This window comes from Atractosteus spatula, chromosome 26, assembly GCF_055471065.1.
Source record: "Atractosteus spatula isolate fAtrSpa1 chromosome 26, fAtrSpa1.hap1, whole genome shotgun sequence".
NCBI classification, from domain to species: domain Eukaryota; kingdom Metazoa; phylum Chordata; class Actinopteri; order Semionotiformes; family Lepisosteidae; genus Atractosteus; species Atractosteus spatula.
In genome coordinates, this window is record NC_142731.1 from 5,551,446 (window position 1) to 5,611,794 (window position 60,349).

At 46.9% G+C, this 60,349-nt stretch overlaps 3 protein-coding genes across 5 annotated transcripts; all 3 read left to right on the forward strand.

The window, feature by feature from the left end:
* The first annotated feature begins 321 nt into the window (after positions 1–321).
* rab5c (RAB5C, member RAS oncogene family) lies at positions 322–23,022 on the forward strand. Of its 2 annotated transcripts, none has more exons than XM_088905941.1 (6): positions 322–528; positions 15,594–15,840; positions 19,048–19,199; positions 20,449–20,571; positions 20,842–20,935; positions 21,763–23,022. In XM_088905941.1, exons 2-6 carry the CDS (start codon positions 15,675–15,677, stop codon positions 21,876–21,878), a joined length of 651 nt encoding a protein of 216 aa, XP_088762067.1. In that variant the 5' UTR covers positions 322–528; positions 15,594–15,674; the 3' UTR covers positions 21,879–23,022. The 2 variants fall into 2 exon arrangements, with proteins under 2 accessions (XP_088762067.1, XP_088762068.1); XM_088905942.1 differs by having other exon boundaries at positions 378–449.
* A 2,130-nt stretch (positions 23,023–25,152) lies between these two features.
* kat2a (K(lysine) acetyltransferase 2A) lies at positions 25,153–40,745 on the forward strand. Of its 2 annotated transcripts, none has more exons than XM_088906517.1 (18): positions 25,153–25,397; positions 26,193–26,316; positions 26,740–26,885; positions 27,546–27,635; positions 29,460–29,641; positions 30,174–30,365; positions 31,383–31,489; positions 32,473–32,586; positions 33,192–33,328; positions 34,795–35,003; positions 35,873–35,999; positions 36,431–36,541; positions 37,129–37,272; positions 37,579–37,693; positions 37,846–37,882; positions 38,337–38,400; positions 38,596–38,680; positions 39,314–40,745. In XM_088906517.1, exons 1-18 carry the CDS (start codon positions 25,170–25,172, stop codon positions 39,505–39,507), a joined length of 2,406 nt encoding a protein of 801 aa, XP_088762643.1. In that variant the 5' UTR covers positions 25,153–25,169; the 3' UTR covers positions 39,508–40,745. The 2 variants fall into 2 exon arrangements, with proteins under 2 accessions (XP_088762643.1, XP_088762644.1); XM_088906518.1 differs by having other exon boundaries at positions 25,157–25,397; positions 32,476–32,586.
* A 3,073-nt stretch (positions 40,746–43,818) lies between these two features.
* Positions 43,819–55,659, forward strand: dhx58 (DExH-box helicase 58). Its single transcript, XM_088906442.1, has 13 exons — positions 43,819–43,933; positions 44,352–44,537; positions 45,149–45,353; positions 46,249–46,439; positions 47,119–47,235; positions 47,994–48,120; positions 48,927–49,118; positions 49,557–49,813; positions 50,378–50,527; positions 51,384–51,545; positions 52,267–52,457; positions 52,792–52,885; positions 53,760–55,659. Exons 2-13 carry the CDS (start codon positions 44,370–44,372, stop codon positions 53,949–53,951), a joined length of 2,046 nt encoding a protein of 681 aa, XP_088762568.1. The 5' UTR covers positions 43,819–43,933; positions 44,352–44,369; the 3' UTR covers positions 53,952–55,659.
* The last annotated feature ends 4,690 nt before the right edge of the window (positions 55,660–60,349 follow it).

Consider the following 60,349-nt stretch of genomic DNA (forward strand, 5'->3'; position numbering starts at 1 on the left):
CACCCTCCTACGTTAAGCGTTTTGCAACGCAGGAAATTATAAATGGGTAAATAATGATATAACGTCGACTTCAGCTTGACTGTAGACTTAAAAAGAGGTTATTTATTAAATGGTTGTGTTGAAAAAGGTTGTTCGAAACCAGAAAAAGTTTAAAACGCCTTTGTCGCAATAAAAGCTTACGTCCACACCAAAACCGCCCTTTAAGCTCTTCCGAACTACATTTCCCAGCGGCATCGCGCCAGCAAGACGATGATGTAATCCCCGGTCCTAGGCCTGTTCTGGAACGCACACGCTCATTGGTCATTTTGTCTTTCAGTCCCCCCTCCCTCCCATCAGGAAGTAGGTGGATCCTGGAAGTGGGGTTCGCAAGGCGGAAGTGAAGGCCGGAGCCTGTGATGAAGAATCGCAGAGCAGAGCTGCGAAATTGAAACAGAGAAGAGAATTAATAGGTTAAAAAATTTATTCCGATCGAAGAACCGGAGTACGGAAAACCTAAGAGGGTCTTGCGCTCGGGTGCTGTCTAAAATCGTGAGTTACACCTTGTTGCGTCTCTCGCGTTTGCCGTTTCAAGCCGAGCTGTCCCCAGTATTCAGCTGCCCGTCTGGGATCTGTTGCAGATTTATCGGCTGGTCTGTGATAAGACTGTGTTGTGTCATGAAATATGCTTGAAGAAGAATCGTTTTATTTTCTTTTTTCGTTTCACATGTCCGTTTCGCGGTGACACTGCTGTCTCCCTCTCGGCAGGCTGGTAGGAGTGAGTGGGTTGGGGGGGGGGGGGGGGGTTGTCTTGTGAGATAATATCGCTAAATAACGTTCAGAGCTATTGCTAAAACCCATTGAAGACAGTTCTGGGGCCGAAATTTCTACTTCTTGTATTAGGGAATTATCTACATACCGCTATTCTCATCTCTTTAAAAAACAAATGTGCCCATGTTAAATCTGTACAGGGGCAAAATAATATCTAGAAAACGTATTAAACCCCTCGATTGTTCCTGACGTGTAATAGGAGTCATACGGTCATTGTACAGCCGCAGAGGTTAGTAGCTCATAGTTCCTCATTTAAAAACTAAAACCAAAATATTCTCCCGTGTTTCGCTCCGTACACGGTAGCTGGTACAATAACTACGCTTGCTGTCTTCAAATGTCTCGGAAGAGGTTTAAATTTAATTTTTAGGTGTTACCCCCCAATGCTGCGAATCATTTTTTTTTCAGGCAGACAAGAACGAATTAATTAATAAACAGAAAGTGACCTTTTATTCCCTGGGAGTTGCTGGTTCCCCGTGGTCCCGGCATGTTGAGTGCGCACAAACAGCGATGTAAATCAATAACTCGGGATCATATGAGAAAGTTGCTGAACTTTTGCTTTATGATTCATTGGCTTACGAAACCTGTGCACGAGTTCTATTCCCAGAACCTGTTTCTTTTCTCGGCGCTTATAGCTGTATTGTCACTAGGAGACAGGGCCTCTTGCTACAAGTTTAGAAAATTAAAATTTGTCAGGTCCACAAGCCCTACAGTGTGACTTGATCAAAGCTTTAGTGCCACATTTCCAAGACGTTTCTCCTCCAGGAGGACGGATTATTCCTGCTCTGCTTTCTTATAAGTGCTGTAATGGAGACCTTAAAAAGCACTGGGTGTAGAAGAGTTTGGAACACACATGCACAGCGAGCGTTTGTCCGAAACGAGAATTGCTAACACAGATTCGACCCAGCACTGTTTTCTACAGCAGTGACACAAGCCAGAAGCACAAGTGAAAACTACATGAAAGTGCATTTAAAATGGAGAACAGGAGGCATGTCTTTAACCAAAGTGTTGTGGGAGTGTGGAACAAGCTACCCAGACATGTTGTTGAAGTCTGTACCCTGGTTTCTTTCAAGAAATGGGTAGATGACACCCTTGGATCAGTTACCCACTAACTACTAATGCCCTCCTCTCATTTGAATCAATGAATCTTTGTCTGCTATGGTGCTCTTCGTATGGTTTGCCAAAGGGAGCCTTTCAGAATTACACAGCAGCTGACGTTGTACCGCAGAAGCAGACCTCGTGGGCAAAGAGGAAAGGGTTAAATAGATGCCCCTCCTCTCACTTTGTGATATTTATGGACCAGAAATGAGCTCATGGTGTATTCTGAAGAATCATGGACAATCTCGTTAATGTCAAGGGTGCAGATGAGGCTAGTTGCAATGATATGACAATGGAATGTTATCACATAACATTGTCAGCATCATTTGCCAGCAGTTATCACATCCTTGCACAATATTTTACTGCTGCTTGACACCCACAAGCATGATTAGTGTCCCCCCCAGAATGTGCATGTGGTCTGTTCCTGTAAGAACCTGCGTTCGTTCAGGTGTAGTTTAAATGCTTTTGAACTGCTAGATCCATTCCAGCACAAGAGTCTGAGCAGCCAGCTCTTTCAGTGTAGAGTGGTCTGTTCTTCTAAGGAGCTGGTTTGCAATGAGCGGGTTCAGAGTGAGAAAGGTTTGGGCGGACTCCGTTATGTTCATGGTCTCTCTTCTCCTGGCTGCAGGCATTGCCCACTCGAGCTGTTTTGTGAAGCTGCCTATTGTTACAAGATGAAATGCCTTTTGTCAGGATGACCAATGATTTGATCATTTCCCCACAGTTTGTGTTGTGGTTTAACATTTTTAAAACAAGTGCAAAAGCAGCCATGTCTGCCATTCGAGAAGGCCAGTTTTCTTTCTGACACGACCGGCTGCATCATAGAATGTGACCTCAAGACCCTAAATAGAGACTCAGCTGATTCTGAAGCCTTTTAGAAAGATCTATGATAATGCATAGAAAAAAAGTGGCAACAAAGAGCTGATCAGTTGGACTGATCCATCCAGGTGTCAGTTGGAGTGGACCCTTGCATATGTTTTTAATAGTTTATTTTGATCATTTCAACCTGATCTTTAATATAGATGTTTGTCGTTTTATACCACAGTGTGAATGTGGTTTAATGTAATCGGAAGTGACTGAGTGTGAAATAACCTGTTTCTCACAGTCCTGCTGGGCTGTGTTGCTAATTGTCTCTGGCAAACGCAGACGTTCCAGGCTGGATTAGGAAAACATCATGCTGCATCAGATCCGGGCATCTGAAACGGGTTCCAGGGCCCCTGTCCTTTTTATCTTTTCTACCAGCAGCACTTGAAATCATCCTGGATAATTCATTAATTCAGGAATTTCAGCAAAGATTATGACTTTGACAAATAAGGGAGATGCAAGGCTTGGGGACGATAAAGATGTTAAGAGCAAAGTAGAACTAGTCCAACTAAGCAATGCAGACATTTTGCCTAGTGTGAAGTTATTTAATATGATTTAAAATGACAGGGGGTTATGATCTCGAGGCTGCCTTCTGCATTAGGAAAAACATCAAGGCTCCTTGGCTTGTCCTTATATACCACAACTGAGAGCCAGCTTATCTCGACTGTGTGTCTAACAGTGTGACAGGCCCAAACCACTATATTTGGATCAACTGGTTGGCTGTTAGATCTGAAGGAATGGCTGAGGTTGTTGAGTCACTCGTGACGCAGAATAAAAGACTTCCTTTACGTGTAGCTAATATGTCGGTTTCTAAAGGAATTGGCGCAGATCTGCTTCTGAATTCCCCTGTGCAGGGCCTGACTCAGGTTTTAACTGGTGTAGAGATGCCTCCTAGGAATTTGCTGCACTTGCAAGTCCGTTGTAGAAACCGGATTTTTGACTTGTTGTGTGATTGCTGGGAAGCCTCCTGGATTTGGGAACTAAAGTCTTGACATTCATCAGATTATTCCATATTTGTGAACTGTTTCCTTTTAACGTGCCTGTGAGGTTTTTTTTTCTAGTCTGGTGACGCATGAGCATTAAGTTTTGTTTAATGTAGACAAGAGCAGGGCTTTACATGCAGGTAGCTAAACCATAAACTATAAATACAAAATTGGAAAGGCTAAATGTGAGCAAGACTTGGATGTTTAAGGCAAAGTGAGGATAAATAGTTAAAAGTGGGGGGATTTTATATTAAAATGATATAACATGTCAGTAAGGCCTCATTTCGTATCTTGTGTGCAGTCTTGTTCACTGCAATACAGGAAAGAGGTTGGTGCTCTGGAATCAGTGGGATTCATTTCAAGGCTTAAAGGAATGCCCTACACTGACAGGCCAAAGGAAGTGGATCTTATTTTTTTTAACAGAAAAGACTTCTACAGGCAACCTTATAAAAGTCTACCTAGTGCACTCCTTCAGAATGAACAGTGAAACATGAACCAAGTGGTAACTGTGTAGAAGTGTGTATACAACTGAGAAGGAGGCACTTCTTTACGCAAAGGGTGGTGGGGGTCTGGAGCGCGCTACCCAGCTGTGTTGCTGAAGCCGATCCCCTGGCCTCCTTCAGGAAACAGCTGGATGAGATCCTTGGAGTAATTAATTACTAACTCCCAAATGAGCTGGATGAGCTGAATGGACCTTGTGCCAGTCCTTTGTTCACAAAGCTTGCAGACTTTGCATTGTCATAGCCACAAGTCTCCCCTGCCTATTGCAGTCAGCCCTGCTGCTGTGGAGCAATGGTGTTGTTGGAACAGCCAATCTATGGTGTTTCTTCCGAAGATCTGCTTTCACATGTGACCTTTGCCTGTCCTTTGTTGCCAGAGGCGCTGTGTGACTTTTCTGTCCCCTGTGCCTTTATATTGGCTTCAACCTTCAAGAGGAGGGGGAAGGCTTTTGCATTTTAGAAGCAATAGAGCTTTTTTTACTGTGCTGCTGCATCTTATCCCCTTCATCACAGACCTGTGTTCGCTCAGGCTGCTGCCTTCAAATGTGATTCTTTGCTAATGGCGGATTCTTTGCTGGTTTTTCCGTGCTGGCCCATGAGTGAGTTTTTTTTGTGCAGTGATCCGAGGAAGAGAACCTGGCAGCTGGGGGGGAATTTGCGGAGTTTGTCAAGCAGCTTTGGCTTCTATTCTATCAGAATATCGCAGGGTGATCTGTAGATCAGAGGCCAGCTTGTGAGAGTGGGGGTCGCAACAGTGAGATCCAACAGTTTGTGCCGATGAGCCGTCTCCTCCGATCGGAGAAGCGTACTGTACGGACCTGCGATGTGAGAATATTGAAACAAAGTACGAAGATCTTGGTCTTGCAGATGGTCTTTGGCTGGTTTGCTTGTATTCACATGTTCCGGGCCCCCCTCTTGTTCTGCATGTGTCAGGTCTGCCGCCTCCCCAGCAGAGCGCTCTGAGCAAGACCTGCCAACCGGTGTCCCTGCCATTGCGGGGTATTGGATAAGGGAGCTGCAAAGCCAGGCCAGATGAAAGCTCTCCTGACTTCAGAACGACCTTCTGGAAACCAGATGTGCTGCCATTACCACTCATTGATTCGTTTTCACGTAGTTGACACATGGGGTTTCGCATTTTATAGATTTTGCACAGGTGTAACGGTGACAGCCCGTAAGTTTAATCTGAACTTGGTTGTCCCACGTTGAAATAAGTAAATGCCGTTGCTTTTGCGGTAAGTGCTGCAAAGGCAGTGGGTGAGACCAACACTATGAGGGCTAGTTTGTAAAAGTGTCGTCCCCTGGCGCGTTGTGCTGCTGTGCCTCAGGTGAACGACTGGCCAAATGAGAACTGGAGGCCTGGCGTTCTGCGCCATTTGAATGGAACAGTTTTTATCTTGTTACTCGGTTCCTCCTGATCTTCACAGTCTGGGGTCAGTGTGGGGCGATTCTCTCCCCGCAGGGAGAGCGATGGTCTTGCCCAGCCTGGTGTTTTGGCAGTCGGTACAGATCCCTCCACAGGAGGAAAGGAACGAGGCAGGTGCCAGCCTTTCAGCTGCTTTCCTGCAGCTCGTGGGGGAGCTGGTAGAAACGAGCAACAGCCGTCTTTTGTCGATAAATTGACAATAAAGATCTTTAACAACACCACAGTTCTTTCTTAGAATCGCCCAACCGTGTTGACGTGGCTGCTGTTTTCGCTGGGTATGTGGGTACTTCTCTTTTTAGAGTGGCGTGATGCCTAGGAGCTATTCCCAGAGTTCCTCTTTGGCTTTGTTCCTTACATAGGAGAGCATTTGTTTGGTATACCTGGGAAACTCGGGGAAACTGTAATCTAGTCACTACAGCTCCCAGCACCCCACTGTCGGAGCCCCCGTGATGCCTTCTAAGGGGGTAATCAGTAAGCAGTTAACGGTCACTCCATCTAATCCTGAACTGCTCTCGGAGTAACCCGATGGAGAGTCTTGGCTCCAGTATTAGTGAGTTCCCTGTTTACTCTTTTTTTAATTTCTTAGATATACAGTCTCCTGTGAGAGATGAGCCATGCTTTATATTTTCCGCACAGTAGGTTACTGGCTCATGCCGGGGCCTTGCTTTATGAAATGGGGTAATTTGCCTTGCCGGACTCTAGTTCTCATTAAGACTTGAAAGAAAGCAGATTATGTTCCCCTGTTTCTGGAAAGGAACAAGTAACACACACCCGATGAAGGCTCCACAGCCAAAACGTCGTTTTCTTGCTTCTCTTTTCAGCAGGGAATAAACCTATTACTTGTTCCTTTGCAGCCTATGCGTGCTGACACGGCTAACCACCTGAACTGTATCTGGAAAGGCTGATAATAGTGCAGGAGTGTCTGAGTTTGAGATGGATTCTCTGAAGTGTGGATTTAAAGGGCCTGTATTCTGACTCATAGAATGGTTGGTGCACAATAACACCCTGCACGGTAAATGGGCAAAAGTTTGTTCTTGCTGTTTGTGCATTTTGGGTGTTATTTACGGTTTATTTAAAAGTACAGTAAATATAACTAATTTTGAGCACTAAGAACTCATACTCCATTATGATATCGATGCAAAGAATTGCACACTTTTATTTTTTTTCCAGTCTGACTCTTTTTTTTTAAGGAAGCTGGTTAAAAATAGAATCTAAAACAGTTTTTGGTATTTTCTCGACAATGCAAATGAGGCGGAAGCCAGGAGGCTGTCTGAGTGACGCCGAGATCAGCTCTTGAGGAGAATTCTGAGGCGAGGAGATGCACAGGCCTGCTGTTCCCAGCCCTGCTTCTGGTAACCCACACTCCTGCTGCTTTCCATTGCAGCTAAGCTCTTTACATAAGTGCAGCCTCAGTTAAACAACAGTTTGCTTGGGTTGAACTTTTGTAATTTGCACCAGCAGTTGTGTGGGGCCCCAAAATCAGGACTGGAGAGCCCTGGTGTTGGCGTGTGGGTTGGCCTGCAGTATGTGCACTCTGCTGTACCCTTGTGATGGGGCAGGCTGCTGTCTAAATGGCAGCTGGTATTTCCTGAGGGGTGACCTCAAGGCTATGAGGATCCCACCTGTGGGGAATCCTGTTGTTTATTTTACTCTTTGTACAGAGAGGAGTCCAGTTAAGATCATTCCAACAAATCACGGCAGAGTTCTAGCATGGGGCAGCTTTTCCCTGGAAATGTGGGAATTCTTGCTTGGATTCTCTTTTTTTCACTGCTGTCCGTGCTCTTCCTCTCCGGCTGCATTAAAAACCCCTGGAGTGCACATGTGGTATGTGACTTCATTAGCCCAGGATCTGCACTTGTTCTTTGATATCGGAGCAATCGGATATTGCTAAAGCCCTTGCTGAAGGGGAGGAGCTTGAGGCTGAACATCAGACATCACCTGGACACATTCCACAGAGCCTCTGTGTGTGCTTATCAAGCCGGTGATTCCAGTAAAAGCAGCTGTCATAATCCTGATATTGGCGAGGATCAGCAGCTGGGCACGGACATTCTCCAACAGAAAGGAGAGACCAAAACGGGCATGGGCTGTGGCAGATCCTGCCAGTGATCTAACCAGCACAGGTGCCCAGACTTCTTGTTACAGTTTTTCCCGGGTATCCTGCAGTCTCCCTCTCGCTTTGCCATTAGAAAGCTGCGAATTAACGCAAATAGCTCGCAGCATGCCAGCTACCACAAACAGGTGGGGGTATTGCACAGGGGTTAACCATTTGAGACACCTGGTTGAAATCTGGCTGCCACCTCATAACTTCTAGGGGTGGTCTGGAGCAAGCTACCCAGCCAGGTTGTTGAAGTCGATACCCTGGCTTCTTTCAGCAAAGGCCTGGGTGAGATCCTGGGAATCCTAAGGTGCTAACAGGGTTGATGGGCTGACTGAGCTCTCATTTCTACGCTTTCTTCCTAACTAACCCCCATTACAAGCAGGCAAAGCTATGAAGACCTTTTGATGCTCTTTTGTCATTTGTAAGGCAGCAATTTGTCAGATTACTGCTGTTTTTCCTTGTGTTGTTATGGTTACCAGTCCTTCCCTCCACCGTGCTGCTGATGTGTCATTGAGAAGCGCAGCAGGCATCAATGGGTGACCACTTTATTCTTTGCCACCGAAACATACTTATTATATTTTCTCAATAAGCAGTTCGCAGGACCGTAGGTGTCGGAATTTCCCTCTTAAATTTGTCTGAATGGTTGTACAGTTATCTGCAGCATCTCGTGGAGGGGATTTCACATCCACCCAGGTGTCTGCACCTAGAACAAGCCTATAGTTAGAATAAGGAGGTGTTGGCTAATCATTACTCTGGGGTTTGTGACTGGCCGGAGCTCTAGAAGAATGTTTTTGGTGCTACGCCCCGCGCTATCGCTGTGCTGGAACTGGGGATAGCTGTAGCTTTTTTCTTTATTTTTGCTGCAATTTGTGGTCTCAGAATCTTGGGCTTCTTGCTCTCATTTATTTATCAGCTGCTGACTCGCTCTTTGGTTTGGGGTGGGTCTCTGGTGTCTGGCAGGGGGAGCTGTGCAAACCTCAGTGTAGGGAGATCCCCAGGCGTCAGCAGATCATAAACGCCCTCTTCCAGACGTCAGCAGATCCTCCTAAGTGTCAGCAGATCACACCCCCAGTAGTGTAGTGGACAGTGAGGCAGACAGCACTGTTTTTAAAAGCTGTCCCTTGTGCTCTGGAAACGAATCATCCCTAGGTCAGCGAAGACAATGCAGGCGCTGGAATCCTACGGTAGATCACCCCCCCCGCACACGCACACAAATACACTTCTGCAACCTGAATTTTGGACCGTTCAGTAATTAAACGGTAAATAATAGATCTACAAGGGCTTGGGTTCTTCTGTGACAGGAAGTTACTTCCAATTTAAACTTCTCTCGGTCTCAAGCCCCCAGATTTGAAGAGTCAATCAGAAATCTCTCGTTGTTAGAAATAGTCAATTTCCGAGTTTGCACCACAACGGTAGGTCACCAAACCTACGCCAGTGATGTCGGAGCAGACTGTGTGCGTTTTGGTTTTACTCCTTGCTAGACTGGGGAAGTGGGGTGAAAAGATTTCCTTTGTTTCTGGAGGTAGTCTGCGAGCACCCCAAGGGGTTCCTGACCTGGAGACTGGCTTAGTGTCTTATTCCATCCTACTGTCCATCTTCTAATTGCTTTATGCAGGAGACGGTCGTGCGAGAGCCAGAGCCTATCCCAGCAAGCAGCGGGAGCAAGGCAGGGTATATCTTGGACAGGGCGCCAGTGCATAGCTGGGCAGACCCAGACATGCACACGCTCACACCAGGGCCAGTTTTCCCAGAAGCTTGTTAACTTACCAGAATGTCTTTGGACTGGGAGGGAACCAGAGCATCTAGAGAAAACCCATGAACATGGGAAGAACATGCAAACTCCACACAGATGGCACCCCTCAGGTCGGCAACTGAGCCAAGTGCCCTGACACTGCGAGGCAGCAATGCCAGCTGGTGCATCACCGTGCTGCCCTAGACTGGTGTTCTTCTGTTTAAATCAATGCCCTGGACACCAGTCGATCGGCGCCGCTCCTGTTGCGACTCTATGTAAAGGGAGCCAGCGCAGTGCTCCTGCACCCAGACGCCTGGCATTAATATTTCAGCCCCTTCTGCCACTCTCACTGCACTGACCCACTTCACAGCAGCTCCTGCGTATGAAGAGCTGCTCTGCTGCTACTGAACCTGCAAAAACTACCCAGGAAATTTGTGTTCTCTCTCTGTTGCCAAGTTCCATATTTCCTTCTTCCCCGGAGCCGTCGTTGGTATGGGCCTCTGTATCGATCATCGCCGTGGCTTAACTGTCAATTACCCTGATCAGTGTCTTTCTCCTAGAAAGCATCATTCTAGTAAACGGGTGCCTGAGTAATAGTTCAGGTTGTCAGAGTTGCACGTAGCCCGGATTACCAGAGTATGGTAATTAGGTTTGCAGTGATGACGTGAGGGTTGAATCATTTTATTACTTCAGTTCTTGTCCACTAAATTAGATCTGAGTGACTAAAAGTCAAATTGAATGGAGAAAGCTTAGCAGCATCACGTCGTCGTATCATTTCGGATAACTGCTTCACTTTCAATAATCCAGTTTGGAGTCACAGTGGCCCAGGTCCTGTCCCAGGAAGCACTGGGCGCAAGGCAGGATGCACACTGGATGGGATGCCAGCCCATCACAGGGCACAAAGAAGTGAAGTAGCAAACAATGATAAAAATGGGCAGTGACAAAGCAGCTTTATTAAAATGCTTTCCTATCAGAATATTATAGAATTACACAGCGACCTTGTTCATCATGCATGGGTGATAACTTATATAGCTCATGGACTTACTGTATAATAACGGTATATTTTATAATAACATTGTATAACATGGACTTATTGTATGTCATGCTGTAAATGTTTTGCATTTCTTTATTACTCTGATGCACTGTTCCAATATTAACATGCCATATTCATGCAGTCCATCATCAGAAGTGCAATCAGGTAGTATTCCTTTTTAATACTTAGTTAAATATTTTTTGAGACACACCAGCAGAAAAGGTTTCTTTTACCGAATGTATATATATATATTTTAATAGAACCATGTTCTTTTATTTTGAGTAGCATTACTGTACCCCAGAAAATGGACCAAAATACTTCTCTTGTGAAAATGTAAATTGAATTTCTGAGAACCTCTTTTACTTTAATCCATCCAATTTGTAACGGCCGTACCTAGTATGTGGTCAAGAACAAGCAGCAGGGGCAAAGGCTACTTTAATCTTTATTGTGGAATACTAACTTGATATCCAGAGGTTCCTGTATGGTGCACCTTTCTAGAGCACATCCCCAATACATACCAGGGTACGCCATGTACCCTTGTTACCTGCGCTCATTTGCTTTTGACACTTTAAAATTTTAATTTTCTGAAAGATCTATCATGAACAGTGCTGCATAAAATTCAAGATTATTAATAATAAAGCTTGGGATAAAGATAAGAATAAAGATTCTTATGAAAAGTTGATTCTTGCATTTGGCTGTGATGCACTGGGTACACATTATTACATCCTCTTGCTTCAAAATATGTATTTATTTTTGGTGTCGTTTCAGCCCTAACTGAAGATTAAGCGCAGTTGAGGCAGAAGTGGTCCTACCAGCATGTTAAAACTAGTGTTTAGGGCTCTCTAGCTAGTTGAAACTCCATCTCTTACCAGCCATGGGCATTGTGTAAGTGGTGAGGCAGGGGGTCCCAGACTTTATCCTGAAGGGGAGCAGTTCTGCAGGTTTGCATTCCAGCACAGCTCTTGGCGATGTCGCTGAACTAATTATGTTGATTTTTGGGGGGGGGGGGGGGATCAGTGTAATGGATTTTGCCAACACTTCAGGTGCTGCTGATTTGAAGAGACATGAAAGAATGTGACCCTCCAGTACTGGAGTCTGGCACATACAGTCAGAGCATTTAGTACTTAAGCTTGTGGCCTTACTAGAATGTGGATCCATGAATGCTGTGTGTAAAAATGCCTGTTGCTGGTTCAGTAGTTTAGCTTTGCATCTGGGATGAAGGCTGAGTTCTGGGGTCCCGTCATTACCGGGCAGTCTTGCCATAACTGGACCAAAACCTGTTTGTTTCAAACGAAGTTCTGTGTGACCAACGTCACATCGTCATTAATAAGCTCCTGGGCAGAGGAGATCGGTGTGAAGAGTACAAGATAAGTGCTGCTGTTTTCTCCTTCCTGCCCTTTTTTCTAGCTTTTGGGCTGAGCTTGTTAATACCCAACTCCTACAGGAAAGTCCGATCTGCTGTGCTCCGGGCACAGATCTTGCCTTCTGAGCATGAGAGCTGGTGGGTGTCGGGCAGGTGGCAGGAAGCCACAGCCCTGTCTTTTCACCTCCAAGTCAAGAAAAAGGGGGCGAAACCTGCTTGTTTTAAGCTCCCACCATACCAGCAAAGGGACAGACCCCCCTGGTGAACGTTACCGATGAGAAAAAGACTTCAAAGGCTGTTCAAAGTTCAGCAGGTCCTATCCTCCTCTTTTACACTCTGTTCTTCTCTATTTCTGAATGTCAGTCACTTCTGTTTTTCTGGAAGAAAGTGACAGACCCATCAGGTGGGCGTCGGCTCAGCCAGTATCCGTGCCCTATAGTCCCAGTGCTGCTGTGATTTGGGGTTCCCCAGGTGGCCGTGCAGAATTGGCTGGGGGCTGCAGAAGTTGGGTGGGCTTGTGCCGCCCAACAGATCCACAACGAGACTCAGCCCTCCTACATGAGCCCCCGTTTAAGCACAGCAGAGCTTGCAACATGGGGGAGCCCCGACGGACTAACGGGTACGCGTTTCAGAGGAGGCTTGGCCCGTCCTCGTTCCTCCCTCCTCCTTCAGCACAGGCTGCAGCTGTGAAGCCCAGTCGTTTCATCGCAGGCAATTCGAACGGTGTGGCTCAGACAGAATATGGTCGTTTCGAAGGGAAATTCAGAAGTTGGGCTTGTTTTTTTCCCTCTGTTTTAGCTCCTGCCGTATCGAAATAACCAAGAAGAAACTTTATTTTTTTTTTCACCTGTTTTTTTTAAATGCAGAAATTGCTGTAAAAAACAATACTCAGCTTTTTTTTTTCAGGATAGGTAGCTGTGGGCAGACAGGGATCAGAAACTGAAGTTTCGTTTCGAAGGGCTTAGAAATAGTGTGCTTTAGATCACAAGGCTATTGTCGTAATCTAAAGCGACTTATATGTGTACCCATTTATACACCTGGATTCTCTTTGGAAAGCAGCCCAGTGAAATGCCTTGATCATGGCTAAAACAGCTGGCACAACCTATCAGTTATAAGTCCAGAGACCTGCCCACTGCTCCACGTGACCGGGCCTCTGTTAGTTTAACTAACTTTTTAACTGTTCACAGTTCATCTAAACAGGAACTGGAAAGTTGTTCAGGTCTGAATAATCATGCTATGAAGTACTTAAAGCGCACATTTTGCATAAAAAGGATAGACAGGTGTGCTCCCCACGAACATGCTCTGGGACTGTTCTCGCCGAGCAAGACAGGCTAACTTTACCTCACTGTAGCCTGGAGCCGTTCAGTGCCTGTTCTCTTACCTTCACTGTCTGGAATGTGGGGCTGAGGCGTTAGAGAAATCTGGCTTTGTAAGAGGAAGAAGCTCAGTTTTTGGGAACTAAAACCAGGTTAAGACGATTTTTTTTGGGGGGGGGCGGGGCAGGACCCGTTGTCACTGCCTCCGTGCGGTTTCTGTGACGTGGACAAGACCCCAGCCTCAGTGGTGCCACAGAATGGCAAGGGAGGGCAGGGACAGCGCCATCCGCACAGCCCGCACTGCGTCCTGCAAGCTGACCACCTGTGATCCTGTTCAGAGCTGGGAGGCGTGGTCGAGGAGGACAGTGAAATCGGTTTATTCCAAGACCTGAGAACGGGGTTTTCTTTTAAGCGGAATGCAGGCAGATCACCAGCCAAAATGAGGGGAAAGTCCCATCATGTTTGTAGAGATTTTAGAGACAATAGGTTTTTACACCTTTAATCCATTGAAGTTATTTTAGACAAAGGAATTGAATTAGCACGTCATTGAAACATTTTTTTCTCGACTTGAAACTGACTTCTGCATTCTGAATAGCAAACTAATCCAGATGTGAGTGGACGCTATTGCTGTGTCTTAAATGGTTTCATTCTTTAAAATGTCCAAGTGTGGCTTGTTGATCTTAAGAAAGACGCTGATGGATAATTTTAATTAACAAGTGGTACGTTTTAACACTGAAGCAAATAACTTCGTTTCAGGTACATGGTGTCTCTGCATGCGTGTCTCCATTCGGACATTTGTTAGCCAATTAATTCTAGTTAAGCTGTTGCCCTGCCTTGTTTTTTTTATTTCGGTTAAAGGAACTTGTTTTGAAAAACAGGCATGTTTTCTCCTCTTAAGGCTAAGGATGTGCCAGTTCGTCAGTTAAGGTTTTGTGTGTTATTTTTCTCTGAGGCAGAGCTCGAGAGTTGAGAAGCCAGTGGTATGCAGACAGCCCCATTCTTGTGTCGAGGCGAGACGGAAGCAGAGACTGCTGTTCCAAACCTTCACTGAGCGAGTCATTTAAGAAAAAACATGATCAGTAGGAAGTTGGTGATTAACTGGAACCCCTGTCGTCTGATCAGTTACTCTGAGAGCCTTTCTTCTTGAAGCCTCTTGTGGCTGTTTCTCTGTAGCCCTTGGGGCTTGATATAGTTCCCAAATAAGATGTGCTCGTGCTGCCACTGCACTGAGGTTAACCTATGTGTCACTAAAGATCATAAACAATTAAGATCAAGAACTTTCAGAGGTTCAATTCAAAGGATTTCCAAATTACTCAGAGTTCTTGCTTGATCTATCACCATTAAATTGTTCCAAGACTTTCAGAAACTTTCAGTTTGATGTTTACTTACAAAACATGGTTTGCTGGGTGATGGAGAAGGTGAGAAAGGTTGCGGACGAGAACAGGAGAGTAGTGAATTGATCAGAGGATCTTTATCTAGCTCTGTCTTGAAAGTGGTGAGGGTTTTTGCCTTTAACATGATGGGGTCGCCTGTTCCACACTCCGACAAGAGTGTGTGAGTGTGTGAGTGAAGAAGAGTGTCCTGTTCTCAGATTTAAGAGCACTTCCGTCATGTTTGTCCACCAGTGTGTGTGTGTGAAACAAAGGCCAGTTCTTCCTCTGCTGAGGTGGGCCTGGAATGGCCTGGGCAGTAGATGGAGGTGTAATGTGGGGTACTGATGATGGCTTGGGATCGATCTGGCCGTTTGACAAATAAAAGCTTCAGTGTGTTTCCCTTCTTCAGCATACTGCAGGCCCTTCTTCAGAGAAGGCGACAGGGCTGTGGTATTAGCTGGGTGTGTGTGTGGGGTGACGCGAATAGCTGTGGTCATGAATACACAGAGCTTCCTGTCCGCTGTGTGAGCTCTCTTCCTGTAACTCAGAGCTCATCCCAGCCAGACACACAAGTCTTAAAATGATCTTGTCTTGTCTCCAGAGAAGCTGCCCTCAGTTAAGCTTTTTTGCCAAGAGAATTAGATGGGTGACCCATACAGGCTTAAAACCTGATCAATATTGATAAGTCATGGTGGACATTTTCAGTGAAGATGTACATTGAAGCCTTTTTCATACAGTTTTCTAAGGCTGCCAAGACTGTGTCTCTGAAATGTTGCCATGATAGCATTTCTAACACATTTTGTTTTGTTCTTCAGTTGCATGCGTTAGTGCGTCTCCTGTGGAATTATTCTTAGAATGTTTGTCTCCTCATAATCATATTACACGAGAATTGCCATCTTGTAAAAAACATTGGTTCTTTTTTATGATTTTTTCCAAAGAATAGCTTGCTGTGCACACCCAAAACAAAAGCGATCGCTGGTAACGGGATGTTTTTTGTGCCCCACAGGAGTGGTGTCCCTCTCGGCCTGCCCTGCCCAGCAGTCTCCAGCCTTCTCTCCCAGGGTAGTCTCTGCTTTGCACTTTGGCGATGGCTGGTCGGGGAGGACCGGCACGATCCAACGGCCCGGCAGCAGGCAACAAGATCTGCCAGTTCAAGCTGGTGCTGCTGGGAGAGTCTGCAGTGGGCAAGTCCAGTCTGGTTCTGCGCTTCGTCAAGGGGCAGTTTCATGAGTATCAGGAGAGCACCATCGGAGGTGAGTCCCACAGCACTGGATCAGGAGGAGCTGAGACTCCTGATGGCAAGCAGCGGTCCTGGAGAGCCGCAGTCCAGCAGGTTCTCTGGGTCTCCTTAAAACCTAGGAAGACCTGTTAAATCACGGCAAGCATGCCAGTAAATTCCTGGAATCCGGACAGTTAAGAGCTGCCCTGGAATGAAAACCTGCAGAGATCCTAGAGAGCTTTTGCGCTCTTTAAAGCTCTTATGCTAAATGCCTACAGATCACAATATAATAGTATCATAGTAACTACAAGCAACCTTGTCTTGTGTCTTAAAATGCCTTAAAATGACGTGTCATTGCAATTCGGGTCAGTCAGTGCCCCTTCTCAGTTTCAGGTGGGTGAGCCACTACTAACTTTATCACGCGATTTTGAATGCCATTCCAAAAGTGCCAGCAGTGCAGGTCTTGAGTTGACTTCTTTTTTTAAAGAGTTCTCTCTGAGCGAAACGTAACTTCAGTGGCCTTGCACTGCTGTGCACTGAATCCTGGGGCCTGGAACAGTGGGAGGACGGGAGTGATGAGAGATAACCACGTGTTGAGGAAGAGCAGTCGGGACACGGGCAGAGGGGAATTTCCTGCCTGGGAGGCAGTGCTGTGTGGGACGAGCTGGGAGATAACGCAGTGTGAGGGGAATCTCAGCACTGGGGCAGGGGGCCTGCATCAGGAGCGCAGAGCCCCAGCCAGCGGCGAGAGGATGCCCTGACGACTCTGGCCGCTGCAGGAAGAGGAACGCTGTCAGCACTTTTCCCCGCTTGCGTGTTTTTTTTTTCCTGCTTGGCGTGCCGGTCGAAGGTCGTGAACACTCCAGAAGTAGCAGGGGTTGAACTTTCCACCAGAACCGCGTTTCCAGCTTCTGCATGTGACTGCCTTCGCAAGGCAGGCCAAGTTGTAAGAACTGTTAGGTCTGTGGGCTCAGCTTTTTTTTTTTCTTCCTCCTAGTGGCGTAGCGGTGTACTTATGTCAAACCTTCCCTGGCTCCTAAAGAAATTGTAACCAGCTCTTTTCCCCTGAATGATGCAGAATTTGTTTTGTGTGTATTCAATTCTTCAGTCCCATCACGGATAGGGTCGGCTATGCTTTGTAATATAATTGAAGCTGCATGATGTGTTAACTGGCCCTCATTTGGATAAATGGACTAGAATGAACTTGAATTTACAAATGAGGAAACTGCTGTAAGACTATTGATTAAGCAGCACTGAGTGGGACAAAAAAGCAGCTGATCCACCTGCAGAGAGGTAGGAATTTGATATTGTAGTTTGAGTCCTATATGGTATTAAAGTGTATGAGCTGAAACTAATAGAAACAGCAAGAGATTTTATCTAATTTTCACGAGATGTTTCTGCTCTACCTTATGACCCATGACGTCAAGCTTTTTCGAAAAGGCATTATTGAGAGCAGCTGTGGTACAAAGCAGCTAGATGTTTCTCTCTCAAAATATCATCCCTGATGTGCACTTCTGCATTTGCTGTGCAAAGCTGCTGAGTTTTAGGACTGAAATTGAATCATACTAGCAATAAAACGGGTGCCAAAAACAGGAAGATTGGGCTTGTTGTAGTGCCACATACAAAACAGCATCCTCTTACGTAAAACACACCAGCCCATGCATAAAGCACTGAGGCCATCAGGGCAGAGAGCTGATTGATTTTTTTTTTTAGTTCCCAATACTCAGCTGTTTTCAGAAACTACTTAAGTACCTGAATTGTTTCTCTTAATCAAAGGTCTTTACTGTGTAGAGGTGCAGGTATGTATTGCAGTATTCAATGTTGGTATAATAGGCACCTGAATTGCAAGAACTTAAGACGGGTTAATAATGAGAAGAGGCCGTGTCACATCTAGCCTGTTTGTTGAAAGCACTTTCATATTCTGGTATTGGATCGTGCCAAGAAACATTTCCCCTTTGAATTGTTTCCCAGATGAGGTCTAGAGCTCAGCTCTTTCTCTTTCTGCAGAGAACCAGTGAGGCCTTGTTTAGCCAAGTAAAGGGTTAACGCCTGGTACCCCATTGTGGGTGAATAGGGGGCTTTGTGGACTTCTTCAGAAGCATGAAGAAGAGGACACAAGTGGAAGCTATGAAGTGCTTTTATAAGATGCTTGTTTTACATAGAAGTGTGGAGTAAGCTGCCCAGCTTCGTTGTCAAAGGCACTAATGGACAGGATCCTTGAAACACCTTGCTACTTACAACCACACAGATCTAGATGGGTGAAATGGCCTGTTTTCATTTGGAAATTGTTATAATGGACATGACACAGCCCCTGTCATGTCAAGGGTGGCAATACTGAAATGTAGGGAGATAAAGTTCTATGGGGAAAAACGGGTTGAGAAGCTTCCTCTTTGAATGGCATTATGTGGATTTTGGACCTTTTGTTACTGTGTATGAACCGTCTGTGGAACTCATCATAAAACCTTCAGTGAATTCAGGTGGATTGTATTTAAATCTTAAGGTGATCATGTATGTGTCTTCAAGTTTGCCTCTGATTTTTTTTTATTGGGTTATTTGTTATGCAGTCTTTCCTGTTTTGTTTGGCCCCTGTGTCTGCTGGAGTCTGTGCCCATGTGCTGCTTTAGATCCCACGTTAATTATCAGAACTTCCCTTTGTTTGAGCGCAGAGCCCGGAGTCTTTGTGTCTCTGCTAGGAAGTGAAATTTCCGAATAGGCGGCTTAAATCCACAGTAAGAACTGTGATCGAAAAGCAAGGGAACTGCAACTGAAAGTTCAGCTCCTAGTTGCCTCTGGGCTTAGAGGAAACGGATCAGGCCATTTTTGTGGCATTGGGATTAAAGCAACATTTTGCTTTGTGCTTTTGGGGTGAGGAAAATATTTTGTGGTGTTAGCATTTTAGTGACATTCAGACTGATTAAGCACCACATTAAAAAAAAAAACTCCCATTCTGAGTAATATTCTTGCATTTGTTTCATATCCATTCAGGCATTCTGCAGCAGGAATGGCTGGGTGGGGGGCATTCAGAGAGGAACAAATCTAATGCCCCCCCACCCAGAGGCAGAGATGGAGGAGATGGAGGTGTTTGGACCTCTGTTTTTGCAAGTGAAATCCTTGCAGGTGAAGGTTCCAGGCCGATGGGCGCGGCGTGGCGGCTCTGACAGGAGGGAGAGGGGGATTGTGGGAAAGAGAACAATGGCCCTTTTGACCGGCAGTGACTTTGCTCTTGCTCTTCTTTCTCCAGCTGCCTTCCTCACACAGACGGTCTGCTTGGACGACACGACGGTAAAGTTTGAGATCTGGGACACAGCCGGCCAGGAAAGATATCACAGCCTGGCGCCCATGTACTACAGAGGAGCGCAGGCGGCCATTGTGGTGTATGACATCACTAACACGGTACGCAGAGGATACTGGAGCAGCCTGGGCTCTCTGTGCCTGTGAGCAGGGTTCAGGGAGGGATCAGGATTGTTCGCATTCATTTTACCAGGTGGATAAGGGAAGACTGTGAAAAGCTTGTTTCTTTTTTTAGTGGGATCATTAAAGGGAAACTGCAGTCCCAGTTTCTCAGACTGGTTATTAAATCTCTGTAACAAAATACATTCATTGACCGTATAGACAAATTTGACAAATTTCAAATTCAGCACACAATAATGAACTTTGTGAAAGTACTGTAAGTCGCCATGTTGTCACAAACCCCTGATCTCGCCATGGGCGAGAGTGAGAGTTTGCAAGAACTGTGACGCAAAAGGGCCCTTCCTGCTCGCTAGTCCCTGTAATGACTGATGTAATGCGATGTACGAGAATTAGTACAGGTTGTGCAGCAGCCTTTTCACCGCAGAAATGTTCCACTTTGATCTGCATGCAGAGTTAACAAGTAGATCATCTTGAAGTCTAGAGCAGTATTTCTGTTGGATTAAAAGAGGATGTGTACACAAGCCTGCTTCTTTACAGTGTAATAGAGCCGCATCACGTCTCTGGATGTTTTGTTGCCTCGTTCTGAATCGCAGAGCACGGTGCAGCGCATACCTGGAAATTTTGTCCGTTTTGCGATGTATCGTCATGGTTTTACAAGTCACTGTGTACGTTTTACGTTTATTGTGGTTTGAACTGCACTCATTAATGCTGATTCTTTTATACCCCTGGTATATCAAAATAGCAGTTCCCCTTTTAAACACCACGTTTGCAAAAACCTACCATCTCTTCATAATTAAAATTGTGGTCACCCCTTATATAGCTCACATGTAATCTTTCTTCGTCTTAGAAAATGAGTTCCATATCTACAGCAAAATAATCTGAATCACCTCTATATTGATACTTCACATATTTTGGTAATTGGAAATCAGTTTTATATGTTTCAAGTACTTGCGGGTTGAGGTGTGGGAAGCCCCTATTTTTTGATTTAGTGAAGATGTAATTGTTAATGTTTTTCTGTTCTAGAAGTAGGAGCTGTAGAAGTACATTCTGTAGACTGACAGTGACGACAGTTGGGCCTTAAAAGTGTTTGGAGTTACCACGATGCAGTGCATGGCTTGCTTAGCAGATACAGGATTTTTTTTTATTGGGTTAACTGCATCTCCAAAAAGTCGTAATGTTTTTAATGATTTCCAAGGGAATAGCACTTGTACATTTTTCTGCTTCTCAATAGGACACATTTGCACGAGCTAAGAACTGGGTGAAGGAGTTGCAGCGACAAGCCAGCCCCAACATCGTCATCGCCTTGGCGGGCAACAAGGCCGACCTGGCCAACAAAAGAGCTGTGGACTTCCAGGTGAGCTTGTTTCCTGGCATGTGCAGGAAAACCACCTTAAACGCAATCCTGACGGAAAAGGTCCTCGAGCTACACAACACTGTACGCCGTTTTCTCTGTCGCCATCAGTCGACACGTCCCCTTTACAGCAGACCTTGCGTTCGTGTGCGGAATACAGCTTTGACGATGTCTGGGGTGGTCAGTGGGCTGAAACACGCTGGCGGGGGGGGGCGACTCGGGTACGAGCTCCGTAGACTCATCGCCACAAACGTGTCTCGTCGGTCTTTCCAGGAAGCGCAAGCTTACGCTGACGACAACAGCCTGCTGTTCATGGAGACATCCGCCAAGACGGCAATGAACGTGAATGAAATCTTCATGGCCATAGGTACAGTATTTGCCCCTGCGGAGGGTTGGGGGCACCTAGCCTGGATTATTGTCTTGCAAAATGCAGAAATCAGTCTCATTCAAGTGAACCCCCACCATCACACTTGTGAAAAATTTGCCCTGCCCACAGCACCACTATGCTCATGGTACAAATAGCAGCTTTGTGCATAAGTGTCTGTCAGGTCCTACATGTACAGTTTCAAGTTAGAGAAATGTATTCATTTCTATGTCACCTTAAGTAAAGAATGTATATTTGGACTTCCCTGGCTGGGGTACCCCCTTTTTCAAGCAAAGACCTGCAGGGGGTTCCCTCTTTTCAAGCAAAGCTGTTTGTTTTCAAAGTAGGTCCGTCAGTGGGGAAGTACTGATGACATCTGGTGCGTGTTACTCTTGCACACAAATTAATATTGGGGGCGGGGGGGGGAGACATTGATGGTGTCTGGATTGCCATCCAGGAATCCCGATCCTAATCAGTATCTGCTGAATTGTCATTCCAGCTCAACTCTCGGTTAGTGCTTTGCTGGATTAAATATATGTTGGTTCTCTTGGCTCCTAAAAGTGAAGATTGAATTAAGGTTACTGGAACGTAACCTCAGTGTAGGAGATGAGAAATCTAGTTCTAAAGCAGAAAATGACTTGAACGGAGGGCTCCGTTAATGAAGAGCAAGACTGAAAACGGGCAGGCCTCTGCAGTCAGGTGGGCCCAGGTTCGAGAGGACTCATGCTGCCTGGGTGCCAGTTTGAAAACCTGCGCTATGGGTTAGTGAGGGTCGTGACCCCTCCAGCAAAGCAGCGCCGCCTGATCTTGCCGTGTCTGTTATCTTGTAGCCAAGAAGCTGCCGAAGAACGAGCCTCAGAGCGCAACGGGCACAGCGGGCAGGACCAGAGGGGTGGACCTGCAGGAGAGCAGCCCTCAGAACCGCAGTCAGTGCTGCAGTAATTGACCCGCCGAGAGGCAGCGGACCGAACAGAACCACCCGACGACGTCGCGCAGATCCACCCGAGCCCATTCTTCCCGATCGCACTTAACGGAGCGTGCAGCTTTGTGGGTTTTTTCTCCTCCCTCCCCACCTTGGTTTTGCTGCTTTGATTTTTTTTTTTCCTTCTTTTAAATCATAAGCTGGAGAGAATCCATTCCATCAGCCTCTCTCTCATCTTTCTGTACAAATACTAATTCAGTGGTGTCTTAAGTCACTTTTTAAAAACAAATGTATTATACTGGCTTCTGCTCTTACCTTCTTCTCTGGTGGTGGGTGCATGTAGCGAATTCTTTTTTTATTTTTGCCCCTCTCCCACCTTCCACCCTGGTCTTTCGCCCCTCCCCAGCACAAAGACACGGGAGGGTGGGAGGAATTGGGGGAGTTGCATCTCTTTCCAAATTAACCATCTTGTAGATTATTATTGATATTATTACTATTCTGGCACAAGCAAAACAGGATATAATGAATAGGATAGACCTAACATGGTTTTTGATCATTTATGTATAAGAATCACAACTATATGCATAGTGCATTAACAGTCATTATTATACCAGTAAGTCATTTTTAGCATTAATGTAACAATTTTTGAAATCTGTTGAAGTTATAAAAATGGAAAAAAAAGCCAGATTTTTTTTCTGACCAAAATCACACTTACGAGTATTGGAGATTATTTTGCTGTATTTGTATTGTATATTTTTTTCTTCAATATGTAACCAATCAGTACTTAATGGTCAATACAGTACCTTCCCAATATATAAATGTATTTTTTGTCATCTTTATTTTTGTGTTGGAAAGCATGAGTTTTCTTTTTTTAACTGGTCCTGTTTTTTTTTTTAAATTGGGGTTTCTGTTGTAACATGCACTGGTGCCGTCGATCAGGTAGAGACTTTGCAGATAACATCTTGTCTTTGTTTTTGGAGTCCTTTGGAATCGTGCTGTGTTGTCACTAAATGACATTAATGACTGGCACAACAGAACAAAGCTGTCCTGTCAGCTGGAGTGTGCTGTCACTGTGTGGCTCAGCTCATGTGTGGAGGAGTCCTGTTTTCAAGTATGGGGAGGCTCATTCTGTAATTCTACCAATAAACATGGAGGGGGACATGTCTAAGAAGTGTTGTCCACTGAATTTCACTTGCACGCACGGATTAAAAACAATGACCAACAAAGAGTCAATACCACAGGAGTCCGACGCTGTTCACTCGCACACTTGAGAGATGTCGTTGTTAAATTTGCCCTTAAACCAAAGCAAATACGACAATTGAACAATGACACCTAATTACAGTGAAACTGTGCAAAATCTTTTTTTTTTCGAGTGTCAGTTGATTAGATGGTCTCTGGTCCTGCTGTCATTCAAGTAAACAGCCTGCTTCATCGATCAGAGAAAGTGCAAATTAATGATGGATTATTGATTAACATCCTATAAATTGTTACACATAGGCACAAGGTCATTTTCTATATATTACTATAGTCTATGCTGTGTATAGTATATAAACTCAGATTAATAGAAGCGTTATTGAAAAGATGAAACATAATATATTTTCCCAATCCCAGACCAACTTTAAAATCTTGCCCCAGTTTTAGGTGTCCAAGGATTTTGGTCCACCTCAGTCTCCCCATTTAATGTAACTTGCTGATGCCTCAGAATCGAACTTTGGGTTTTTGCTGCAGGCAAAATGTTTAGAGGTGGTTCAGAAGTCACAGAATAGAAGTATATAAATATCACCTGCTGTGATAGTTGTTGGTAGTTGTGGTAGCTGTGGTATCCTGGTCTGGTGAGACCACAATGTCTTTTGGTTTTTGTACCAAGCTGATTAACTGCAAGCAAAATTAGTTTATTTACATGTGCATTCTATTTAATTTCAGTTCTTATAAAGTTGTGTTTTTGGGTAGCTCTGTGCCAATCGCAAGGTTTGAGAATTCCTCTCATTCAGGCGTCAGTGGAAATGCAGCTAATCCGATTTAGGGGAAATAAGTCACTTCCGGAGTGTTATATACGTTATCATTCCCACCTCTTGCTCATAAATAGAATTTTTTTAATCGGAAATGATTGAACAAATTCTTAGAAAAAGCTGGGAAGAGACTGCATAAAGTTATATATGTTGATCTATTTGTATTGGAAATTACTTTAAACTGGGGAGATACTTTACTCAGAAACAAGTCTAGATAATCGAATACAGGCTTCACTTCGAACTGCGATTCAAGGCTGAGTCGAAAGGAAATCCCGGACAGACCTCCGGATCTTCTGGATCAGGAGTGATAACCTCAGGGAGCTGTCAGGGTTTCATCTGTAATAGTTTTAATTGATTAATAGTTTTTCCTCTATTGTGTGGTTTATTACCCAATCATTAACGGGCAAATTTATGAGGCCTCCCATTTGACATTAACGGTCACTAATACTGTCTCAATAATTTACTTTCTGATCAACATTTCGTGTGCAAGTTTCAGCCCGGGATACAAGCCGAGCCATAACCTTTTTTTTCCGGCTTTATATTCTATCTTACGAATTCCAATTTTGCTTTTAATCAGTCATGCGGCCTCGGTGCTGGTACTCTGCTGTTAGTGTCCAAGTCCAGAAAGATTTGGTTTGATCAAAAGCTGCAAACTGGTCCTGCGAGGAACGCGGACAGCCGTCCGTAGATGCGTCCCAGAATATGAAAGTGTTTATTAGCGTTGTTTTCCTGCTGTTATTTTTTTTCCAGTTGTTAATGTGCCCAAGAATTGAAATCAAGTGACAGCACTATCCTTGTTTTTTAACCTGGTGACATGTTAGATGCTACACCTTTCTACCTAATAACACAGCGAATTTTAATTCTCCTGCTACTAGCTTTTTTATTACTTCCCACCTACTCCAGCAATAATATATAATAAAATCCGCGTCAGCAGCAACAGAGTATCACTGCCTAGTGGTTAGGAGGATAAGCACATCCAGCTGGCACAAATCAATAACGTTAAATTAAACATTCATGATAATGACCAAATATACATTGGTCATTGTCCTGCGCGTTGTTCATTCAAGTCCTCCGACGTAATCGATATTCCACAATGAGAGCTCGTTACCTTATTTATTAAAAAGACCCTGTATCTGAAGCAATTTCGTAATTTAAAACAATCCATCGAGGCAAATGTAAAAACAAACGACAATTCCCAGAACGCCTTTCGGTGACGCATGCTCAGTGTGGAGCCAAGCCGCCATCAACAAAACTTTATTGTTCACAAACACAACGGCAGGAGAGACAATTGACTGCGGCTATTGCTATGGCGGACCCGGCGGCGCAGGCCTCCGCGCAACCCCGGCTGCAGCAGCAGGCTCAGCCCGGCGGTGCGGGAGCGTCGAACACGAGTTCGGGCTCCGGATCCGGCAGCAGCGACCCAGCCCGGCCGGGTCTGAGTCAACAGCAGCGGGCCAGCCAGAAGAAAGCGCAGGTCCGAGCTTTCCCGCGGGCGAAGAAGCTGGAGAAACTCGGGGTCTTCTCCGCCTGCAAGGTAAGTCGGCGGCGGACGGTGGGATGAGTGCACGGGGGGGGCAGGGGCGGGAGACCCGGGCCGGGTGCCCGCTGGGCGGGCTGTCCCTCTGGCCCCTGCAAGCGACCTGTAGGTGTGTGTGTGTGTGTGTGTCGAGGGCCGTGAAGTGATCAATGAATGGGATCGCTCTTCAGCTGATCCAGAGCGGGGCGTTCGGCGCTGCACCTCCTGGCCCGCTTCCCAGCACACAGCGTGCAATGCAAACTGGTCCAGATTACGTTTTTGTGGAGTTTTGGCATTACAACGTCCCTGCCATGCTTAACTAACTTCGTTTATATTTGCCTGGTGTCGTCTTAACCCCGGATAACAAGTTAAGCAGCGATGATATCCGGCTATGATGTTGTTACTGTGATTCCAGTCCAAATCGTCTGTTTAAATCCCAGGCTCGTTGAAATCGCCAGAACTCGCAACAGTTCAGAGCATTTTGTTTTTGTCTGAAACTGAAAATTGGCTGGGAGAGAATAATTAAACATTTAATTATTAGCATTTTATTAATTGACATTTTCAAGCTGACAGTAGGCAGAACATTAAAATGCAGATCGCAAATTAGACGCAGTCGACCTACTGAAGTGTGGTTCCGCAGTAACATTGAATCAGTATCGATCGGTACATTGTTGTGCATCGAGTGCAATGACTGATATTTCTATAGGACCGCTTGGTCGTGCCCTCATAATGGAAGATTAACGGAGACCGATTTTCGCGCTGCGGAGAAACGCAGGAGATATGATCTCGTATGTGACTGTCTTGTCTTTGAAGGCCAATGACTCCTGTAAATGCAATGGCTGGAAAAACCCTAACCCTCCCACTGCCCAGAGGATGGATCTCCAGCAGCAGGCAGCCTGTCTCAGTGATCCCTGCCGTAGCTGTGGACACGCTTTAGGTATCGCCTCTCCGCCGCCCTCTCCTGCAGATCCACTGCCGGCGTCTGCATGCTGCCTGCTGCCTGCTGCCGGCACTGGCCCGACTTTGATACCTTAGTGTTTTCTGAATATGGCATACTGATTCTCTTAACAAGGTATCTTCATATACGCTGCTAGATCTTGGAGTGTTGGTTTCCTGTGCGCATAACAAGGCGTTGGCTGTAAGATTAGGACTTCAAATGAAAGAATAGAGAAAATGAGATCACTGGCTGCACTGGTTAACATCTAAGTTGCGTGTAAATTGTTTTTGTCACATATGAATGTCTCAGGGAGGAAATTGCCAACTCGCGAAATAACACGTGTAGTGTTTCGTCCACCGGGGGTGAAAACCTCGTAGGGTAACGCCAGAATCCTGCTCTTCTCTCCTTCCCTGCTTGGGACAGCGGATCACGTTTCCCACCTGGAGAACGTCTCCGAGGACGAGATCAACCGCCTTCTGGGCATGGTGGTGGACGTGGAGAACCTCTTCATGTCCGTGCACAAGGAGGAGGACACGGACACCAAGCAGGTGTACTTTTACCTCTTCAAGGTACGAGCCCTGCTGCTCTCGCGTCTTCTAGCGCCCCCTGGGGTCCAGGCCTCCAGCCCGGGGAGCGGAGCAGGTTTTTTAGCCCTGTAGCTGAACTGGCCCGGCCATCTGGACATTGGCCATTTCATTTCAGCCCCTTCCAAAGGCCTTGAGCTGCCGGTGACTCAAGGAGACCTCTGAAACGATACAGGTAATTGGAGCTGGGTGGCACAGCCTGCGCAGCAGCCACTAGCCCTGGGGCGGAGCGGTGGCACTGTGGCTCAGGATCTGCGCCTGTGGCTGGAAGGTTGCCGGTTCAAATCCCGCGGCCGGCAGAGGAATCCTACTCCGTTGGGCCCCTGGGCTAGGCCCTTTACCCCAACTGGTCCAGGGGCCTGCGCTGCGCTGACCCTGCGCTCTGACCCCAAGCTTCTCTCCCTGTCTGTGTGTCTGTGTCTCTCATGGAGAGCAAGCTGGGGTATGCGAAAAGACAAATTCCTAATGCAGGAAATTGCACATGGCCAATAAAGTGATCTGGTCTTATCTTGATTTGGAAATGTGTTCCTTGTGGCCGTGTCTTCCTTTTTGGATCCCATGCAGATGTCCAGGGCGAGCTGCGAGGCGTGTGCCAGTCTTCTCAATGGGTACTCATGTGCTTGCGTTCTCCCCATGTCTTCCCAGCTGCTCAGGAAATCCATCCTGCAGATGAGCCGGCCAGTGGTCGAGGGCTCTCTGGGCTGCCCTCCCTTCGAGAAGCCCAACATAGAGCAGGTGAGGTCCGTAGCCAGCTCCCGGTGAGCTGAGCGCTTCAGAGATTGCGGTGGTTTGCAACAGTGTTGTTGTATAATGTGCTTTGCATTATACCATCATCCCTCGCTTTTCGTGGGTTCATACTTCACGGTTTCGTTTACTCGCGGGTCAAAAAGAAAAAAAAGAATTTGGGGAGGTACCGGGCAGGTGCCGGCGTTACCGCAAGGCCGCGTGGCTGGTGTATTAGTCTGCTTCTGAGCCTCTCGCGTCCGTTAACTGTTCTCTGACACGGACCCTGGGGAGGTGGAAGAGCTGCTGGAGGAGGCCGAAGATGAGTTCACAGAGGAGGAGCTTGACGAGCTTCTCAAGAGCGCCGGGGAAGATAAGAGGAAGAGCAAGAACGGCAGTGGACCCCCGGGCCTTTTGCAGCTCTATTCCAGGACCTCCGAAGACTGGAGGACAGAATACTGCACTCGGACCCTTCAGTGGATAGGCGTGTTAAAATTGTTCGGCACCTGGAACAGGTCTTCGAGCCGTGCCACATGAAGTTCAAGGAGTTGAAGGAAAGCAAGAGGCAGCTCCCCATCGCAGTGTTTCTGCAAAGAAAAGAAAATCCAGCCAGCGAAAGTGAGCCGGTCGCAAAATGACCTTAAAAGTGAGTGAAAAACAAAATGCTTTTCATTTTCATTATATTTGTGGAATGACTTAAAGGGATTTAATAGCAAAGAAACCTAAAAAAACGCTTAAAAATACGAATAAAGTCATTTATTGGGCAGAAAAGTTGGTTATTCATTTGTTACCGAGACTTTCATGCCTTTCCTTTGTCTTCTCCTTTTCCACGTGTCAAAAAATGTGAAAGTCAAGCAATACGCCCTAGAATGTCCTCTTAATTACCCTGGGTTAGAAAACGAGTACTAAAATGTTGTTTTTTTTGGGACCAGGGTTGTTTTGGAGAGGGTGGTCAGTTATTTGCGGATTTTCACTTTTCGCGGGAGGTCTTGGAACCTTTCACCCATGAAAAGTGAGGGATGACTGTATAGTGTAATGCATTTATATGCAATATATATGTGTATTATATTATAATGTGCTTTGCATGGCGATGGGCATGACTGAAATCTTCAAAGTTAATACATCTGGACTGCTGCCTGTGAGCGTGTGGTTCTGATTTTCCATTGTGGGCAAGCTGTATGCTCCTTATTAAATTAATTGGATGGATGGTGTGTCCACAGTAGAAAATCACGTCGCGTTTGTTTGGCCACTGTGAGTGCTATTTTGTTTAACGAGTGGTAATTGATTGCAGATCGAGACGAGCTTTGGTTTTCCTGCATCTACTTCCTGAGCTGCTTCTAGTCCTTGAACCGTGAAGTCTTCGACTTCAACTAAACGTCTTCTTGTATCTTCTCTATGAACTATGATAAGCTGCTTACCAGCCTCAAAATCAAGGTCTTTCTCAAAATTCAGGCTCTATAAGTCACAAAAAGTATGTCTGCAGGCACCTCAGTCACTTCCTCTCTCTCTTCTCCCTCTGTACAGTTGGAGAGGCTCTGCTCTCTTTCTCTTTTAATGGAAGGGGAGGGGAATGGGAGCCCCTGTTTTAGGAAATTTTATCTTGGGCAAAAGACACCAGCTGCTGGTGTCCCTCAATTCCTTTTTTACACACCGTGACGTAGTTCTGGGCATTAATGTCTAAGCTGAAGTCGTCAGATGACGGATGCAAAGCCTGAATTTGGAAGTAAATTAACATTATTTGTCTGATATGTCCTGTTTCTTGCAGGATTGTCTTTCCAGGTGGAATGTTATTGGACGCTTTGGTTATTTGGAGCTCACTGTCATTGTGCTTCCTAGGGCGTGCTCAATTTCGTGCAGTACAAGTTCAGCCACCTCCCCCCAAAGGAGAGGCAGACGATGTTTGAGCTGTCGAAGATGTTCCTTCTGTGTCTCAACTACTGGAAGCTGGAAACACCATCTCAGTATCGCCAGCGAGCGCAGAACGATGATGGCTCAGCCTACAAAGTGGATTATACCAGGTACAGCATGCAGCCATGTTAGCCCTGTAGCATCATCTGAATAACAAGAATAATCCTTCCACATGTATAGCGCTTTTCTGAGCACTCCACTGAAAGCGCTTTATAAGTTATGGGGACTCTCCTCCACCTCCAATGTGTAGCCCCACCTGGAAGATGCAACAGCAGCCATAGTGCTCCAGTATACTCTCCACACACCAGCTATCAGTGAGGAGGAGAACAGAGTGATGAAGCCAGTTCAGAGATGGGGATTATTACGAGGTCATGACTGCAGAAGGCCAGAAGGAAATTTGGCCAGAACATCAGAACACCCCAACTCTTTTCGAGAAATGCTCTGGATTTTTAAATGACCACAGAGAGTCAGGACCTCGGTTTTATGTCTCATCTGAAGGACAGTGCCTTCTTTCAGTATAGATACTTTATTGATCACTGTTCACTGTGTTTGATTAAGAAGGGGGAGGGTTTCCGGCTGCAGGCGGGGGCGTCGGCGCTGGCCCGGTTCTGAGCGGCGTGCCTGTCCCGGCTGTTCCCGCAGGTGGCTGTGCTACTGCCACGTGCCCCAGAGCTGCGACAGCCTGCCGCGCTGCGAGACCACGCAGGTGTTCGGCCGCAGCCTGCTCAAGTCCATCTTCACCGTGACGCGCCGCCAGCTGTTGGAGAAGTTCCGGGTGGAGAAGGACAAGCTGCTCCCGGAGAAGCGCACGCTGATCCTCACGCACTTCCCCAAGTGAGGCTCGGCAGCGCGGGGGGGGGGCCCACCCAGCCCGTCTGGATGGGGGTCTCATCCGAATCCGGGGCGTCGGCTTCAGTCTCCTGGCGGGAGGCTTGTTCCACACTCCCACGCCCCTTTCCAGGCGGGATCAGAGGGGTCTGAGCTCCTTCATCCTTGTCCTGATCATAGAGAAACTAGTGTCAAGCAGGGCAGCACCGAGGTGCGGAGGTCGGCATTGCTGCCTCGCGGCGCTGGGGTCCCTTGGTTCGCTTCCAGACCTGTGATGCTGTCTGTGTGGAGTTTGCATGTTCTCCCTGTGTTCGTGTGGGTTTCCTCCCTCAGTCCAAAGGTGTTAGTTGGCTGCTGGGAGAATTGATGCTGGCGTGAGCGTGTGTGTGTCTGTGTTCGTATCCTGTCTCGCGCCCGCTGCTTGCCAGGATAGGCTCCAGCTCCCCCGCGACCCTGGATTGGATGAAGCGATTAGAAAATGGGGGGGTGGAGAGGTACCAGCTGTTTTGGACACTGTACAGCAGGGGTCGACCGTTCTAGTCCTTGATGCTGGAGGTTGGATTCCTGCAGGTTTTAGTAGTACTTGTAATTAGCCACCGATTAACACTTAAACTGATAATTTGACTTAATTAGTTCATTCCTGGACTGAAAGGCTTGCCCTTCACATTTTTTTACACTACAAGAAATGACCCTTTATACATAAATTTAGTCACAGAAAATGCATGTTTTCTTTTCTTAATAAGTCAAATGAGGGACAATCACATATGTTCGTGGGCTCCAAGGAATCTCCTCTACTGATCGGCTTAATGAATGGATGGAACCTTTTTAGTCTGAAATAGAGAAATCTGGGGGGACCGGATTCAAGCATTTAAGAATCTCAAAAAATGATGAGACCTAAAAATAAAATGGAGCTGTGTCATTTTATTGGTAAGGCTTCAATATTAAGATGCTGTTAGATGTTTAAAAGAAGCCTGCTTGTTTTGCATTGCCTGCTGATTTGGGAGGAAACTGTGTGCGTTTCAGGTTTCTGTCCATGCTGGAAGAGGAGATCTATGGTGAGAACTCTCCGATCTGGGAGGCTGACTTCACCATGCCCGCCACAGAGGGGTCACAGCTGGGCGGGCAGCAGGGTAACCTTGGAGATTGAGTCCTTTATTGCCATGGCAACAGAGCTGATTGGAGTTTTCCCACGGGCATCCCAGATGACAAAAACAATACCTATTACACTTACAAAAAGTATTGTCCTGAATCTGCAGCAGTTGAAGCCTCTTATACATGAAGCGGACAAACAGCATGATCAAACTGCAAGCACATACTGTAGAAAACAAAACACAAAAAACAACCAGAAAACAAACACAATCTGAACAGACAGGCTGAGCACCATCTCGTCCTGGTATGGCACCATTGTGAGGCCCTGGCAGCTTGCTGTCACATCTGTCTTTTGCTCCTCCTACCTTTGCTCTGAAATAATCCAACTGTTTATCTGCTAATTAAATCATTTTGACTTTTGTGCTGGTTCTGCAGTTAGTGAAGGTATAGAGAGATCTGGAAAACCTCCTGAGGACAGAGCTGTGTTTTCTATGAATTCCTGTCATTCTGCACTCAGGCTAGAAAAGTCCCATGTGAAGGACACAAGGTCTTCTTTTCATTACACCTCAAAACCTAATTCCTTCACCCCTTATGAAGCCCAACAGGCTGGGTTAAACTAATGGGTGAGGTGATTGGAGTTGTTCATCCCTCATTTGTTTCCATTTAAGACTAAAAAGGCCGTTTAAGTCATTCCTGTCCCAGAATGCATCTGGTTGCTCTTCTCTGGCTGACAGCAGAGCAACAACATCCCTTATGAAATGCGACATCCAGATGCAGTTTTCTAAATGAGGCTTTACTAGTGCATTGTACAGTTTTAACATGCTGTCCCTTGATTTGAAGTTTTCACATCAATCATGCAAGTGAGATCTCAGCTGACACCGTCGTGTGGCGTGTCTGTAGTAGTGATCGGTGTGCGGACACCGTCGTGTGGCGTGTCTGTAGTAGTGATCGGTGTGCGGACACCGTCGTGTGGTGTGTCTGTAGTAGTGATTGGTGTGTAATCCATCGTGTGATGTGTCCACAGCAGTGATCAGCCCGGTGGCAGTGCCCAGCGTGCCTCCCTTCCCCAAGAGCATCAACAGCAGCACCTCCCTGTGCTCGATGAATTTAGATACAGGAGCGTCAGAACCTCTGCCAGGTGAGATCTGGTTCCTGTCAGCCTGTGTTACATCTGGGTCAGCTCTCACTTCAGAATACAGACCTGTCCGGGAATCAGAACTCTTCCAAATTATTGGGCCACAAAATATGCTCCCGACTAAAATGACAGGAAACCACACAGCCCCACAGACTTAACCAGTGTTAAAACTCATTATCTAACTGCATCTATAGTAAGGGACTCAAACCCAGTTCCTGGAGGGTCTTTCTTTTGATGTTTTTGAGAAAAACATTAGTATTAGTCATTCAAAAACATTTTTTGAAATAATAAAAACTTTTTTGGGGGGACTAATAGCTCGTTCTCTGTGCCTTTTATTTTATACAGCTTTTTTTGTTCAAATTTATCAAGGGTGCCAATAATTCTTGAGCCCACAGAACATGTATGATGACAAAGAAGAATATATATAATAAAGTAAAATATCCAATCAATTTATCCAAGTTAAGCCATGGGAATAAATAATGTTATATCACTAGTGTGTTGCAGTTCCGGCAATAAAATAAGCTATTTAGCTATTTAACACCTGTGGGTGTATTAACAGATTCCCACAGGGAGAGAAACTTGTAAATGGGATTTTTCTTGCTGCCCAGGAGAGAAGAGGAAGCTCTCAGAGACGCTGACGTTGGAGGACGCCAAGAGGATCCGGGTGATGGGCGACATTCCGATGGAGCTAGTGAACGAGGTCATGATGACCATCACTGACCCGGCCGCCATGCTGGGACCAGAGGTCAGAGCACTGCCCGCTGCTGGCCGCGCACTCGGCGATAGGTTTGCCAACCAGATATTGGCAGGTTCTCTACATCTCCGCCTCCTTACTGGGAAATAAATTCGCACCGTCTTCACAAGGACCTGTCATTAGCTGTGCGCTTTGTTGAAGTGTGACGGTGCGTATTTCAGTATCGGCTGGCGGTCGAGAAATCCTGGGTTGGTAATTCCATTCATTTCACATGCAGTACGTTATGAGTCCAGAGCTACTCGTGGTTTATAGGTGCAAAGCCATCGGGGAGCACATGCCTCTCACCTGGATGGGACTCCAGTCTGCCACAGGGCCTACAGCCAGCAGTGCTGGTTCCCCTTTCTCAGCTGGGTGGATTGCAGTACCTTAATTCCCAACACCCTGTAACTCACAGCTGGCAGCCCACCAAGCAGGTGTGAGCCTGGCCAGTACCTGGATCGGTGACCTCCTGGGAAAAAATAAGATTGTTGCTGGAAGAAGTGTCAGTGGGGCCAGCAGGAGGCGCTCACCCCACGGTCTGTGTGGGTTCTAATGCCCCGGTATCGTGATGGGGACACTGTACTGTAAAAAGGCGCCGTCCTTTGGATGACACGTAAAACCGAGGTCCTGACTCCCTGTGGTCACCCTGGTGTCCAGGCCAAATTTCCCATTGGCCTTTCCCAATTGTGGCCTCCTAATAATAATCCCCATCTCCGAACTGGCTTCAGCTTCATCACCCTGCTCTCCTCCCCACTGAGAGCTGGTGTGTGGGGAGCGTACTGGTGCACTCTGGCTGGCGTCGCATCATCCAGGTGGGGCTGCACACTGGTGGTGGTGGAGAGGAGTCCCCATCACTTGTAAAGCACTTTGAGTGGAGTGTCCAGAAAAGCGCTATATAAGTGTAAGGATTATTATTACCTCACTCAAGGTGCAACAGCAGTACCTGCAGCAGAGACTCAAACCCACATCCCACCAGTTATGAGTCTAGAGACTTTTTACCTATGTAACACTGCCCCCACCAGACGGTTCTGTCACATTATAAAACAGTCGTTCAGTTTTTTTTACAGTGTGTTGCAAGTGCAAATGTGGCACAACACACATCAGAGCCCAGCTGTGCAGCAAGACTCAGGCATTGTCTTTGTCATCATGGTGGCTTAGAGTATTAGGCAAGTGATGCTAGCAAAATCCCGTTGTTTTTCTTTATATAGCAGTAGTAAGTTGTGTACTTCAAGTGGCATGAAGATTTTTAGGAATGCTTCTCTAAATGTGTTAATAGCAGGCTCTAGTTATCTCTCTTTAGGGAGTTGGCATTGGGTCTGAAATTTCAAGTATTTACGAAAACATCTGAGAAGCAGACTTCAGGCCCCCCCTGCCTTTTGCTGAAATTGGCCGATAGTTTTTGCAAAAAAGCTATCAAAATTGCAAAAGCCGCCTTGTTCCGCACCCTGAATCGGTATTCCTCTTCCTCCTTGCCGAAGCCAAGCCTGCTGTCGGCCAACGCGGCCCGGGACGAGACGGCGAGGCTGGAGGAGCGCCGAGGGATCATCGAGTTTCACGTCATCGGCAACTCGCTGTCCCAGAAGTCCAACAAGAAGATTCTGATGTGGCTGGTGGGCCTGCAGAACGTCTTCTCGCATCAGCTGCCCCGCATGCCCAAGGAGTACATCACCCGGCTGGTGTTCGACCCGTAAGTCAGCGTCCCGGGACGGGAGCTCCCGGTCCCGGTCCCGGAGGCCAGCACACCTGTCGGTCTTTATTCCAGCCAGGCTCCGCAGCCGAACCCTTCACACCAGGATGGATTCGAGCCATGCGGCTGTTTTCAGCTCTTAACACATGTTGCAGTTTGCCTTTTAATCGCGGCATGTCAGGAGAAACACAGACTTCCAAAAAAAAGCAAGCACCTCATTAGTTCAGATAAGACTTCGGTTGAGTTATAAAGCAAGATGTGTAAGGAATGACAATCAGCAGGTGTGTGTGTGTGTGCCTACAGGACCTGAGCTCTGAATTTCTGGAGTCTTTCAGTAATTTTCTTCATTTTGTTTAATTCTGTCTGATTTTGTGCAGTTGTTTTTATGTGTCTCCCCTGAGCTGAGTGGTTTTCTTCAGTCATTCCCTTGGCTTTGCTGCTCAAAAGCTAGATAAGATCACTTTATTGGTCATATACAATTTCTTGCATTAGGAATTTGTCTTTTTGCACACCCCAGCTCTCCATGAGACACACAGGCAGGGAGAGAGAAGCTTGGGGTCAGAGCACAGGGTCAGCCATTTATACGGCGCCCCTGGAGCAGTTGGGGTTAAGGGCCTTGCTCAGGGGCCCAATGGAGTAGGATTCCTCTGCCGGCTGCAGGATTCGAACAGCCACAGGTGCAGATCCTAAGCTACAGTGCCACCACTCCGCCCTCCGCGTGTCTGCCCTGGTGTGGGTAAAGAAGTGGCAGCTGGAGAGTGTGAGATGGTTCCTATTGGCCGCGTGGCGCCTAAGCCATGTTGCGTTAAGTTTAAAATGGAAGCTGTTTTTCTCGCGCCGTCCTGGGTCTCACTTGCTTCTCCCCGCAGGAAGCACAAGACCCTGGCATTGATTAAAGACGGGCGGGTGATCGGCGGCATCTGCTTCCGAATGTTCCCCACGCAGGGCTTCACCGAGATTGTCTTCTGCGCCGTGACGTCAAACGAGCAGGTCAAGGTACGAGAGCACGGCTCGTCACGTTTTACGCCACAAGCTTATCGTGCGCCCCACTGATCTTTCTGATGGGCAGCATACCATTCACAGTGCCTACAGAACGCCATTACACTACCATTCAAGGTCCTGTATGACCAGGTATGTAAGCGTCCATAATGACCATAACCCCAGGCTTAGCACATTTTGACCTCTTCTGTGACAAATCTTACCTTTGTATTCTTAATGCATGATGCTCTAAAAGCATCCATCAGTAGTCTTTATGCAGGAAACCACAGCAGTATGTTCCTGCCCCATCCAGTTTTGGTTGTAAACTAGATCTCTAGTAATCCAGAGAGCTGCGGTTTTAAACTTCCATGAAACCAAAGGCAGCACACGGCCCTTGGCACGCTCTCCGGTGTCACTCGCGTGGTGACCAGTGCTGATCTCTGTTCCAGGGGTACGGCACGCACCTCATGAACCACCTGAAGGAGTATCACATCAAGCACAACATCCTCTACTTCCTCACGTACGCGGATGAGTACGCCATCGGCTACTTCAAAAAGCAGGTACTGCCCCCAAACTTGGCAGCCTTATCCTGTCCAGGCCCTCTGTTTGATGTTCTGGTAGATGGGTTAAAGCTTCTGGAGAGCGTTGCAGAAACTCTTGATCAGTCTGCACTGTGGAGAAATATTTAGATATTATAGGTAGTTCTGTAATAGCGATTCCACCTGGAAACAAGTTTTGTGATGCCTTTTTGATTGTCATTTGAAGAACCAGTGAAAGTCACTCAATCCTTTTTCTTGTACAGTGACCAGATTTTTTTGTACCTACGTGTCATGAATGACGGTTGTGTAGCTGCTGTCATGTCTATAATTCAGACTGTTAGACTGGTGGAAGTATCAGTTGGGCAGCATACTGAGATCATGTGAACTTTAGCAGATCCTTGAAGGTTTTCAGCACATTTGACATATGCCCTGAGTATTCTGTGTAAAAATGAAATCGGGCACTCCCATGTGGCTGGAATTATTAGTTGCAGATTTTGACAAAATTTCCTTATTTTAGTAAGGAAAAGCTAGAAAAGCTGTTTCACGGTTAAGCAGCAGGTAATCTTCCCCAAATAACGGTGTTCGTTTTCTGCCTATCTTTGATGCAGGGTTTCTCCAAAGACATTAAGGTTCCGAAGAGCCGGTACCTGGGCTACATTAAGGACTACGAGGGGGCCACGCTGATGGAATGCGAACTCAATCCCAGAATTCCATACACAGAACTCTCGCACATCATCAAGAAGCAGAAGGAGGTACAGCTGCGTGCTCCTCACTCCTCTCTTATCATGACTTTCCAGTGACATTAAAGGGCTTGTGCACACCTGTCAGTTTGATGTGACTTTGTCTGGGAGCCTGCAGTATGTTATTCCATGATACGCCAAAGGCAACATAGCTTTAATAGTTTCATTCTTACGCCCGTTATTCCATCTTGGACACTCTTAGTCCTTTTCATAATCCTGTCTATATGTCCGGAGCTGTAGGAAGGAAGTTTTCAGCTCCCTTTTCTCACGGAGACGTGCAGTGGAGAGGGCTGATTTTCAGCTTCGCTCTCGTTGCAGATCATAAAGAAGCTGATCGAAAGGAAGCAGAGCCAGATCCGCAAGGTGTACCCGGGACTCACGTGCTTCAAGGAGGGAGTGCGGCAGATTCCCGTGGAGAGCATTCCCGGCATCCGTAAGTAACCACCGGCTCATTTCCCCCAGACGGACCCCCCCTGCCGCAGGCCGCCGGGACTCCTCTCTGTGTTAATTGTCGAGGGCTGTTCTTTTGGTTATTTTAATTCTTGCTTCTCACTCTGTGCATCACGCCTTTCATTTGCCTTGCAGGAGAGACTGGCTGGAAGCCCAGCACCAAGGACAAAAGGTAGGGGGCTACTCCTGTGTCATTCTATAACACGTCACCATCTTGAACTGCACTGTGAAAGAGCGTTGACGGAGCCTTCAGGTTGTAGTGGCAGAGAAGACACAACACCTGATGACATCCCGAAGGCCGCTTCCTTACTGTGAACGTGTTGGCAGCGTGGGATCAGCCTGCGTTTTTATTTCTCCCGTTACCCTGTTCAAGAGCTCACAAGTGTGGAACAGTGGTGAAAATTCAGCAGCAGCTGCTCTTTTCCCCAGCAGGGATGTGTGCTTGTGTAAAAGTGGGGATCTGTATGGATCATGCCAAAAGGAAATCTGCTGCCATCTTTGGAGTGACTTTGGAAATGCCCAGACTGACAGGAAGCTTTTTCTTAGAGCACTCTTGATTCTTAAGGTTGTATGTTCCTGTTTTAATTCAATATGGAAAACCTTTTTCTATTCATCTACTGTTGCAGCAAAGAGCTCAAAGATCCAGACCTGCTGTATAACATGCTGAAGAATTTGCTGGCACAGATTAAGGTAAGGCTGTGTTAACAGAAGGACCACGTGTTGTCTAGGTCCCATATCTCTTCTGTTTCACTTTAAAAACCTTGTATGCTTGTATGTCATTGTCTCTTTCTTCCCTTTCCATTGAGTGGGCACTGTTGACAGTGTTTGTTTAGACGGTAGAGGAGGGAGTCCCCTGCTCATGCAGATCTCTTGTTGTGCCTGTAGACTCACCCAGACGCCTGGCCTTTCATGGAACCAGTGAAGAAGACAGAGGCCCCAGATTATTACGAGTTCATTCGCTTTCCAATCGGTAAGTAGAAAGGTCGTTTCTGTTCCTGAGTGGCCTTTTTAAAAAAAAAATCTGTGTTTTTTTGAAATAGCATGAGATTTTCCAATCATTCTCTCAGCCTGTCTTACTTCACAAGCAAGGTCGATGGGCTCAGTTATTGCTTGATGTCATCCCTGGTTATTTTCTTCAGCAGCCTAAAGTGCGAATTGGGCAGAAATGCCCCACTTCATTTGTAAACTGTCTGACGTTACCACTTTAACTGTTAGCCTGCCAGTTTAAGTTGTGTAAATGATCTTTAATCCCGCCTTGTGAAAAGGGGGAAATTCGACCAGGAAGCCGGGTTAATGCCCTGGGATTTTTAATGACGGTATAATGTCCCTGGCACTACATTGGGGCATTAGGACCCACATAGACTGCAGGGTGAGCGCCCACTACTGGCCCCACTAACACTTCTTCCAGCAGCAACCTGTGCTTTCCCAGGAGGTCTCCCATGCAGGTACTGGCCAGGCTCACACCTGCTGAGCTTCAGTGGGCTGCCAGCTGTGGGTTGCAGGGTAATATGGTTGCCGGATGGGAGAATCTCTGGCCTTGTGTGTCAGATTCAGCGGGTGGATCAGTGCAGGTGTCCCACAGCCTGCGCTTTGCTCTTCCCAGATCTAAAGACTATGACGGAGCGCCTGAAGAACCGGTACTACGTGACCAAGAAGCTGTTCATCGCGGACCTGCAGCGCATCATCTCCAACTGCCGGGACTACAACCCGCCCGACAGCGAGTACTGCAAGTGCGCCAACACGCTGGAGAAGTTCTTCTACTTCAAGCTCAAAGAGGGCGGGCTGATTGACAAATGAGGTACCCGGCGGGCGCGCGGGAAAAGACGAACCCTAAAAATCTTACGTTTGCAAACGATTCGGTGAGGAGATGGTGGAAACGCCTGTCAGACGTCCGCCGACGGCGTGAGACCCCGGCTACTTAAAACCTGGATCTTGTTGTTCAAGAAGAAGACACCTGCCCAGTCCCTCGTGTTTCTGAAGTGAACGCATCCTTGAAGAATTCCCTTTTTTTTTTTTTCCAGGGGAAGTCGATGGGGGGGTGGGGGGGGACTTTTTTCATGAAATGGTTTGTCTCAGTGGGCACTTGTGCATCACCTCACGGTGGTCCTGTATGTTTTAATGGCAGCTTTCTTGATGGGGCGTCGCTTGTTCTAGGAAGGGAGATCTCTCTCATGGAGGGTGGGGGAGGCACCCCGCCAGACTGCCTCCTCACCAGGCTTGGGGGGTTTGTGCCTGCATCCTGGAAAACTGCAGACCCAGAAATGGCGTCTTGTGTTTCGAGACGCCTTGACTTGAAAAGGGAGCCGAGCGAGAGAGGTCTCGATTAATGTCCGTGTTGCCCTGGAAGCTTGAATCAGCAATGACGTTTTTGATACTGCGGTTCATTGTACAGCACCCAGTCGCCGGAGCCCGGGAGGACCGACTGCGTTCCTCTCTCTCCAGCTGGTTTCTGCACACCTGACGATGCGTGCCGGTCTGCACAGTTTCCACACGTCTGTTGCCATTAATGTTGTATTTTGTGGGTTTCGTTCCCTCTGTGCCTCCCCCACCCCACACTGGTACTTCAAGAGCCAGAAAGACACGGAAAGACTCTTTCAACAATCGACAGATGTCAGAGTCACTAAACCGAGAACCGGACAGGAGGCCTGGTGGGTATAGGGTGTACAGATTTTATAAGGTGTTTTAACTTTAAAAAATTATACAGTCCTTCCTGTACATACCTGTAGCTTTGCATAAGTTCCTCAATGGGGCGTTTTTTAAAAAAAAAACAATACAGTTTTGGATGGAATCTGAAAATGTTCCGTCTCGGTTCAATTGCAGCGTGTACGAGACCATTCTGAATTGAAGTACATGCCCCCCTGCTATCTTGTCGGTGTTGTGTTCACAGAGAGGACCCTCCAGAGAGAAACGAGGTCTTGGTTTAAATGAATTCTGGAAGTAAACTAACCTGCAGGTGATGCAGTTCTGGCCGACCTAGATTTCTCACTGCCAGAAAGGCAATCCAACAGTCTCATCACAATAAAAAAACCTTTCCAGTTAGTATGAATTGTGTGTGAATGCATCATTTAATAACCTGGGGCTCAGCCTGAGTTACCATTTAAAGTTCTAAATATAAATCCGGAAAACCTTCATAGCCATAATGGTGTTCATTAATTAACCACTGTCTATATCCTGGCTGAGCTATCATTATCAGTTTATTGTTTCCTGGTTTATGTTGACTTAATGTTATGAGATATGGAGAGTAAATGGGATTCAAACTTGTAATTTAGTGAAGAACATTGCTGCCATGTTTTCTGCAGTACAAGTAAACATGAGTGAAGTCTTGAAAGCTAAGTGAGGTTTATGCTGAAATCCTTGAACAAGAGGTGCAGGGATACGAGCGGTGGACAAGGTGATGTCTAATCATGGGAAAGTGCCGGGAATATTGTTTGGGTTTACTATGGGGTGGGCTTCCATGCGGGTTTTCCAGGGAATACTGCAAGTGTAGATCTGTTTTTAGGTAGTGTAATGTGGAATGTTAATGCAGCACAAACTCCTTGTGCCTCTGTGTATACTGGAGACCTCACCTGTAATAAGGTGCCTGACCTGCAGGTCATACAGTGCTGCTATCGGTTAGAGATGCCAAACAACGGTACCAAGCACTGCCATTTACCGATTGAAAAGCTTCTCTTTCATAATGGAATTATCCCTTGTCTCATGCTGCATTTGTGCACTTGTCATAGAACTAATCGGCACTCTGCGTAGAAGTTTAGCGAGATGCACTCGGCCAAGATCCCAGATGCTGCTGACTTGGAGTTCAATGCCTTTAGTACTGGGTGCAACGTCGCTCAGGTATCACATTGAACGGTAAAGGGTCCTCATTTTAAAATGAGAGGGAAATGCACAAAGCAGGGGAGAGGAAGGTCAAAACCAGGGCACAGATCATGAGATATGATCGATCAAAATCATATTGTGTGGTGCTCTGGTACTAAGATTTTCTTTTGCGTATTTAGACAACCTGCCTATTTGCAGATCTCCAAGCGGCCGTGCCTGCTACTGTGGGGAGTGCTGGTTTGTGCTGGTCTGCGGCAGTCAGTCAAGCCTGTACTCTACCTGTCAGTCAAGCACCAGAGAAAGGAACACTGAGACAAGAGACCAAACTCTATGACTGCGCGGGGAGGCACTGTCAAGGTTGGTCGCAAATGCCTTGCTGGTTAAACGTAAATGATGGATTAATTTCGCACAGGTGGAATCGATCTCCAGCCAGATGGCGTCATCACAGCACCCAGCTGATTGACAGGTGGAGCAGAGGCTCCATCAGGTGTGCAACCCAGAGCTCCCACAGCAGTAGTAAAGCAGCATTCTAGGCATCTCTGGCACCCCCTCCAGGATGTAGGGTGGCCAATAGATTGTCATGACTCTCATCAGGAACAGGCTACTTTCTGATCCAGGATGGATCAACCCTGTACTAGTTGGTCGTGAGAGAAAATTAGGTGACTCATTTGCATTCTGCCGAACAGGCTACCAATCTGTTTTTTTCCTGTCCACCATATTATCTCCTGTTTCTTAGCAATGTGTAATTGTACTTGAACAGAGGTGACGTTTGCTGAAAACCTGAATAACCTCATGGTGTCATCCCTTTTCCCCCCTCTATAGCAGATACTGCTTTTCGTTTTCATGGTTTTATCTCTTCTCCCAGTCCCTGAGTTGTTTCACCAGCCTAGTGTAGCTTTCTCAACGGGAAACCAGTAAGGCTTTTCAAAATGTGTTTTTAAGCTGCTTGCAAATTGTGAGCACAGTCTGTAAACTGTTCATGCTAATAAAATTTTTTGTAAGAACACCAGAGTTTGCTTTTGCTTTGCTTCGTATCTGCACAAATAACGCAAAATGATTACTTGAAAGAATTGAATAATGAATGGCAAAATTGAAATTAAAGTTCGAAAAGTTGAGATTTTATTTCCTGTTCCTTTGGATACGGATGCAGGCACAGGATTTGCTCTTTGTGCAAGTGCAGCTGAATTAAAACAAATCACTGCTGACTTCAAACCGAGCCATCACACTGTGGAAAAGCCCAACAGATGAACAGTTTGAGGTGCACACTGCTGTGAAAAGTAATGCAGAAATTGCAGGTTTGGATTATGAATAATTAAGGTGATGCCATGAAGGGACGTGCCGTTTTATTGTTGCTAAAAATGAATTTTAAAAAGCTATGATTACAGTTATGCAACTTAAAGTTAATTTGTGGCTACGGTGATTGTTTTATTTAATTATTTTAATTAATACATGGAATTACTTGTGTTAAGTACTTAAAATTGCAGAGTACTTCGAAATGGAAAGCGCATCTGGTGTTTGGCACTTGTGTTCTACTGGGTGCCAAAAACATTCTAGAAAATGGTTTAACTTGCCTTTGAGTAATTAAGTTGGTTTTTATCCAGATATTTGATTATTTATATTTGTAAGTGATTCATGGAGCACTAGGTGCAGACAGGAGACTGTTTCCGGTGATCGTACCTTAGTGAGGTAATAATAATATTCACTGTGCTTCCTATAAATGTTTCTCAGTTTCCTGTCAGTGGGGTAAACAAAAGGGAGAAAAGGCTAGTTTGAGATTTGTTTAAAGTGTGTGCTGGGACCTCCAGGTCCATATCTTCTCCCTTTCGGTTTCTTTTCCATCAGCTACTGCGGCTGTTGTTTTGTGTTGCTGAGGAGTTGCTCTTAGTGAGACGCTGGGGACTTCTGCTGCAGGCCTGGGCCATCGGTTTCCTTTTCGTTACCTCATTGAGCAGGGCTCCTCTGAGGGGGGTGCCCAGACTGCAACCCTGTAAATACAGTTTTGCCTTCTGAACTGTGTCTGTCCTGTGGAATAAGAAACGATGCCATTATCTGAACAGAAAGAAAATTCTAACTGAATTTAGAGACCAGTGTTAATGGGGGAAAAAAAGGAGCCAACTTGAGTGCAGTACTTTCAAAGCTGTGTGAGTGGATTCAGTGCTTTTAGACTGCTTGTCTATATCCTGGCTTTCCTGGCTGTCATTTCCAGAGTAGGCCTCGTGCTGTCCTTCCACATACTCCCTCAGGGAGGCCCTTGTTTGGAGTCTTGCTTCAGTTTCGATTTCTGCTCTCGACTCCGAGAGCTGAGTATTTAAAGGTAAGAGGAGGCGGATCACATTGCTGAGCTCGGGCACTGCGACAGCTGCTTCAGAGACGAGTTCTGTGTGGCAAGGAAGAGAGGTTCCAGTTCTTGGTGAGTGAAAAACAAAATTCTCCACCCGCATTTGCATGTCTTTTTCTTTTTGGTGCAGTGGCTTTATGTTCTTTGTCAAATGTCTCTGTGGTCTCAATGGATCATGTGCTTTTGAAGTAAGGGGCATAACAGGAAGTACCAGTTCTTGCTGAGTGGGTCATAATATTGAAAATAAGCTTGCATAGCTGTAGGTGAGCTTACAGGTGGTTAAACACAGATGATCAAGGGGATTTTGGGTTATGTTACTCTGGATAATTTAAACTTTGTGGTACATCAGAAGAGAGAATCACAGCATAAAAAGACAAAAGGAGGAATCGAGGAAGATGAGAGACAGAAGAAACACTACCAGCTTTCTTGACCCCATTGCTGCGTGAGCTGAGCATCACTGATGAAGAGAAGTATCTGTCTTGTCTTCAAGCTCTTCAGCTTGGTGGCGATGAACCTGTACAGCTATCAGGAGGAGGTGGTCCAGCTGGCTCTGGAAGGAAAGAACATTATCATATGGCTCCCCACTGGAGGGGGGAAGACCAGGGCGGCGGTGTATGTGACCAAGAGACACCTGGAGACAAAGCCCAGGGCAAAGGTGGCTGTCCTGGTCAACAAGGTAAGGCCCCGATCTGCCATGTTTGAGAACCATGGATCCAGCTGAACAGACAGGCGTGCTGCGCTGAGCAGCGTTGTCAGTGAAGCTCTGTTAACCTTACCTGCAGTCGGTAACTTTGACTTGAAAGAAGCATGGATGTGATATAAAATAGATTATCATGGAAGCTAGTTTAAGCACTTAGAGGTATAAATCAGAAGTCTGTTCTGGAAAGAGGGGAAGTGTTTAAAATGCAGCACAGATCTACAGCAGTAGAACTGATTTAAACTAAAGTGTTTTCAGCCTGGTTGTTGTAATGTGAATACGACTTTGTTTCGTTGGAAAAAATGTGTGATTATTTGGATTAAATGGACAATCATCTGAATTTAATACTGTTTTTTCTGCATGTCACTGGGATAATTAGTGCTCAGATTTATTTTAGGAAGAGTAAAATACTGTACTGTACGTGGACAACAAATGCTTTGTTAGCAGCCTCTGGAGTTCTCATGATTGTAAGGTCCATTGTTAACACAAGACTGAAACAGAAACAGTCAAAGAGAACTTGTCAGCTGTGCTCTTTCAATGCCAGGGAAACGGACCCCATCCCAAATCCCACATCTTTCCCTTTGGTGCAGGTGCACCTGGTGGACCAGCATTACAACAAGGAATTCCGGCCTTTCCTGGGGAATTCCTACGCCATCGCGCACATCAGCGGAGACTCCGACCAGAAGGATTTCTTTGCCAAAGTGGTGCAGGACAATGACATCATCATCTGCACAGCCCAGATCCTGGAGAACGCCCTGAAGAACACGGAAGAGGAGAAGCATGTGAAGCTCACAGGTACAGCGTTTAGCTCGGCAGCAGGTAGTTGAAATGTCCTCAGGTGCCCAGAAACAGTAGCTGATCTTTATTTTATCAGTGTTCAGCATCTTAAACAAGGTGGCAGACAGACCTGCCAAATAAAGTCTGCACCTAGAAAGGTGTTTCCCAACAAAAGTTTTCCGAATAGTTAAATTTTTGTCTTGAACCAGTGCAGCAGCATGCAGCTCAATAAAAGAGGAACTAGCACAATAGGGGTAGCAGTGATGCGTCTTATCGCAGAATCTTATAATATTTCCCAGGAACATGTTTTAGAGGTTAATCTGTAAACATCAGGGTAATCTAGGATTATACTTAATGTGTTGAGGACCTTTCTGGACACTCAACACGCTTTACAGGGGTAATGTGCAGCCCCACCTGCATGATGTAACAGAATCCAGACTGCACCAGTACTGTCACCACACACCAGCTCTCAGTGGGGAGGAGAACAGAGTGATGGAGCCAGTTCATAGATGGGGATTATTAGGAGGCCATGTTTGGTAGCAGCCAATGGGAAAGTTGGCCAGGACACCGGGGTTACACCCCTACTCTTTTCAAGGAACACCCTGGGATTTTTAATGACCACAGAGAGTCAGGACCTCAGTTCTATGCCTCATCAGAAGTAAGGGTGCCTTTTTACAATAGTGTCCCCATCACTATACTGGAACAGTAGGATCCACACAGACCGCAGAGTGAACACCCCCTACTGACCCCACTAACACCTCTTCCAGCAGCAACCTTAGCTTTCCCAGTATAGTGTATACCTAGAAGAACATGTCAATTCCTGTGATTTCTAGTGTGCAGTGACCTGCCTGGCTCCTCTGAGAGACCCAGAGTACCATGAGCCTCCCTAACCTTGCCCTCTTCCCTGCGGCAGACTTCACGCTCCTCATCTTCGACGAGTGCCACCACACCCACAAGGATGCAGTGTACAATAAGATCATGGAGTGCTTCCTCGCCATGAAACTGAAGAGGCAGGGGGACTTGCCTCAGGTGCTCGGTCTCACTGCCTCCCCAGGGACCGGAGGGGCCAAGACCTTTGAAGGAGCCAAGGAGCACGTGCTGCAGGTCTGTGCCTCTCCCGACACCTGGACCCTCTCCTGAACACAGGCTTGCCGGAGTGCACGTGCCCTGAATCGCACCGACAGAAAGAGAAGCTCCCAAATTCGAAGTGCGATGCACATGGGAATCCTCGTGCACAAGCACACACACGGACATTGGCCCCAGACAGATGCGTCGTACCTGTTGTGTGTGCATCACACACCGAGCTGTGCAGCTAGTAGGGCAGATTCAGAAGCAGGAAACATCGGCCCAGAAGACATGGGTCTGTACACATCTGGAGCAAATTGCCCAGCTATGTTTGTCTCTTTAGGAGACAGCGGGACAAGATCTCCAGTTCATTAGGCTCCTTGTTTGTTTTTATGTTCTCATTAGCGCTGCAGTCAGTGGAAAGGAATTCTTTTTACAGTTTACAGTACACAGTACACTATGAGCACATCTTCAGTTTTTCTTTCCAGTTAATTTAAAAAGGTTGTGCAAATGATTGCATAGCCTCAAGTCAGTGAATGCAGTCTCCCCTAAGTTGAACATTTTCACCCCCCAGTAAACTGAAACCAAATAATCTGGTTTTGCGCACAAAATAGGAGGCATTTTGGAGGGGAAACAGCGATCCGTGTCTCTTCAGTACCATGTGAGGTGTTGTGACTCTGTGATTGCCGTCTCTCTGATGTGCTGTTTGCATCGGCAGATCTGTGCGAACCTTGACGCAGCGGCCATCGTCTCCACGAAAGTGCACCACAAAGAGCTGCAAGCGAAAGTCCCCAAGCCGAGAAAGCAGTACGACATCGTCAATCCGCGACTGCTGGTGGGTGACTCTACTGTTTCCCGTGAGCTGAGGGTGAAGAGCTTCCCATGAGAATCACACCTGTACCTAAGTGTACTACTGACAGATCATGAAACCCTTGCTACCCCACGGCTTCAGGATACTTAGGCTCAGTTCAAGACTTGGGTGTCTGTCTATGTGGAGTTCATATGGTCTCTATTTGTGTGGACTTCTACTGAGGCTTCACTTTCCTCCCATCTGTGCTTCTGAGAGCGGCCCCAGCTTCCTACAGTTTGCACTGGGAATAGTGACTAATTGCTAAAGGACGTGTGATGTGCTTGCTCCATCCATCCATTTTTTTAACCACTTAATCTAATGCAGGGTTACAGGGGAGTCAGAGACTGTCCCCACAAGCAGCTGGCACAAAGCAGGATACACACCTAAACAGGACGCCAGTCCACAGCAGGCTCAAACAAGCTCACACCACAGCCACTTTTCCCAGAAGCCAACAAGCCTACCAGTATGTCTTTAAACTGTGGGAGGAAACGCAGGGAGAACATGCAAACTCCACATAGACAGTGCCCTAAGCTCCAGAATTGAACCCAGGGCCCCAGCAGTGTGAGGCAGGGATGCTGAGCACTGCGCCACGTGCTGCCCATGTGACGTGCTCGCCACATTTTAATAGAAATGGCTGTTATTTTTATTTTTAACGGTTGTCTCCAGCCATTTGTGATCTACCTCTAGCTGTGGCTGATGGGACAGTGTCAGTCAGTGAGGGCTGACCTCTTTGGTTATCCTAGGACCCCTTTGGGGACAAGCTGAAGGAGATGATGAGGCAGATTCACAACTACATGGATGCTGAAGGGATCAGCCGGACGTTTGGCACTCAGGAGTACGAGCAGGAGGTGGTGCTGCTGGAGAAGAGAGGTGAGCAGGGGGCGCATCTCAACCGTTTCTTTCTGCAGCTGCACTCGAGACATTTCTTTCAGAAAGTTTCAGCTGAGAACTCCAGTTTCCACAAGTGTTCTCTGACAGTGAATCCGGTTAAATGGAACAAGGATGGGGCAGAGAGGGTGTTGCCAGGTCCCCTAAGGAACCATCCCCAGAATATTATATTAAAACCGGGCAAGAAAAATTGAAAATAAGCTCAGTTTGAGTCAGGATTGATTTCAGTTCTTAAACTTGTTGCAGTTTACCTTTTAACTATGGTATTTCGTAAACAATTTTTTCCAGTAGAAAAAGAAACTTGCAAATGATCCCCTCCAGCGCCTTGTTAGTTAAGGTTTCATTAAGGTAATTAAGCAGGGCTGGAATAAAAACCAGCAGATGTGCGGGCCTCTAGGACCAGGACTGGGAACCTGCAGCCGTGTCCCGCAGGGGCTGGGGAAGCCGTGTCCCGCAGGGGCTGGTCAAGCCGTGCCCTGCAGGGGCTGGGGAAGCCGTGCCCTGCAGGGGCTGGTCAAGCCGTGTCCCGCAGGGGCTGGTCAAGCCGTGTCCCGCAGGGGCTGGGGAAGCCGTGTCCCGCAGGGGCTGGTCAAGCAGTGCCCTGCAGGGGCTGGGGAAGCCGTGTCCTGTATGACTCGTAGATGGCTCTTTAGGCACTGGGGCTGGTCAGTACTGATGTCAGAACAGAGAAAGGACAGCGGCGGAGCAGGCTGGAGCAGTTTCAGGCGGTGCGGCGGGACTTAGGCGCTGGAGCAGGGGACAGTTGCCATGACTTTGTCTCCCTCCAGGCGCGGAAGAGGGGAACAGGCAGATGAGTCAGTGCGCCCTGCACCTGCGCAAGTACAATGACTCGCTGCTGATCAACGACACCGTGCGCATGGTCGACGCCTTGACCGTGCTGGAGGACTTCTACAGCGTGCAGAGGGCCACCCGCACTGGCCTGGACCACACCGACCGCTTCCTGTTCGCACTCTTCCAGAGTGAGTCCCTCTGTAGCCTTCACTGCCCCCCGACTTTGTACCCTTCCGCCAAAACACCACAAGCTTTTGCTCACTTGGCATTTTTGGAGTCAGACGGTACAAAAACACATCCTTTTTACAGATCGGAGTGAACAAACTGAGAAGCTGAACTGTTGGGGGCAACATGAAATGATGAAAATCTGTGGTCTGGTTAAAAACAGCTTGCTGGTAGCAGGCTCTGGAAATAAGAACTCCTATTTCCATGCAAAAAATATTGATTTAGAAAAGCTGTGAAGGTATTGCTCGTAGTTACAGATGAGCTGCTGTTCAGCTTCACCTTCAATAAACGTGCCTCGTATGCGCTCATCCAGTCCGAGGAGTCTGACAGCCAGGCACCTGGGTTCTCTTGTGCTGCTGTGTGCATGATTGCCATGTGCCCGGTTGTGTTTTCATGCCCAGATAATGAGACGGAGCTGCAGCGCCTGGCAGCCCAGAAGCGTTTTGAGAACCCGCGCCTGGCTGTGCTGGAGCGGACCCTGCTGGACCAGTTCGGGGCTCAGGGGGAGTCGCGCGGGATCCTCTTCTCCAAGACCCGCACCAGCACCCGCTGCCTGGACAGCTGGGTCTCCTCCAATCCGCAACTGCAGCAGGCCGGCATCCGGGCCGCCGTCCTCACCGGGGCTGGGGTCAGCAACCAGGCGGGCCACATGACGCAGGTACCCCACCCGAGCTGCCAGCTGGAGCCCCCCCCGGGCTGGCATCGCCGCGATTGCAACAGACACAGAGGTCTCGTCATCCTCTGGAACCGACGACACCTCTTGTCTTCAGTGAACTGGGCCACCCTCCACAGCTTTCTCGATAGCCAGGAAGTGCACTTTGTTAAAAGGCAGGCGGTACCTCATTTGATGGCTGGTGGCTATTTGATCTGAGGATCTCATGCAACTGTTTCTTAATGGAAACCAGGAGTGTGAGGCTCAGCGTTCAGTTCAGCATGGTAGCTTGTTCCAGACCCTCACCACTCTTTGCGTAAAGTAGTGCTTTCTGTTCCCCGTTTTCGATGCACTTTCCCAGACTCTCCATTTGTGTCCTCTGGTTTGCTTCTTTGCCGATCCCGAAGATGTGCTTCAGCCGGACGTAGCCGAAATGTTTTGGACCCGAGGGTTTGGAACACTTCAGCTTCCCATCCTATTTCTCTGTTCCACACTAAAACGTTTTCCTTCGGTCAGCGCATGGCTTGACTTTAGCGGGTTATAACTTGGGTCCGCCTGTGCTCTTCGCAGCGGAAGCAACAGGAGACTATCCAGCGGTTCCGGGACGGCGAGCTGAACTTGCTGATTTCCACCAGCGTGGCTGAGGAGGGCCTGGACATCCCCGAGTGTAACCTGGTGGTCCGCTATGGCCTCATCACCAATGAGATCGCCATGAAACAGGTGGGCACACCACAGGGGCTGGGCACCTCATGCGCATCTTGGCACAAGAGAGCAGAGCGAAAAGGAGCTGTGGCTCGATGAGCTGGTTTTCCATCCGTTTTGTAACTGCTTCATCTAATTCAGGGTCGCAGGGGAGATGAAGTCTATCCCAGCAAGCAACGGGTGCAAGGCAGGGTCCACCCTGGGTGGGACGCCAGTCCATCGCAGGGCACACACAGATACAGACACACACACTCACACCAGGGCCAGTTTTCACAGAAGCCAATTAACCCACTGAGAGCTGGTGTGTGGTGAGAGTACTGGTGCACTATGGCTGCTGTCGCATTATCCAGGTGGGGCTGCACACTGGTGGTGGTGGAGGGGATCCCCATGACCTGTAATGCGCTTTGAGTGGAGTGTCCAGAAAAGCGCTATATAAGTGTGAGCAATTATAATTAACTTATCACTATGTTTGGACTGTGGGAGGAAACCAGAGCACCTGGAGGAAACCACCAGGGAGAACATACACACTGCAAGCAGGAGGGACATTACATACTTGCTGTGTCGCTAAGAGCCGAGAGAGCCTTGACTGACAAATCTCACTCAGCTAGTTGCACATCAGTCCCAGTTGCACAGGATCCAGACTCATAGAGCTCAACCTAAACTGCATAAACTGTAAGGTTTGTGTGGCGTTACAAACTGAGCCACTTAGGAGGCCCTATTATTATATGCACATAAGGTGCAGTCATGGAGTGGCAGTTAGTGCTGCTTTTTCACAGCTTTTGGGCTGTGGCACCGGGGCACCTTCTGCGTGGAGTATGCATGTTCACCCCAGGTTCCCAGTTTTGGTCACGCTCCCTCTCTCCGGTGTTCCCAGGCCAGTGGGCGTGCCCGGGCAGAGGCCAGCGTGTACTCGGTGGTGGCACCACAGGGCGGGCGGGAGCTGAGGAGGGAGAAGACCAACGAGTACCTGGAGGGGCTGATGGAGAGAGCCATCGACGAGGTGCAGCGCATGTCCCCCCGCGAGTACATGCTGAAGGTCCGTCTCTGCAGCCTGACCACTCCACTGGCTTCATGCCAGGCGCCCTGACCTCCTGTCGCGGCTCCAGTCCTCAGAGTTACCCCACATTAACCTGCTAGATGACTGATCTTCTAATGCTTCTCCTCCTGCTGCCACTACTTCCTCAAGTATGGTGCTTGTAAGGCCTCCAGCACAAGAGGAGTTTTTTTAATTACTCTTACTGTAAATACTGACTTATTTGGCCTACACTTTATTTTCAACCGTTTATACAGTCTGTGACAATTTGGGTGAAGTCGGTCAAGCGGTACGACAGCAGTGTCACACCTGGGATTTGAACCCGCAGCCTTTCTGGTTCCGAGTCCTGAACCCTGACCTGGCAAGTCAGGAGGGCGCAGTAATGAGAGACACGTCACTTTCTAGTCCCCACTGTTCAGTCAAGACATTGAATATGATTGCATTGACTATAAAGGTGATAGAAGAGTTTTTTAAGCTTAATCATTTCCCATTACTATTCCATTGGCTAAGCATACAGAACTCATAAAGTTACTTCAAAGTTTTGCTAGAGATCACTCGTCCATGACAGTATTTTCTAAGTTTTCGACCACAGGGTTAAGGAATTCTGCATTTGTTTCGGGTTCCGTATTAGTGGAGTAACTCATTTTGAGCGGGATCGTTGGCGATCTCAGGAGCACGATCCCACGGTTGCGCTGACCTCCGCTGACCGGTTTGGCCGTTTCAGATCCGGGAGCTGCAGAAGGAGGCGGTCATCGCTCGCCACCTGGCGAAGGAGAAGGCGGAGGGCAAGAGGAGCCGCTACGGGCCGGCCGACGTGCGCCTGCACTGCCGCCGCTGCAACACCGCGGTTTGCCACGGCAACGACCTGCAGGTCATCGAGAACAACCACCGCGTCGTGGTCAACCCCCTGTTCGAGTGAGCGAAGATTCTCTGTTTGTTTACCTCTGCCTGAATCTCCAGCATCCCCTTACTCCCTAATCTCTGATGCGTGTTTCCGTTCTGTTGTTGCCTCTGGTTTTTCACCAGTGGCGCTGAAACGCTATATGCGCTCTATATAGCGACCAGCCTTCAGACAGAGGCATCTGCTTGTACTTTGTGGGTCAGGCAGGACCTGGTCAAACACCCTGATGTTTGTGTTACGAAAGGGACAGTTCTGGGGTGCTCGTTTCGATATGGCTGGGCCCAGCAGACGCGGCGATGGCTCTGTCACTGTTAAAACTGTCATTTTTTTTCCCTGCTGGCTTTTCAGGTACTACTACCAAAAGGGCGGAAGGGTCATCCTTCCACGGACGTTTGAAGACTGGGAGCCGGGCTGTACAATAAGCTGCGCTGGGTGTGGCCAGGTAAGTACAGCTGTGCCCACCTCATACCCACACGCTGGGGGAGCTGGCCTGGGCTGAGACTGGGCAGTGACTGTGCCCACCTCATACCCACACACTGGGGGAGCTGGCCTGGGCTGGGACTGGGCAGTGCCTGTGCCCACCTCATACCCTCACACTGGGGGAGCTGGCCTGGGCTGAGACTGGGCAGTGACTGTGCCTACCTCATACCCACACACTGGGGGAGCTGGCCTGGGCTGAGACTGGGCAGTGACTGTGCCCACCTCCTACCCACACACTGGGGGAGCTGGCCTGGGCTGGGACTGGGCAGTGCCTGTGCCCACCTCATACCCACACACTGAGGGAGCTGGCCTGGGCTGAGACTGGATATCCCCCAGTGCTTGGGCAGTTGCTGAGTTGATTGCTTGTATCTCAATTATCCAAGAAAAGGGATTCAAGTGTTGCAGAGGTACAGTATGCGGGTGGACACTCTTTTGTGCACTTGTACTGAAAATGCTGACAGTAGCGTGAAACGTGGAACTGTATTGCCCTCAGCTAAGTCAAGTTTAAAGCCCCTGCAAGGCCTCCCTCCTCACCCCCCTGCAGTCATCTGCCCCATCAGCTGTAGAGACCTGTGCACTGACTCGTCCTTCTGGGCCATGGTTGTCAGGAGCGGTCTGAGGAATTCCATCAAGCCATTTCCGAAGAGCTCCCACAGAAGTGCACTCCCGAGCCCTGTGAGTTCCCAAGAAACTCGGAAGGGAAAATCATTTCTCCACTACAGCCTTTCTGATAGGCCGGGCAGAATGGCTGATCTCATCCACACATGCGTGAATGTGGTGTGTGCTTCCCAAAACAGTCCCGTGATCTAAGTGTGTGCTTATTTCTCGCCGCGCAGGAGTGGGGCATGGAGATGATCTTTAAGGGAGTGATTCTGCCCAATCTGTCCATCAAAAACTTCGTCCTGGAGACCCCCGACGGTCGCTTCTCCAAGAAGCAGTGGAAAGACGCCCCCTTCAGCATGGACGAGTTTGACTACGTCGAGTACTGCGAGAGAAAGTTCTCCGACTCCCTGGGTGACTTGCCCTAACACCATTCACAAAGCCCCTCAGATTTTAATCCTTTTAAATTGTTCACACCATGGATTATGTTTTACACATGTGCGACAGAGATGCCTTTCTATTTTTACATATAGAGAAAGTGCTTGGGCTTGAATTCTGTCCATTTTTGAGTGCGAGGCTTTGTGGATGTCCTGCTTGCCAGATGTAGGGTCAATGAAATACTGCAGACTCCTTCAGTGCCCCTTGAACCAGGTTTTATCTCTGCTCTTGCTAGGGTGGTGGGACTATCCCATGAAATTTTCCAGCCGATTATTTTAATGAACTGCACAGCTCCACGTGTTCGGTGGAGTGCTGAATACTGGCTCGTGGATAAAGAAGCATCCCTGAGGCTCACAGTTTGAAAACTGGCATTAATTACAGTTGCCCTTTCAGAAAGTGCCTTTCCAGTCCTCTCTTCTCCTCTTTCCCGGTATTCAAGTCTCTGAAGAAACGCTTTAATTTGGCTGTCACCAATGTACTTATTTTTCTAGAAAATTACTGAACGTAATTATTGAGACAGACAAGGCAGAGCTAAAGAAATGAACTGACATGTCTTAATCACAGCCTGGCAGTTCCTTTCAAATGATAAGTGACCCGGTGCAGACCAGACTCAATCTGTCTTGTTTTTTTTTTTATTTTGACTTTAGAGCTCCCAGTCTTTTTTTTAATTCAAGTTGCACATGGAGGGAGGGCCTGTTTTGAAAAACCACCGATTTGCAGGCAGGGCCATTACCGAGCAGAACAGAAAACGTTCTCAAAAGAGGGCCTATAATAATGGATGACAGGGGATCGTATGTGCGACACTTTTTTTTGCTCATCTTCTCTTAAGACGGTAGTGTGTAATTTGTAACCGCAGAGTGTCATTTCCTTTTCAGTGAAAACTGGCTTTTTTTTTTACTGTTGCCTTTTCAGCACACAATATTTCTTGGGTAAACGACTTTCTGCACTGCAGGGACTCTGAGATCCTGGAGGTCTTGTGTGTCAGTTGTTTTTCAAGATCTGCTGCCAAAGCAGTCCTCTGTGTGTTGCAATAGTGAGAAAGTGTAAACCAGATAAGCTGTTGACAATGGTATAGACTTGATGAAGATGAGCAGTTGTGTATCATCAGCATTCGATATTGTATTACACATACCAATGGCCTTGGTCAGGTTAGTGCACCTGCATTGTTTGTGCCCAAGGTCTCTGTTGTTGTCTTCCTAAGGCCACAATCCTGCCTGCTAAGCTTTTTTAGCTCAAAGGCGTCTGTGTTCCAGGATTTAGTCAGCAGTTCTTTAAAAGCAGCACATGGATTCGTGTTGAAGGTGATCCTTTCAGTCACAATGTCTGCTGCACGCACAAATCAGTGCAGGTTTTAGGTAATGCATAGTTTTTTTAATTCAACATTCCTGTCATCTCTGTACTGTTCTAGGAAACGTATGTTGAACATGGTTACTAAAGCACTGCTGCTCACATATGCACTTTAATTTCCCTTTAGAGAGATGCAAACTCTTGTACTGAATTACATCAGGTACTTAGTTGACTCATTTGACCTCTAGATGGCAGTGTTGTTTAGTGTAACTGGAGTGACCAAAAGGGAAGCTAATTCCGTGTTTTATTCTGTATTTTGTTTTTTTTTTCAGATGTCTGGTTCATATATATGTTTTAAATTGTTTATTCCTTATAGAGAACTGAATAAAGTTTTTTTGTCTCATTAAACATAATCAAAAGAGTTGTTTTCTGTGGGTATTGATAGGCTGTTATGGAGAGGACTAGTTAGTCAGAACTGAGTGAACTAATACACAGGCCAAAAGACTGAAATAGTGTACCTCATTCCCAGGAGAGCTCAAGGTTATAATGGCAGGATCCTGCGTTGTACTGGGTGAAACATGCAAAAAGAATTGATGTCCTGGGTCCAACTCCCAAAAACAAGTCTGCCTTGTTTCTCGAACTAGTCATGGTCAGTGGGCCAGGGGAGGACAGAAAAAGGACTTTAAGGCCAGACTGATGAAGATGTAGCATCAAATGGGCTTATGCTGACCCTTCATGCTTTTCATGTTGACCCATGTGGTGGTGGACTTCTGCTCTTTGAGAGCCTGGCTTCTATAACAGCAGCACAAACACTTTCTCGCCTGAGCTGCGGTAGATCCTGGACAGGCCTCACTGCTTCACTGTCAACTCTGGAGTAAGGAGAGAACACCAGATCGATCGGCCCTGATGCACGAAGATGACAAACAACAAAAATGGAGTTTCTGGACCGTGATCTGTGGTGCTGAAGCACCACTGCTATAGATCGAGGTGACTGCAGGCCGAAGTCAGTTCCCCCCTCTCAGTATTCAGAAGGGTTGAGTGGTGGTTGGAGACATTTGGTAATGCAGTGCAGGGAAATAGTACACAGTCTGAGAAGCTTCTAGAATGTTCTAGAAGCTTTGAAGACACCCTCAGACCAAGGCTTGGCCCTGACTCCGCTAGTATGCCAAACCGCAGATGAGGAAGAGAAAGAGGTGTATTATGGTAACCATGCGGCTGAAGGAGTGGTCTGACCTCGGAACTGTGGTTTCAGCTGTCAGTTAAGCGTTTCAGATTGAAGCTGATATTTAACACGGGGGGTTAACTGCTGTCCCCCCTTCAAGGGCAGTTGTAGGTGCTCAGTAGGCCTCTGATCTGTCCTCCTCCTGTCGCTATGTATGCCCTTTTTCAGTTGTTTCTTTTTCCTGTTATTTATGCTGTTGTAGGAAGATTTTAATCAGCGGTTTGACTGAAGCTGGCTTTTCACTTTGTTGAACAATTGCAAAATATCTGTCGCACAGTATAGTAATCCTGCTCGGAACACACAGTATGTACCGGCGCTGTAATGTGTTAACGTCGCAGGAGTCTCGTCACGAACATTTGCATGTTTTGTTTGTTTTTGAAGCTATTCTCGCGACACTTAATTTGCCCATCTGCAAAAATTAATTATAATCAAGAACGTGCTGTACATTTCTGTTGGGGTTTTTTTTTTGTGTTCAGGCGTCGCTCCGTGATTGAGATTTCATTTGGTCTTTCATTGCGTGCTGTTATTAATCAGCCTGAAACCACCACTTTGTCTTCTCTCTGTGGCGCAGAGTCAGTGTTTGTCAAGCCACAGATTCAACGAGCGCTCTTAAGACGGGCCCCGGCTTTCGAGCGCGCCAAAGGAACAGCTGTACCGCAATTAATAATGAAGGAGCCGCGCTAACGAGCTCGTCTGGGGTCTTTTAAGGGAATTGTTTGAGCTTTGCCGTGATGCCTGTTTAACTCGTTCGTGTGTTCACTTGGCTTGGCGAGTATAACGCACCCGCAGCCTGAGTGACACTCTTGACGCAATTTTTATGCTTTATTTATAACTACTAACCAAAGCACTTCCACTTCCTTCAGCAGGGTCGGATCGGTTTGACATCACTTCATTCATTCACTTGTCGGCTTCTGTCAAATTCCACGCCTTTCCTGCCTGCTCTCAGAATTTGAATTGCATTTAGAACTGAGAATGGTTGGCACTTCTTTACACAAAGGGTTGTGGGAGAATGGAACAAGCTGCCCAGCCCTAATGTGGAAACTGATACCCTGGCTTCTTTCATGTCTCAGCAGGAGGAGATCCTTGGATCAATTAATGGCAAGCAAACGAGCTTGATGGACCAAATGGCCTCGTCTTGTTTGTAATTATTCTTACAGTTAGAATTAAATAAGTAATTAACCTTTCTTATTACTTACAGAGTGTGCCTCTACATACATGTATTGCATGTAGCAATTGCAGCAGGACTTTGAAAAAGGGGAATAAAATGTGCACTTCAGCAAAGTTGTTCAGTTATTCCGTGGGCTTTCAGTGCTCATCTGATTAGTCAGTGGACTGTGCACTCAGGTCTGCCAGTCTCACGGGGTTGTCACAGGACTGCTAGCTGAAATGCAATCCAGATTTTCCTTATGACAAGGAGCAATAAGGCAGCACCGTCTTTAATAATAGAAGAACAACTTGGCTGGATCTGGAAAGAAATGGACCAGATTGCTGAAGAGCTCGTGGACGTTGCTCGTTTGTCAGGCTGCATCAAGCCCAGTCCCGGGCTCGCACTAACAGGCCCTCTGAACTTCTACTCAGTCAGTGTTGCAGTGAGTGGGGCTGTGGCAGAAAAAGGCCTGCAGGTGGCCAAATGACATGATGACATGAAAGCCCATTCTTAATTAATTAACGAGCTGTGCCACCGAGGGATATTATCTCTGGGCTACCTTGCGGCATTCCTCAAATTAAGCCACATAGTCGGAGCTGTTGTCAGTGTGGACCTCTGTTGAACTATTTGGCTCTGACTCTTAACATCCACAGACTAGCTTGTGCCGAAGCAAAAGAGCTGACTGTTGCCACCATGAAGCAGAAACTTCTTTATTCTGCTTCACATGTGCAGCTCCTTGGAATGGAAGTCTTATCTGTCTTGCGAATGTTCCCTGCAGTGGGGCTGTTCTCTGTAGAACTTTTGGCCTACCTTAAGCATTTCCCCATGCTTCTTTTTTTTTAGTGTGAACTCTGTGTTAAGTGAATTGAGAGATTTTATCCCTATCTCACGAATGATATTAAACTCTGTGTTTGGCACGCCAGGATGTAATAGCTATGTCAGCTGTCAGCTACTCCTATCCGTCCTGTCTTTACATGGGATAATCAGTATTGATTACCGGCCAAGGCTGAGCAGTGGCACAGTGGTACAATGTGTCCTGGTGAGTTTCATCTGAAACGCGAGACAGTTGTTCAGATTCCTTTACATTGAAGATCGTGTGGGAGCCACTGACTTTGGCTCATTTGGTTGATGTACTTCACATAAAGCAAGTAGAGAGGTTACTAATTAAACAGTAACTAGAGAAAGCTGGAATTCATTTTTCCTCACTCAACAAAGCAAGGTATCCGTTTTAGTCTTCTGTGCAGAAGAGTTTTGTTCTCTATGAGGAGTCTGAAGCTGCACACCCTTCAGTTCCCTCAACAGCATGCTCCCCTGGTCTCCACACCAGTGTGTGTCTCTCTGGCCATCTAGATTCCTGTATTCTGAGCCTCAGGGATTCTGTGACCCAGTACACTGACTGTAATTATGCACCCTGCCTCTCAGATCCCCTGCCACCTCCAGGCTCTTCTGAAGGGTGAGATCTGTGCAACATGTCTCTCGTAATCTGTCACCTCAGGCACGACAGGCAAAGAACTGACACGCATTCAAAAACCATGCATAGGCAATGTTTGTGAACACCCCAAGGCGTCCTCAGATCACAGCAAGGTTGCGTTTCTAAACCCTCGTGAAACACAGAACAAACACTAGTGGTGGCCTTGCTTTTGCGGTTTATGGACACTCCTGCTGACTGCGAACTCAGGCATTAGATCTTGTTTGGCGATCCGTCAAGATCCTGTTCTTCCTGTAATCCTCCCTTTACACACACTCACTTACAGTAGACACACACCTTGACCAGCACAGGGACTGATTAGCACATGGGTGTGTACTAGGGCTCATGGGCACTGAGCCTGATACAGAAGGTGACATCACCTCTTTCAACGCAAGGTAGAGTCAAAAACTCTTGTTGCAGGACACTGCCTTCCCCAATCCTGAAGGAAGCAGAGCTGCATTCGTCCCTGAACCTAGATCACATCCAAGTCTCCTACTGCACGTTTTTGAACTGTGAAGAGATACCTTAAACTAGTGGCTTACAACGATGTCTCACTCAAGAAAAACTCCTATCAGCTTCTATGCAGCTCTATCACTGAGCTGGATGAGCTATATAGTGAATGTCAGCTCTGAAGCAGGTTTGTTTCAAATTAAAAAGACTCAAATTGCAGCACTTGATATTCAGTTTTGTTGTCGGTGGTCCTAAGTGTGTTTTGCACTTTAATTTAGAAAAACAATAGTGGCATTGACAGTATTTAAAACTGACTTTACTGACTGATTTTTAATACTGAGCAGCTTGAAGAGAGATAATGCTACAGAACACCAAGCACAAAGTGGAGCAGACACAAACACCACAGCAGCTGGTCACTTGGCCCCGAGCCTGATGCATGGTGTGATGCAGATGATTATGCATAAGCTGATATTAATATTGTAGCTGTAGACTTATTGAAGATATGATAATAAGCAGGCTTTCATATTTTTAATGTTTCTGCTTTTTGATGTGCACAACATACCATAATAAGAAATTTTAAACCTAGTTATTTAAATGTTTTTTAAGATGACTTCTATACTTGCTAGTTACTTTCTTGGTCTGCATCTCGTTTAATCAATTAATTAGTTTTTTTTATTTTTTCTTTATTAGTGTGAACATTACTGCAATGTATCTCTTAATTTATTCATAGGCTTTTTCTAGCCTTTGCAAAAACAGGGGTGGAAGGATCATAAGGCATTCACATTATCTGAAAATATTTTGCAAGTCAATGCGA

What these genes read in the sequence shown, in the direction of transcription:
- rab5c (XM_088905941.1), top strand. Translation starts at nt 15,675, where the DNA reads ATGGCTGGTCGGGGAGGACCGGCACGATCCAACGGCCCGGCAGCAGGC. An exon ending in TCAGGAGAGCACCATCGGAG is followed by an intron (nt 15,841 to 19,047) that starts GTGAGTCCCACA and finishes TTCTTTCTCCAG; the next exon opens with CTGCCTTCCTCACACAGACG. An exon ending in TGTATGACATCACTAACACG is followed by an intron (nt 19,200 to 20,448) that starts GTACGCAGAGGA and finishes GCTTCTCAATAG; the next exon opens with GACACATTTGCACGAGCTAA.
- dhx58 (XM_088906442.1), top strand. Translation starts at nt 44,370, where the DNA reads ATGAACCTGTACAGCTATCAGGAGGAGGTGGTCCAGCTGGCTCTGGAA. An exon ending in TGGCTGTCCTGGTCAACAAG is followed by an intron (nt 44,538 to 45,148) that starts GTAAGGCCCCGA and finishes CCTTTGGTGCAG; the next exon opens with GTGCACCTGGTGGACCAGCA. An exon ending in GCTGCGCTGGGTGTGGCCAG is followed by an intron (nt 52,886 to 53,759) that starts GTAAGTACAGCT and finishes CTCGCCGCGCAG; the next exon opens with GAGTGGGGCATGGAGATGAT.
- kat2a (XM_088906517.1), top strand. Translation starts at nt 25,170, where the DNA reads ATGGCGGACCCGGCGGCGCAGGCCTCCGCGCAACCCCGGCTGCAGCAG. An exon ending in GGGTCTTCTCCGCCTGCAAG is followed by an intron (nt 25,398 to 26,192) that starts GTAAGTCGGCGG and finishes TTGTCTTTGAAG; the next exon opens with GCCAATGACTCCTGTAAATG. An exon ending in AGCGTCAGAACCTCTGCCAG is followed by an intron (nt 32,587 to 33,191) that starts GTGAGATCTGGT and finishes CTTGCTGCCCAG; the next exon opens with GAGAGAAGAGGAAGCTCTCA.